Here is a 72089-nt window from a genome sequence, read left to right as displayed (position 1 = left end):
TACAAACTTGCAGTTATTATTACGCTTAGCAAATTTACCAAACAAATTCTTGGGTCTAGACCAATGTTTGGGTCAAGTTTAGTCGAATTCTGAAAACGTTCAAAATTTAGCTGTTTTGCACGGTTTTATGGGAAAAATATTTTTTTAGTCCGTTAAGTATGCCCAATTTTAGTTTTAGTCCTATAAGTATGCCCACTTTTTATTAACTCCAGTAACTTGCAAAATTGATTAGTTTTAGTCCTCCGGATCGATTGGATTTATAATTTGCGCCAGAAAAGTGACATGGCATGACACCTAGATGCGTTTTTTTTTATTTATAATCCTATGTGGCTAAAATTATGATGTGGAAGACAAATTGGCCATCTTTTGTGCAAGTTTGGAGAGAAGAAAAGTCACCTTTCTTTTGTCTTCCACATCATAAATAAACAAAAACGCATCTAGGTGTCATGCCATATCACTTTTCCAGTGCAAATTATAAATCTAATCGACCAGAGGACTAAAACTAATCAATTTTGCAAGTTACTGGAGTTAATAAAAAATGGGCATACTTATAGGACTAAAACTAATCAATTTTGCAAGTTACTGGAGTTAATAAAAATGGGCATACTTATAGGACTAAAACTAAAATTGGGCATACTTAACGGATTAAAAAAATACTTTTCCCCGGTTTTATTAAAGCAAGTGCATTTCCCTTTTATACAAACTTGTAGTTATTATTTTCAAAAATATTCTCTCATTAATTATTAAATTATTAGTTTTCTTATATAATTCATTTTACTAAATCATTCAAATGCTAGTTAATAGTTTCAAATTTTTTTCAGATACGGTTGTTACATCGTTCGAATGCTGCTTAAATTACATCAATAATTCCATACTCTTAAATTAAAAAAAAAACTCATCTGAATAAAATAAATTGACAAATAATAAACTCCTATAGAAAATTCTAATTTAAATTAATTCTCGTAAGAATTCATTGGTTAGAATTGTGCCTTTTTAGTTCTTAATGATGTCGGTAAATTAAATCTTGAGTACGTTCCCAATGTTGTTTACTGATTAAGGATTTAGTCAACGGACGTTCCTTGACTATCCACAAGATAAGGAAATGTGAGGTCGTTAGGTCGTACCAATGGCCATTACCAATTTATTTATCATGAATAATTATTATCTTTGTATCGATGATCAACTGTGGAATTAAGCATGATCCTGTCTTTAATTGGAAAACTCTTATCTTATATTTATCTCTTCTAATTTTATTAACTCTTTAGTTTAATTTAGTTTTTAGTTTTATTCTTCTTCAAAATCATAAAACCCCTAATTATTCTTGATCGGATTATCCTCTGCACTATTCTGCAGGCAAGAAGGCGTAATTTGATATGGGAGATCATGACCACTTCGTCTAAAAGAAAGTAAAAAGATGCTTCGTACACGAAGTGCAGGAAAGTCACCTAAAGAATCTTTTAAGTGGACGGGTGCTGGAAACAAGTACAAGGAGTCACTGGACAATCAGGACGAAATACGCTTTCTGGCTTACTATCGATTAAGGTATCCCAACACATTTGATCAGGTGCACGAAAAGCACTTAAAGAGCAAAGAATGGAGAAAGCCAGCGATGCTGTTGTCCATGATTTTTATTATCGTTTTCGCGGTCCTCAACTTGCTTGCTACATGGATTATTACATGCAAGACCTAGGCTGGATCTAACGTGGAATCTCCGGTTGCTGAGGCGGTAAATTTCTATGTGTTGTTTCCTTTTTTATTTGGCCGAAGAAACGATAACAGAATGGAATTCAGTCTTGATGGTGTTACCATAAAGATTGAATGACGAGTACATTTTCCATATACATATATGTTGGTATGTTGTATGAACAATATAAGACAGAATATTTTGCAGCTTATGTTGATTCAAGATAAGGAATTTGCATAGCAAAGCCAGGAGTTTTCCCTAAGGAAGCAAGAAAAACGTTACCTGTTATTGCACGAAGGGATTTTTCATAAAAAATCTTGATACTCAATAAAGGAATACAAAAAGCCAAAATCATGATCGGAGGAGCACTCGGATCGCTCTGGTTTAGGTTAAAAACACCTCCTATATACTTTCATGATACAGGTGCCAATATCTTGCTAGGTAACAATTTCATCCAAACATTTGCAAGATATATGCAGGATAATAAGAGGAATATGTTAATCTTTACTATTAATTTTGGTAGTGAGATACAAGTGTTGCAAAGAGAAAAGGCATTTAATAGGATAATGCCAATAAATTTTCGCAGCAAGCGTGGTGATTCTGATGCCAAATTAAGTCATCCAGAAATGCAGGATAAGAGAAAATTTGGTAAGGTCCTTTTGTCTTTCAGGCAGCAGGGACTCATAGACAATGATAGCTTCTATAAGGAATCCGATGAGGAAATTCTGAACTTTAAAGAAGCACTACTGGAAATGAAATTGCTAAACATCAACGAAGAGAGCAGGCTTAAACATCAACGAAGAGAGCAGGCTTTCTCTTGAAAATGTCAAGAGGCTTATCGAGAGGAACTTCAATGAAAACCGAAATATTTGAAAATTAACTATGATTTTTAATAGCTTTGATATCTTTTAGGCTAAATTAGAAAGGGTTGTTCTAATATTTATCATAATTACAAATATCCTCTTATTATTTTGAAAAATTACTAATACTCTCATTTAAAAAACAGTACCCTTCTTACAACGGGATGTCATGAGAGGGTATTTGTTAACAATCATTAATTTCAGGAGGATATTTACTATGATTGTATTATTTAATTTGACTAAGCATGTGAAAAATTTGCATGCTTTTACTATATTATTCTTACAAATAGTGATTAAAAATTACTGGTGCGAATTAACACTTTAAATTTTTTAATATAGTACGAATACTTTTGTAGAAGTGTGAGTAGGATCGAATCCACAGAAATTAGTTTTAAATTAATTCCTTAAAAAATAAGAATATTTAGGAGGTTTATGATTTTGAAGAAGAATAAAAATAAAAACTGAATTAAACTAAAGAGTTAATAAAATTAGAAAAGATAAATATAAGATAAGAGTATTCCAATTAAAGACAGGATCATGCTTAATTCTACAGTTGATCATAGATACAAAGATAATAATTATTCATGATAGATAAATTGGTCATGGCCATTGGTATGACCTAACGACCTCACCTTTCCTTATCTTGTGGATTGTCAAGGATCGTCCTTTCACTAAATCCCTAATCAGTAAACAACATTGGGAACGTCCTCAAGATTTAATTTACTGACATCATTAAGAACTAAAAAGGCGCAATTCTAACCGCTCCAGTTGTAGACTCCTCTACGACCCCATCACCAGCTCGTGTTCGATACAGCTACTCTGATCCAGGTGGACAGTCATGAATCTCCCCAAGCCCCCATGGATGTTGTGCCTAGTCCTTCAGGAAGTACGCCCCTGGAGAAAATACGCCTGCCAAGGAAGACGATGGGGGAAGGCCCAAGTTCAAGGAAGCGCGAGAGGTGGGATAGTCGCAATTCTGAGAAGCACAAAGAGCACAAGAAGCATAAAAGTGACAGTGGCGGCTCGAAATCCTCTAAATCAACTAAGTCCAACAAGAGCGATAAGTCTCGAACTGAGAGTAGGATACATAAAGAAGCCGCTGATCGCACAGAGGAGCCACTGAATTTCCAAATGCTCCAAGAACTAACTTCATGGTGGAAAGAAACTCGCAAAGAGCTTAGAAGCAACGATCATAAGACTTCGAAATTGCGTGGTGAGCGTTTTGTCCCTGACTGGGACATTTTCGCAAACAGCTATCGATCTGGACCTAAGAATTTGTGTGGTAAATTTGCTAACCGTAATAATAACTACAAGTTTGTATATAAGGGAAACGAACTTACTTTAGTAAAACCGTGCAAAACAACTGAATTTTGAACGTTGTCAGAATTCGACAAAACTTGACCCAAACGTTGGTCTGGACCCAAGAATTTATTTGGTAAATTTGTTAAGCGTAATAATAACTACAAGTTTGTATAAAAGTTTAATATGTTCTTTCATATTTTAGATGCAATTAGTATGTCGTTAATATAGACAAACATGAACTCAAAATAATCTTTGAAAAGATTATCCATTGTTCTTTGAAATATCTGAGGTGCATTAGCTAAACCCATTGGAAGCACATTCCAGATATACTGTCCCTGTGGTGTGGAGAATGCAGTAAATTTCTTTGATTCATTCTCCACCTTAATCATAAAAAGCATATTTACAATCAAATTTAGAACAACTACATTTTGAACGTTCTTAGAATTCGACGAAACTTGACCCAAACGTCATTCTGGACCCAAGAATTTGTGTGGTAAATTTGCTAAGAGTAATAAAATCTACAAGTTTGTATAAAAGAAAAACGAACTTGCTTTAATAAAATCGTGCAAAACGGCTAAATTTTGAACGTTCTCAGAATTCGACGAAACTTGACCCAAACGTTGGTCTGGACACAAGAATTTGTGTGGTAAATTTACTAAGCGTAATAATAACTACAAGTTTTGTATAAAAAGGGAAACGAACTTTCTTTAATAAAACCGTGCAAAACAGCTAAATTTTGAACGAAAAAGTATGACAACAACCAAAAACAAATTTAATCCCTCCACACCGGGTGCTTCCCCTATACTATGCACATAACTTGATCGAGACATAAACCCTTATAGACCCACTTGGAGTTTTCATCCCCATCCTGCTCGACACTACCCGCCTCCCTTCTGATCAGAGAGATTTGACGATCTCCTCTCTCTTTGCGATTATTTGGCCAAATAAAAAGGGAAAAAACACATAGAACTTTACCGCCTCAGCAACTGGAGATTCCACGTTAGATCTCTTGACCCAAACGTTGGTCTGGACCCAAGAATTTGTGTGGTAAATTTCCTAAGCGTAATAATAACTACAAGTTTGTATAAAAGGGAAACGAACTTCGTTTAAAAAAACAGTGCAAAACAACTAAATTTTGAACGTTCTCAGAATTTGATGAAACTTGACTCAAACGTTGGTCTGGACCCAAGAATTTGTGTGGTAAATTTGCTAAGTGTAAACAGTCCCTTACCTTTTCAAACCTGTTATTTTCGCACTTCTTTTAGAATAGAAATTGCATCAAGGGCTGGAACTCCTTGACCCAATCTAGGAGTTTTCGAACTATCGTGCTCGCCCCAAAATCCTGATAGTTCCAAGCTAAAATTATTGCTTGTATAGTTCCATTCTGAATGCTATTAGACTTCGCTTTGCCAGATTCTCCCTCCCCCCCTTTCTATTCTTCGCTTCCACCTTCCCTAGCCTCTTGACCCTATTCCCACAACCCTACTTCCACTGAAACCTCTTCTCAATTGCCCTCTCCCCGCCACCCCTGACCCCCATCGACTTCCTCCACCACTCTCCTCACTAAAAACAACCACCAACCCCCTTTCCCTGAAGGCATACCCTGGATAGGAGGCGAAGGAGGCTGTGAACCCTCATATGAAAGAGAACATTAGACACTATTTTGATTGAAGAGAGATCTCTGATTTTACTCACAGCCGCCCAATTTAGTAGCATCACTTCGTCGAATTTTAGTTCAGTCTCTGTGTTCAACTCACCGTCTGGGTCGGGTGGCTCAGCACACTCTTACGTTGTCTAAGGTCCAACTCCGAATTCGCTTGTTGGGGGGACCTAAGTGAAATGTTGTGGATTCGAAGTGGCCCTCTAAGCTGTATTCATGGATATTTTCAAGTGGACATTGGCAACAAAATTGTAGGGTTAGCTTTGTGGATGCTCTCATGAGCGGTGGTTTTGGGCTTGTATGAACAATAGGTTAGCTCTGTATTCGTGAGATTGGGCTCTATGTGGGTAAGCTTCACAAGATAGAGATGCTCATTTGGAATGACCTCGGTGTGTGTGATGGGTTGGGTTGTGAATTGAGCACCAATGGGGCTCGGGACCAGTTTGTTTGATAAGACCTGTTTCATTAGGCAGGAGTTCATGAAGACTGGCCTTTTCCATTCTGTTGGGCTATAAGAGCTTCGACTAAAACTTGGTTTAGGCCTTCATATGTGTTTGAATTGGACCAACATCATTGGGTCGCCTTGAGGATTTAGTTCTCCGTACATAAAAATATCCCCAACTCCAATAACCCCCTCACTTCCTCCCTACGTTCCTAGTTCCCCCCTTAACTCTAATTGTCGCTCACAGTCCCAGATAATATGACCAAGCATCACACTGCCATAGCATAATCTAGCGTACAGGAATGTAACCATAATCTCCTCGTCTCTTCCCATCGAACATACACATAATGCCTGTATCAACAATTTACGAACATCCAAAAAGACCTGAATAACAGGATTTGTTCATAATCAGATTCAAGGAATATGCCAACTTATTCTCGATATATTTTGCGACCTCCCTAGTCATTATTCGTAATAGGAAGCCGTTTATGAACACATGAAATGAGAACCAATTCAACTCGACATCCATAGGACTCTACTCCCCCATGACTCTATTCAGGATAATTAAATTCTTATCAAACAAACCATAGACCTCCATTCATTGCCCTATGTTGATCCACCATAAGAATCGATTGTCCTTCAATAGTGGCACCGACAATCCTTTGATCGACCGCAACATGTTCAGAGCATCATTTTGAGAACATCAAAACAAAAAACCCGCATTGTGAGTAACCGGCCTACCAACAACATCCCCTCCCCATCCGGCCAACCCACTCATGCTGCAATCGGTAAGGTCAATCCCTCGTCCTCTACCTCTATCAGTTCCAATGAACTGCTTAACCGCTCCATCGTTAGTCGATGGCCAATCAAAAAGCAAACTTCTACTAATCTACCAAGTGTCATCCACCACACAAGTAACCTCGACTAGCCTCACCTCCGCTACCACCGAGGTGACCAACCTGCGAAAGACACAAGAAATAAAACAACACGACAAATTAAGTAGAAAGAACAAAAATAGGAAAGGGAAACGAACTTGATTTAATAAAACCGTGCAAAACAGCTAAATTTTGAACGTTCTCAGAATTCGACGAAACTTGACTCAAAAGTCGATTTTGGACCTAAGATTTCGTGTGGTAAATTTGCTAAGCGTAATAATAACTACAAGTTTGTATAAAAGAAAAACGAACTTGCTTTAATTAAACGGTGCAAAACAGCTAAATTTTGAACATTCTAAGAATTCGACGAAACTTGACCCAAACGTCGGTCTGGACCCAAGAATTTGTGTGGTAAATTTGCTATGCGTAATAATAACTACAACTTTGTATAAAAGAGAAACGAACTTGCTTTAATAAATCAGTGCAAAATAAGTAAATTTTAAACGTTCTCAGAATTCGACGAAACTTGACCCAAAAGTCGTTCTGGACCCAAGAATTTGTATGGTAAATTTGCTAACCGTAGTAATAACTATAAGTTTGTATAAAAGGTAAACGAACTTGCTTTAATAAAACCGTGCAAAACAAGTAAATGTTGAACGTTCTCAGAATTCGACGAAACTTGACCCAAATTTTGGTCTAGACCCAAGAATTTGTGTGGTAAATTTTCTAAGCATAATAATAACTACAAGTTTGTATAAAAGGGAAACGAACTTGCTTTAACAAAACCATGCAAAACAACTAAATTTTGAAGGTTCTCAGAATTCGACGAAATTTGACCCAAACGTTGGTCTGGACCCAAGAATTTGTTTGGTAAATTTGCTAAGCATAATAATAACTACAAGTTTGTATAAAAGGGAAAAGAACTTGATTTAATAAAATCGTGTAGAACAGCTAAATTTTGAACGTTCTCAGAATTCGACGAAACATGACCCAAAAGTCAATTTGGACCCAAGAATTTGGATGCGCTGTGTGAACTAAACAACAAACGCGCTGCTTTCCGCCATCTAGGGAGGCGATTCCCACGCTGTTTCTGCCCACAGTATTGAGGCCGCCTGTAAGTCATTTCAGCCACCGGTTAGGTGAGTAGAGACGACGGAAACGAACTTGCTTTAATAAAACAGTGCAAAACAACTAGGCTTTGTTTGGTTTTGTGTTTTTGCATTTTTCGAGACAAATAAAACACACTCAATGTTTGTTTTTGTGTTTTTACACCTTATCTGCGTGTTTTTATGTTTTTCAACTTTCTATATATAATATATATATATATATTTATATATATACATAATATAAAACAGACATGATTTGACAATAAACAGTAATTTTTGTCTTACAAAAGTACAACATTAAACATAAAATATTTATATATATACATATTTATATATAAAAATATATATATATAAATATATGATTTGACAATGAACAGTAATTTTTGTCTCCCAAATCCCAACATCAAACCTACACCACTTATTTTAAAATATTTCAAATTACCTCAAAACATAAGTCCAAACATATCATCTATTTTCAACACACACTTACTTATCTCTATTTTTCTCAAAACGCAAATCCAAACATATCATCTATTTTCAATACACACTCACTTATCTCTATTTTTCTCTCTCTATTTCCAAAACACAAAACAAAACAACTAAAATACAAATCCAAACATAATGCTAAATTTTGAACGTTCTCAGAATTCGATGAAACTTGACCCAAACGTTGGTCAAGTTTGTTTACATACTTAACATTTATTTTTCAACTTACAAGTAATTTACGTACAATTACATTGCATCTCATAAAAGAGCGGCGGCATTATTCCCAAGAAAAATCAAAGACATTGATTTTAAAAATATAATAGAATACCTTTTTGTCATACCAATTTTTAAATACTCAAATTTATCCTTTAGTTTACTTTTTATCTTAATAAAAGAGTTTGATCAGAATAGTAATTTCAACCCACTATTTCACATTTTTCTCTAACCTTACTTCTCCATTGTTCTTTTATTTAATCCACACATAATTATAATTTAATTTTTCTCTCACACCTCACTGTACGTTTTTTGTTTTATTCTCATGAATTTCTTTCTATATCATCCCCTAGCACCATGATTCTTTCTTTTCACAATTTTTTTTCTTTTTATGTTACACTATGATTTTTTTTTATGTTTGCAGAATCACTTACAACAATGCCTAATTGATTTTAAAATAAAAAGTGGTCAGTGGACTTTTTAGTTCATCCAATGTGGTGTTGTTGGCTTGATAGTCATCACTAACAAAGTATGATGATATTTAATAATGGCCCCATATTTTTAAAATTTTTAGAGTTAAATTCAATAAAATTCTTTTTCAAAATAATCATAAGTAAAAAGTTATTCTGAAAAGTAAATAATAATAACTAAAAAAGTTGATTTTATGTTTTGGAATCTTATATTTCATGTTGTTTATTTATCTTCTATCTTTTTTTCTAATACAATATAGTGTAAAATAGATAAAAGTATTATTTTAGTCCGTTAAGTATGCCTAATTTTAATTTTAGTCCGATAGCTATCTCCATTTTTGTTTAGATCCATTAACTTACGAAATTGCTTAATTTTGGTCATCTGACAGATTTTTGGACAATTTTACTCCTATTCAACTTTTGAAAGGCAATTTTAGTCCATATGCACTCATAGGGGTAAAATTATCCGAAAATCTATCAGAGGACTAAAAGTAAGCAATTTCGTAAGTTACTGGACCTAAAAAAAAATGGACATAACTATCAGACTAAAACTTAAATTAGACATACTTAGCGGACTAAAATAATACTTTTCCCTGTAAAATAAGTAAGCATTAGATACAGAATCTGTGTTGTCAAAATGTAGATTGCCTAAGATTCCTTTAATTATACTTTCTTTTACAAATTACTATATTTACTTATATATAATTGACGTTCATTCACTTTATTAGTTTGGTAAATTATTTATTTTGTTTTTTCTAATTTCATTCAATTAAAAGAATGCAATCAAAATTTAAATTATGCATCCATCGAATGTGTTTCAATGTTAACGTATACAAATATAAAAAAATTGAAAGAAAAAAAAGCGGCCTTTCTCACTCACAAGTAATTCCAGAATGACGGTGTCAAACAAAACCATGGAAAGAATCATGCAACAAGATTCCAACCTCAGCCCATACGATGGTTTTAGAATTGAAAGGATTGGAAAAGTCCTAAACTAGATAGGACTGAACCAAAGGAAGCATCACGTAATCTATAAAGTAAGTTCAAATGAGTTTGTTATACCTATGGAACTTACTGGTAATGTGATAGAGATGAAAATTGATTCCTAAAGAAGAAATTCTTGAAAAATTAAGCTTCAAGAAGAAGTAGCTATTACTATGAAATGGATCCACATGGGAACTATTGAAGTAGTAATAAAAGCAACTTTTAAGGAATGAATTGATTCAGAAATACATTTATCGATAATGGATAGAAGAATCAATAACTTGAGAGATGGTTTTCTTGGAACAATGATAGGAAATTTGTATGTAGAAAAACTGATGATTGACATTCATTCTAGGATTGCATACAACCTAGCAGACCAAGATTCTAGTAGAGTCTTAACCCTTCATCAAGATTTCAAAAGAAAAGATCTTATATCATTTCCAATACGCATCATTCAGATTTATTTCTTAGGAAAGAGTATATTGAGATTCCTAGAATTTTCAAGGAATTCTCCAACTGCCGGAATTCAGTTTCCTACCATTTTGGATTGAGAATATCTTCCGGTACGTCCTCTGCTGCTCAAGGAAGATGAGATCGTGCTGTTGTCTATAACTCAACAAGACGTGATAACTTATATCATTTGCAGCAACCTGTTGTTGGAAAATATGAGGGCATGCTAGAAATAGCAGGCCATGAAATTTTAGTTGCAGGACGAGAAAATGGGAGTATGACTTTGGGGTTAAGTTTCCTCGAAAATCGTAAACCATGGGAAGAAAATAAAAATAGTATTACTCAAAATATAGATTTTCATATATATTGAGTGTTGTACGAGTCATTTACCTAAGAAGAAGCATATAGCTCAAAAATAACAGTATAACTATCGTAAAAATTTAGATACAATAATGAGCAATTAGTGAAAAAACATACATCAAAATTTTCTAAGTGTAATAATAACTACAAGTTTGTATAAATGGAAAACGAACTTGTTTCAATAAAACCGTGCAAAACAGCTAATATTGAATGTTATCAGAATTCGATGCAACTGGACCCAAACGTCGGTCTGGACCCAAAAATTTGTGTGGTAAATTTGCTAAGCGTAATAATAACTACAAGGCTGCATAAAATAAAAACGAACTTGCTCTAATAAACCGTGCAAAACAACAAAATTTTGAACGTTCTCAGAATTCGACAAAATTTGACCCAAAAGTCAATCTGGAACCAAGAATTTGTGTGGTAAATTTGCTACCCGTAATAATAACTACAAGTTTGTATAAAAGAAAAACGATTTTGCTTTAATAAAACCATGCAAAACAACTAAATTTTGAACATTCTAAGAATTCGACGAAACTTGACCCAAACATCGGTCTGGACCCAAGAATTTGTGTGGTAAATTTGCTAAGCAGCATAATAACTACAAGATTGTATAAAAGGGAAATCAACTTGCTTTAATAAAACCATGTAAAACAGCTAAATTTTGAACGTTCTCAGAATTCGACGAAACTTGACCCAAAAGTCGATCTGCACCCAAGAATTTGTATGGTAAATTTTCTAACCGTAATAATATCTACAAGTTGTATAAAACGAAAACGAACTTGCTTTAATAAAACCGTGCAAAACAGTTAAATTTTGAACATTCTAAGTATTTGACGAAACTTAACCCAAACGTCAGTCTGGGCCCAAGAATTTGTGTGGTAAATTTGCTAAGCGTAATAATAACTACAAGTTTGTATAAAAGGGAAACGAACTTGCTTTAATAAAACAGTGCAAAACAACTAAATTTTAAACGTTCTCAGAATTCGACAAAACTTGACCTAAAAGTCGATCCGGACCCAAGAATTTGTGTGGTAAATTTGCTAAGCGTAATAATAACTACAAGTTTATATAAAAGGGAAACGAACTTGCTTTATTAAAACCGTGCAAAACAACTAAATTTCGAACATTCTCAGAATTCGACGAAACATGACCCAAACGTTGGTCTGGACCCAAGAATTTGTTTGGTAAATTTGTTAAGCGTAATAATAACTACAAGTTTGTATAAAAGGGAAACGAACTTGATTTAACAAAACCGTGCAAAACAGCTAAATTTTGGACTTTCTCAGAATTCGACGAAACTTGACCACAAAGTCGATTTGGACCCAAGATTTGTGTGGTAAATTTGCTAAGCGTAATAATAACTACAAGTTTGTATAAGAGGGAAACGAACTTGCTTTAATAAACCGTGCAAAACAACTAAATTTTAAACGTTCTCAGAATTCGACGAAACTTAACCTAAACGTTGATCTGGACCTTAAAATTTGTGTGTTAAATTTTCTAAGCGTAATAATGACTACAAGTTTGTATAAAAGAAAAATGAACTTACTTTAATAAAACCGTGGAAAACAGCTAAATTTTGAACGTTCCCAGAATTAGACGAAACTTGAGCCAAACGTCGGTCTAGACCCAAGAATTTGTGTGGTAAATATTCTGAGCGCAATAATAACTAAATGTTTGTATAAAAGGGAAATGAGCTTGCTTTAATAAAACTGTACAAAACAACTACATTTTAACGTTCTGAAAATTCAACGAAACTTGATCCAAATTTTGGTCTAGACCTAAGAATTTGTGTGGTAAATTTGCTAACTGTAATAATAACTACAAATTTGAACGTTCTCAGAATTCGACGAAACTTGACCCAAACGTTGGTCTAAACCCAAGAATTTGTATGGTAAATTTGCTAATCGTAATAATAACTACAAGTTTGTATAAAAGAGAAATGAACTTGCTTTAATAAACCATGCAAAACAACTAAATTTTGGACGTTCTCAGAATTCGACGAAACTTGACCCAAAAATCGATGTGGACCCAAGATTTGTGTGGTAAATTTGCTAAGCGTAATAATAACTACAAGTTTGTATAAGAGGGAAACGAACTTGCTTTAATAAATCGTGCAAAACAGCTAAATTTTAAACGTTCCCAGAATTCGACGAAACTTAACCCAAAAGTTGGTCTGGACCCAAGAATTTGTATGGTAAATTTGCTAAGCGTAATAATAACTACAAATTTATATAAATGGGAAATGAACTTGCTTTAATAAAACCGTCCAAAACAGCTAAATTTTGAATGTTTTCAGAATTAGACAAAATTTGACCCAAACATCGATCTGGACCCAAGAAATTTTGTGTGGTAAATTTTCTGAGCACAATAATAACTAAATATTTGTATAAAAGGAAAATGAGCTTGCTTTAATAAAACCGTCCAAAACAGCTAAATTTTGAATGTTTTCAGAATTAGACAAAACTTGACCCAAACATCGGTCTGGACCCAAGAAATTTTGTGTGGTAAATTTTCTGAGCACAATAATAACTAAATATTTGTATAAAAGGAAAATGAGCTTGCTTTAATAAAACCGTGTAAAACAGCTAAATTTTAAACGTTCTAAGAATTCGACGAAACTTGACCCAAACGTTGGTCTAGACCCAAGAATTGTGTGGTAAATTTGCTAATCGTAATAATAACTACAAGTTTGTATAAAAGGAAAACGAACATGCTTTAATAAAACCGTGCAAAACACCTAAATTTTGAACATTCTCAGAATTCGACAAACTTGACCCAACCGTTGGTCTAAACCAAAGAATTTGTGTTGTAAATTTGCTAAGCGTAATAATAAATACAAGTTTGTATAAAAGGGAAATGAACTTGATTTAATAAAACCGTGCAAGACAGCTAAATTTTGAACGTTCTCATAATTCAATGAAACTTGACCCAAAAGTCGATCTGGATCCAAGAATTTGTGTGTTAAATTTTCTACCCGTAATAATAACTACAAGTTTGTGTAAAAGAAAAACGATTTTGCTTTAATAAAACCGTCCAAAACAGCTAATTTTTTTAACGTTCTAAGAATTCGACGAAACTTGACCCAAAAGTCGATCTGGACCCAAGAATTTGTGTTGTAAATTTGCTAACCGTAATAATAACTACAAGTTTGTATAAAAGAAAAATGAACTTGCTTTCATAAAACCGTGCAAAACAGCTACATTTTGAACATTCTAAGAATTCGACGAAACTTGACCCAAAAGTCGGTCTGTACCCAAGAATTTGTGTGGTAAATTTGCTATGCGTAATAATAACTAAAAGTTTGTATAAAAGGGAAACGAACTTGCTTTAATAAAACAGTGCAAAACAAGTAAATTTTAAACGTTCTCAGAATTCGACGAAACTTGACGGAAAATTCGATCTAGACCCAAGAATTTGTGTGGTAAATTTGCTAACCGTAGTAATAACTACAAGTTTGTATAAAAAAAAAACAAACTTGCTTTAATAAAACCGTGCAAAACAAGTAAATTTTGAACGTTCTTAGAATTCGACGAAACTTGACCCAAACGTAGGTCTGGACCCAAGAATTTGTTTGGTAAATTTGCTAAGCATAGTAATAACTACAAGTTTGTATAAAAGGGAAACGAATTGATTTAATAAGTGCAAAGCAGCTAAATTTTGAACGTCCTTAGAATTCGACGAAACATGACCCAAAAGTCGATTTGGACCCAAAAATTTCTGTGGTAAATTTGCTAAGCGTAATAATAACTACAAGTTTGTATAAGAGGGAAACGAACTTGCTTTAATAAACCGTGCAAAACAGCTAAATTTTAAACGTTCTCAGAATTTGATGAAACTTAACCCAAACGTCGGTCTGGACCCAAGAATTTGTGTGGTGAATTTTCTAAGCGTAATAATAACTACAAGTTTGTATAAAAGGAAAATGGACTTACTTTAATAAAATCGTGCAAAACAACTAAATTTTGAACTTTCTCAAAATTCGACGAAACTTGACCCAAACGTTGGTCTAGACACAAGAATTTGTATGTTAAATTTCCTAAGCGTAATAATAACTACAGGTTTGTATAAAAGGAAAACGGACTTGCTTTAATAAAACCGTGCAAAATAGCTAAATTTTGAACGTTCTCAAAATTTGACGAAACTTGACCCAAACTTTGATTTAGACCCAAAAATTTGTGAGGTAAATTTGCTAAGCGTAATAATAACTACAAGTTTGTATAAAAGGGAAATGAACTTGCGTTAATAAAACCATGCAAAACAGCTAAATTTTGAACGTTCTCAGAATTCGACGAAACATGACCCAAACGTTGGTCTATACCCAAGAATTTGTGTGGTAAATTTGCTAAGCATAATAATAACTACAAGTTTATATAAAAGAAAAATGAACTTGCTTTAATAAACTGTGCAGAACAGCTAAATTTGAAGGTTCTCAGAATTTGACGAAACTTGATCCAAACGTTGGTCCAGATCCAAGAATTTGTATGGTAAATTTGCTAAACGTAATAATAACTACAAGTTTGTATAAAAGGAAAACGAACTTAATTTAACAAAATCGTACAAAACAGCTAAATTTTGAACGTTCTCAGAATTCGACGAAACTTGACCCAAACGTTGGTCTAGACCCAAGAATTTGTTTGGTAAATTTGCTATGTGTAATAAAAACTACAAGTTTGTATAAAAGGGAAACGAACTTTCTTTAATATTTCGTGCAAATCCGCTAAATTTTATAGAGGGGTAGGAGGTGTCTTCGGCAGTGCTGGAATTCTTTAATACGGGCCGACTTCTGAAGCAGAGAAATACTACACTTTTGGTGCTATTACCAAAGGTACAATCCCCTATGACTGTTGGTGATTTTCGTCCTATATCCTGCTATAATGTAGTGTATAAGATTATTGCCAAGCTAATTGTTCAACAGCTAAGTGTGGTACTGGACAAAGTTATTATTCCGTGCCAAGCAGCGTTTGTGCCCGGACGAAGCATTGGAGTCAATATTATGTTGGCGCAGGAACTATTTACGGGATATAACCAGGCCCGTCTACCACCCAGATGTGCTTTAAAAGTTGATATTTGGAAGGCATATGACACGGTGGAGTGGGACTTCCTGATTTATGTTATGGAGTTATTTGGGTTCCTTGCTACATTCGTGAGGTGGATTGAGGCATGTATGACAACACCTCATTTTCTATTTGCCTAAATGGGAAACCTCATGGTTTCTTTAGAGGGGCTAGAGGACTTCGGCAGGGTGACCCTTTATCGCCGTACCTGTTCGTGCTTGTGATGGAAGTCCTACATTTGAGTTTCCTACAGTTGATTGATCAGGATGACTTATTTTCCTTCCAATGGAAGTGTGATGCAACCAAGGTTTTTCAGTTAGGGTTTGCTGATGATTTGTTGCTATTCTGTCGAGCGGATATGACTTTGTTGGTGTCTTCAAAACTGGATTGGATCGCTTTGCTGAATGGTCGGGGCTCAGGCTGAACGTGCAGAAAAACCATCTCATTATTTCATGTTCAGCATAAGGATTACGCGAGGAGATGCTGGGAACTTGGATTTCAACAAGGGGTCTTATCGATGAGGTACTTGGGATTACCGCTTTTATATCCGTGCAAAACAAACTCTCTCAAAATTCTTTCTCAAAATCCTAAACCTTTCTCTCTCAAAATCTGAACTTGGAGGGACTTCTCTCTCCATTTACACATCCCTATGCTCTATGACCGGCGATGGAGACGACTTTGGAGAGGATGGAGGATGTGAAGAGGAGGGCGGCCATGACGCCGATTTGGCCGGTCAGACGATGGAGGATGGTTGCACGTCGAACATGATAGTTGAACGTCTCCAAAAGATGGCCACCGGCGATTTCTCGACTATTACTGGCGATGACTTGAGGCGCCGCCCTACTCTAGGGATAACAAGCGCAAAATCAAGCGACTCACATGGCAAACATTGTTTGATCTCCTTCAACATGCCTGAGTTCTCAAAACTTGCCAATACGGTGATAGATGCCAGGGATAAACAAGCTTTGGATGCGCTGTGTGAACTAAACAACAAATGGACGAGGCGTTTGGGGAAGAAGCAACAACGCGCTGCTTTCCGCCATCTAGGGAGGCGATTCCCACGATGTTTCTGCCCATAGTATGGAGGCCGCCTGTAAGTCATATTCAGCCACCGGTTAGGTGAGTAGAGACGACGGAAACGAACTTGCTTTAATAAAACAGTACAAAACAACTAAATTTTGAACGTTCTCAGAATTCGACGAAACTTAACCCAAATGTTGATCAAGTTTGTTTACATACTTAACATTTATTTTTCAACTCACAAGTAATTTACGTACAATTATGTTGAATCTCATAAAAGAGCGGCGGCATTATTCCCAAGAAAAATCAATGACATTGATTTTAAAATTATAATAGAATACCTTTTTGTCATACCAATTTTTAAATACTCGAATTTACCCTTTAGTTTATTTTTTCTCTTAATAAAAGAGTTTGATCAGAATAGTAATTCCAATATATATATATTTCTTTAATCCCAACCCACTATTTAACATTTTTCTCTAACCTTACTTCTCCATTATTCTTTTATTTAATCTATACATAATTATAATTTATTTTTTCTTTCTCACCTTACTGTACGTTTTTTGTTTTATTCTCATGAATTTCTTTCTTTATCATCCCCTAGCACCATGATTCTTTCTTTTCACAATTTTTTTTCTTTTCACAATCTCATACAGAATCGCGTGCAACAATGCCTAATTGATTTTAAAATAAAAAGTGGTCAGTGGACTTTTCTAGTTCATCCAATGTGGTGTTGTTGGCTTGATAGTCATCACTAACAAAGTATGGTGATATTTAATAATGGCCCCATATTTTTCAAATTTTTAGAGTTAAATGCAAGAAAATTCTTTTTCAAAATAATTATAAGTAAAAAGTTATTCTGAAAACTAAATAATAATAACTAAAATAGTTGATTTTATGTTTTGGAATCTTATTTCATGTTGTTTATATAGCTTCTATCTTTTTTTCAGATACAATATAGTGTAAAATAGGAAAAAGTATTTGAAAACTAAATAATAATAACTAAAATAGTTGATTTTATGTTTTGGAATCTTATTTCATGTTGTTTATTTATCTTCTATCTTTTTTTCAGATACAATATAGTGTAAAATAGGAAAAAGTATTATTTTAGTCCGCTAAGTATGCCTAATTTTAATTTTAGTCAGATAACTATGTATATTTTTGTTTAGATCCAGTAACTTATGAAATTGCTTAATTTTAATCCTCTGGCAGATTTTCGAACAATTTTACCCCTATGCAACATTTGAAAAACAGCTTTTGAAACTATTACCTATGGATTTCTGGCATATGATTGTCGTTCGTTAACCTCAATTATTGTTTTCTTTGGTGACAGTCTCGAACTCTGGTACAATGCCATACTGATTCTTTTGACAGGAAACTTGAAAAACGCAGAGGTTGAACTTGATGCTCTTTCTATCTGGTACTACTCTTTCTGTTCTCTTTAATTTCCTCATCCTTCGTTTATACGACACTTGAAAATCCTTTCCATACTTCAGTCTTAGCATCAGTGGTTGGGAAATGATGATATCACTTGGTTTCATGGCCGCAGCAAGGTACTCTTTTCGTACTTACAGTTGCCTTATAGGCCATGAAAGCTAACAAAACTTGATCTCGATAATGTTCCAACTTTATATTGCAGCGTTCGGGTCTCAAATGAGCTTGGGAAAGGGGATTCTAAAGCGGCAACATTCTCAATTGTGAACATAGTACTAACTTCTTGTTCCATTGGATTCCTGTTGTTTGTATTTTTCCTGTTTTTCCGGGAACATCTGGCCTATATATTCACGAAAGATCATAATGTGGTTGCGGCAGTCGCGCACTTGTCGCCTCTTCTGGCGTTTTCTTTGAATAGCATCCAACCAGTTCTTTCTGGTGAGGGCTATATTCGGTAATTGATCTGATCGATATATTTCTTATTGCTTCTCCAAAATAACAAAACATTGTCAACGAACCAAAGTATGTGTGGATAGAATGTCTAGCTTCTTGCTATATTAAGCACATTGTGATGGGAAGTTTGGATGTAAACAGGTGTTGCTATAAACAGGTTCCTATTATTTGATAGGAATTCCCACTAGAGTTTTGCTTGGTTATGTCATCAAATTACAAATTGAGGTAAGTTTCCAACACGACCATCTTGTATGATATCGATACCATAATGTCTCTCACATTACATCCATAGTAGTAAACCTATTAAAAGCAAGCAATGCAATATCCTGTGTGTGCCTAGGGCTGAAAAATAAATCAAATAAGTCAATGTGCAACTTGACCTAACGAACAGTCAAATCGAGCTCAAACTCACTTTTTGAAAGACGATATAGGAAAAAAGAAATGTTTGACTAGACTCGAACTTGTTTTGCGCACTTGCAGACGTCAAAATCGTTGGTTCTTTCATGAGCCCGACACCTTCATATTTACGAGTTTGTTATTCCTCCATGTCATTTGCCATTAACTAGCTTGTTTCCACAGGGTGTTTGGATTGGAATGCTAATCAGCGCGTTCATTCAAACTATCATTTTGCTCGTATTAACAAAAAGAACAAATTGAGAAAAATAGGTGCACATTCCTTTGGTCTATTCACTATTTATTTTTCCAAGAATTCATTGAACAAATGTGATCTCTTTAATCCCTTCTTGAGTCTCTGCAGGTCTACATTGCTCGCACAAGAGTTAATAGATGGTTTGTGGAAGCTGAACCTACTGATAACTCAGGGGCCGCTTGATGAAAATTTGATTTTTCGAGCGAAAGTTTATATACCTCTTAATTTGTGTAATAATGCTGATGTTCTTGGGGCTTTTTCAAACAATATAGGTGATTTATGTAAATGATGACAACTTTCTGGTAAATTTATGTGTAATTTTAAGAAAGTATGACTGGTGTGTATAAATAAACCATAATCCCATGCAGATGTAATAATCCTTTTTTTAATAGCTTGTAATATTTTTTTTTAATAATTTCACTTCGGCTTCAGCTTAGGTCATCACCACGACTTACGATATGCCTTCAAAATTACACTCTAGTACAATACTTACACTCGTAAAAAGAATCGTATTCACAACTATTTAATTGATAGTAACACGTTCTTAACAACTGATTCAACAAGTATTTGTCAGCTCATTTTTACAACTCATTTTTGTTTTATCCAACAATCTTTAATGAGGTTAAAGTGTTGTAAACACTCCTTTAATTATAAAATTTAAGATTACAAAGTTATCATTTAAAAAAGTTTTTAAAAAAATTAGGACAACTGAACTTATTGATTTGTTCTATAAGGAGGCAATCGTAATTCAATTCAAATAAATTAATTACTTCTCTAATTTAAAGTGCATTAATATAATGTGTATAATCAAAATAATTACTAAAATAAAATAAAACTTTATAAAATTAAGGATAAACATTGATAACTATTAAATTAAAGTAACAATCTAGAAAACCACATTAGATGTAGGCTAAATTTCAGTTGTATATACTAACAAAAGAAAGATATATTTTTCTTTAGAATTAATTTATAAAAAAATAATTTAAGATTAACAAAAGCAAATAAGTATTAAAAATAAAAATATTTACCGACAAATAAGCATTATCTTTTATTAAAATGAAATTGCTGGTAAAAATTCAACTATTCAAAGAATCTTTTATTATTTGATTTTCAATATTAGATAATCATATAAAAGGTTTAGTGGGTGTTTGGCTAAGCTTATAATTTCTTTAAAATATCTCATAAAATGTTTGAAAGTTTATAAGTTTCATAAAATTGTTTGGTAATTTGTTTTTGGATAAAATTATAATTTTGGTCCTATAACTTTAAGTAATTAGCAACTTTGGTCCTATAACTTACTTCATTTACACATTTAGTTTTTTTATCTTCTTTTATACAAATTTACTCCTGAACATCTCACATTTGGTCTTTTTATTTTTTTTGATAAATTTAGTCTTTCATTGACAACTTTGGTCCTAACGATTCATAATTACAGGAGTAGAAATGAGATTTATTACAGTGTGAAAAGGAATCAAAATTGTCAATATAAGACTAAATTTGTCAAAAAATGACTAAATGTAAGATGCTCATGACTAAATTTGTCAAAAAATGACTAAATATGTAAATAGAGTAAGTTATGAGATTAAAAGTGCTAACGATCTAAAGTTACAAGATTATAAATGTAATTTTGCATTTTCCCCCCTTCGCTAGAGCTTATAAAATTTCAAAATAAAATATTCATGATCTTATAAGCTCTTTAAGCTCAAACCATATTTTTTTATAAGATCTTTAACCTTAATATTCAATAGGCAAAATCAGTTTTACAATTTTGTTAGTATTTTATCTTTATCCTTCATATAATTCACATTTTCTTCTCACAAAGCAAACCTATCTATTTATATGATTTTAAATTGTAATAGTTAACTTGATAGTTTTTCAAACATTATTATAATATGAAGAGTTTACTGTACAGATACTCTAACATCTTATAACTTTATTCCAATATTTTAAAAGCTATTTCTAAAATATAATTCAATAATTTTTAAGCCCTTAAAGCATCTTATAAGACGCATGTTTCGAATGAGTTTAGTCTGATAACCCCTCTAAGTTTATAAAAATAAAATATATTATTGAATAAGAAATGGAAAATACCAATTAAATTTATATGAATAAGATCAAGAAATCACACTAAAAATCTGAAATTATAAATAAATACATAAAATAATATTTTATGCAATAATATTTCAAATATAGAAGTTAATAAAAAATGTAAATAATATTTTGTCACAAACAACATAGTTATAGGAAATTGCGATATAAATATTGTTACTACGGATGTCTAATTAGATTAAAATTTAATTAACAATATTTATTACATATTTAGTTTAAAATCATTTCACATCAATAACTTAAAAATAAAATACATCAAGATATGGTAGTAAAAAAATATATATATCATACACAAAAACAATAATCAAAAAATAAAATTAAAAATACAGCAAATCGCCCCAAAAAGTACAAATAAAATATGATCAATTTTATTAAATTGAAAAGTTTCTTATAAAAAATCATAAAATAATGGACTTTGTCTACTTAGTTCTACTTTAATATTGGATTTTCTTATATATTTTATTTTAATTCACACTAATTTATTCCGATAGAAGATCATCAAATATAATAACTAGTAAATATAAAATCAAAAAATTCAATTTTAATGGATTAAATTTTTTATTTAATACTATCAAGTAAATATAGAAGTAAAATACAAAAACTAGAATTAAATAATCTTCAAACAATTAGTATCACTTTTTTAAATATAATATAATTGTATAAACTAATATTTCAATAATAGAAATATATATAAATAAAATTATAAATTTAATATTTTTTTGTAGCTAATAATTGATATATTGATCACTTCTATATATATATGATTCTACATGTACAATGTAGGTAATACGTTCTAGTATAACTTATTTATTTATAATAAATTCAATATTAATTATGAGTTTAATATTTTTTTATAACTTATAAGTGATATATTCACTTTTAAAAATATGTTTCTACACGTGATGCTTCCCAGTTATATATAATAGTGCAATCTCGTATGTGGTTATTCATTGTAAAATGACATCCATACCCTTACTTAAGTAATTTTTTTAATAATAAATCAGAATTAGTTATAAAAGAATAATTTCTATAAAAAAAGAAAAGAAAAGAGAAGACTATTTAATAGTCATAATGCCACTAAAGTTAGACAATGACAAATATATCTATTTATGGAATTGAAATTACTAAATAGTTTTTATTTTTGTTAGACCTTTTTCTTTTATAATTAATTTTTATTTATTATTAAAAATAACTCAAGTAAGGGGACAAATGTCTTTTTTTCAAATATATAATTTTCTTACAAATACATAAATACAAAATTTATAATAAAATCGTTGGTAGTTGGTCCTTCACAAAACTTTGTAACAATTACGAATTAGAAAGATTGATAGTTGATCAAATGTAACATTTCTTACAAATATATAAATGAGGTTTGGAGCATTTCTCACAAATTACAATGTGTTATTTGATGTGTGATATAATTATAAATACTTTTTTTAATTTAAAAAATTATAAACTTTGTTCTTATTATATTGTTTTATTTTTAAAAAAATATAAAAATATGGATGAGGTGAACAAAAAAAAATTGAAAAATTATAAGAAAACTATCCACTTAGTTCATAAAAAATTTCAAAAAATTGTAAAAATTAAATAAAATTATAAGTTATAGTCCACAAGAGAATTTTGGTCAATTCATCACAAAATATGGATGAGATCTAACAGAGACTAACGGATTGAACTAAATATTAGATGATTTTTAAAAATCAACAGGGATTGATAATGTTCCAAACAATGAGGAGATATTTGTAATTATATCAAATTTCGTACTATTTTATATTTGAGAGTTGGTCAAATGGAACATTTCATACAAATATATAAATTCAAAATTTTTACTAGAAGATAAATATAATATTTAATTATAAAATGTAGTATTACAAAATTATTAGAACAAAAAGAAAAGTAATAGGAAATGATTTGTTCTATAAGGAGGCAATCACAATTCGATCCAAACAATTAATTATTTCCTTGAAGTGTATTAATATAATTTGTAAGTGCTATATTAGCAAAGTTAGAATATTAATTAATTATATGGATCTCCTAAGATTTAGTGTAATTACATGTAAATTCCTTGTAGTTTGAGAAATTATACTTAGTACCTTTACTTTTATTTTCATCTAATGGATATATCTTTCAATTAGTAAAATTGACAGAATTTGCTGACATCAACAAAAAAGTTGAATGAAAATCCATTTTACCCTTACGATTACACTCACCGGCTGAAACCACTCGATATGGCAATATTGATAGTTGAGAATATAATCGCCACACTTTGTTCTCTTGAAAGTTCTAACATCAAATATTATTTGGTTTATTTTAGAATGCTCACTCATGTATTTTATTGTGATTTTTTTCATTATCATTTTAATGATAATTAAGTTTAAAAATCTAAACTCCGTACTCATATGTAATTTACATAATTTGTGATGAATAATATGAAAGGAGCACTTGTACATTAGAATTTTGTGATAAACAAACAAAACAAAATTTAACCTTATTATAACTTTTATTTGTTGATATTGCTACAGTAGCCCATGAATTATATATCTACAGTTTGAGAAAATGCAAAAAGATGAAAAATATAAGAAAGGTAAATATATAAGTGAATAAAACTATTATTGGATAATGAATGAATCTTAAAAATAGTATTACTAAAAATATAAATTTTCATAAATTATCGAGTGTTGTACGAGCCATTTATCTAATAAGAAGCTAATTGCTTAAAAATAATAATATAGTTATTGTCAAAATTTTGGATACGATAATGGGCAATTAGTGAAAAAACATACACCAAATTTAGAATAATAACAAAAGAAACAAATTTTTGTAAAACATGAATAAACGCAATAAAAAAAATAATAAAAGAAAATAGAAATTTATTAGAACCCAAAACGTGGAGTAAATTAAAATAAAAAAACTAGAGAAAAAATTTATAAATAATATATAAAAATATAAATAATGATAAAGATAGTCAAAAACTAACTTATGCCCAGTTGAAAGAGTATGATATAGTTAGGGAAAAGTTTTTGACTATCTTTATGCATAAACGAAAATATTTAACATCTATTTATAGTAGAGATTAATTATATCAAATGGTGGAGAGAGATTTTCTAAAATATTCTAAACCATATTTCTATATTCATCAAAACTTGTATAATATTCTAAATATTTTTTAGAAAATTGTATAACATTAATTTTTGAATTGGTTTAATAGGTTGGTGCAATTTTTGTGAAAATTATTAAATCAAGTTTAATCATACTAAGAAAAATCATATGATAAATGTTGTTGGACTTCCCTAATAAATATTGATTACTTTTATTAAATTGTCCATAAATAAATTCGAATCGATGTAAGTCCAATTTGAATTAGAATAGTATAAAAAATTAAGTTACATTAATTATATATCTAAAGTTTGAAGTTTGAGAAAATGCAAAAAGATGAAAAACATAAGGAAGGTAAATATATAAATGAATAAAACTATTATTGGATAATGAATGAATCTTAAGAATAGTATTACTCACAATATAGGTTTTCATAAATATTGAGTGTTGTACAAGTCGTTTACCTAATAAGAAGCATATAGCTTAAAAATAATAGTATAATTATCGTTAATTTTAGATACCATAATGAGCAATTAGTGAAAAAACATACATCAAAATTGGAAAAATAACAAAAGAAAGAAATTTTTGTAAAACATGAATAAAAGCAATAAAAAATTAATAAAAGACGATAAAAATTCATTAAAACCCCAAGCGTGGAGTAAATTAGAATAAAAAAGCTAGAGAAAAAATATGCAAATAATATATAAAAATATAAATAATGATAAAGATAGTTAAAAGCTAATTTATGCCTAGTGAAAAGAGTATGCTGTACTTAGGAAAAAGTTTTTTAAATGAAAATTTTAAATTTATGCATAGGTTTAATAGTAAAATACAAAAGGGATTGTTATAAATATGGCCCAATAACTACTAAATGGCAGGCCCATCTGGCAAGGCCCACAGACACGCCCACTTGACAAGACCCACATAAATCGACCTGACCCACGCCTGGTATCTGACCCAATACTCTACCTATTTATCCTCTAACCCTAACCCTAGCAGTCCTCATTCTCTACCTCTCCATCTCACTTTCGTCGTCTGGCGTCTCTCCCTTCTCTTTACCTAAATCCGCGATGGATCTCCTTGATTCTTGCTTCGTCTTTCACCACCGTTTTAGGTGGTGGCTTTCCAAAGCCAATCTATTGATTTTTGGAAAGCCACCTAACCTTCCCTCCATTGGACTCCTTCTCATCCCTTTATAAGGTGTCTTCTCTCTCAACCAATATATACAGAATACTACACTACTCTTCTATTTTTCTGAAGGTTCTAAGTGAACGGTATTGTGGGTCTTTGTGATTGTAAGATCTCCGTGATCTCTTGGAGAGGTTTTCCGGTGGAGTAGCCTTGGGTTTGGCGATCTGTGGAGATTGAGTCTCTGTGACCGTGCTCTGTGCAACATCTGTTTTGGATCTGGTTCTATCTGAACCCATTATCATTATCATATTCAAATTTCTTTGATCTTATTCATTTTTGTTAATTTTAATTCTATTTTTTGGGTCTGTAATTATTAAGCAGTTTCATACTCCATATTTACTGTAATAGATGATTAGGTTTTTACTGTGTGTAAAGAAGATATCATGGGGGCATTCCACCCTACAGTGATATCAGAGCCAGAACTCTGATCCTCAACTCGATGTCGGTGGTGGTAACCTCTAAACCCCTCCTTTAATTCATGTTGATGGTTCTGTTGATTATTACTATCAGATATTATTATCTATTCTATCACTCTTTCACCGCGGTAATTTCCCCCTAATATTCCTCTTGGCCGGACTCCTGTGGTCGTCGAGTATCTAGACGGGACTTAAGTTGGCAGCCTTGGACTCGTGATATTTTTTCTCTATATTATTACTAATCTACTGTGATCTTATTGACATGCTGTTATAAATCTATCGTGATCTTATTGATCTGTTAAACTGTTAATCTGTCGTGATCTCTTTAAACTGTTGTGAACCTCTATCTTTTATAACCCACTGTGATCTCCTACCCTATTGTAATATGCAATACCTGTTAATATTTTTTGAGAATTTCTATGATCTGGTAGTATTTTATGTGTGATTCATTGCTTCGCATATTTTCTGCTAAATACACTAATTTTTTCTAAAATCATTGAAAATTTGCCTACTTTTTTAACCTGTGAAAACCATTTCTGAATTTCTTAATGGCCGGTTATAACCTACAAACTTTCGAGGGTAAAAGTGATTTTTCAATCTGGCAACAAAAAATGAAAGAAATTTTGATCCAACAAAAAGTTTTCAAGGCTATTGATGAAAAATACTTAGAAAATATTTCTTAAGAGAAAAAAACTAGAAAATGATGAATATGCCTATTCCTCTATTATTTTGAATTTATTTGATAGTTTTAAGAAAAGTTGGAAAACAACATTCTCCGAAAGAATTATGGGAAAAACTTGAAGAACTTTACACTAAAACCTCCCTACCCAGTAAACTATTTTTATTAGAGAAATCTTCAGATATAAACTTGACTTCTCGAAAAACATTGATGAAAATTTGGATGATTTTACTAAGTTGATGCAAGATATTAAACTCACAGGTGATAAAAATACTGATAAATACTCTCCCATTGTCTTGCTTAATGTTATTCCTGAAACATACTCTGATGTTAAAGTTGTTATTAAATATTGTAGGGATAGTGTGAATATTGAAACTGTAGTAAATGGACTAAAAAGCAAAGAAATGGACCTAAGGGTTAATAAACCTAGTCAAAACCAACACGAGGTTAATTCTGTTAGGGGAAGGCCTAAGTTTAGAAACACAAATTTTAGATATAATAGCAGGAGTAGAAGTAGGAGTAAAAGCAGAAGTGGAAGTAGGAGTAATAGGGAAGATAAAACAAAAGAAAGATGCTTCGATAATTGTGGCATTAAAGGTCACTATATAAAAGATTGTAGAAAGTCAAAAAGAGAAAACAGAGATAGCGTTTATAATGATAAAGAAAAGGTTAATTCCGTCTCTGGTGAAGTCTTTGTGGTTTGTGAGGCTAACTCTGCTTATTCTCTAAACAAACATGAATAGTTAATTGATTCAGGTTGTACTTTTCACATGAGTCCTTTAAAGCAAATTTTCTCAAATTTTAAATTTGAGCATTCTGCTTTTATCTCTATGGCTAATGAAAAGAAATGTGAAATCAAGGGTCTGGGTGACATTTCATTATATTTTAAAGAATGTTTAGGTTAACCTTAAAGAACATCATATATGTTCCTGATTTGAGTATAATCTTATTTCATGTGTAGCATTAGAGGAAGAAGGTTTAGAAGGTAGATGGGGCAAGGGCCTCTTGAAAGTTATGAAAGGTTCTTTAATTGTGTTTAAAGCTGAAAGAAGGTGTAATTTTTATATGTGCACTGTTTCTTATGATAATATTGTTGCTTTTGTGCCTGAATGTGATAAAACTACCCTTGGCATAAAGGACTTGGTCACATAAGTCTAAAAGGACTAGATTTTTTAAAAAGGGAAGGAATCTTGAATGAAAAATTTGAGAAACTGGATTTCTATGATGATTGTGTTCTTGGTAAACATCATAAAGTACACTTTCCTGTCTCACCTTCCCCAAACCCTTCCATGTCTACTTGCATTTTGGATTACGTGCATACCAATGTTTAAGGTCCTTCAAATATACCCACTCATGGTGTAAATCGTTATTTTATGTCTATCATTGATAATTCAAAAAAAAGTTTTTGTTTTTATAATGAAACACAAATCATAAGTTTTTGTAAATTTTGAAAAATGGAAAGTTTTGGTAGAAAATCAAACTGGTAAAAGGTTAAAATCTCTTCGTACTGATAATGGTCTTAAGTTTTGTATTCAAAACTTTTCTGATCTATATGATAAGTATGGGATAAAAAGGCACAAAACCAACCCCTACACCCCTCAACAAAATGGAATTGCTGAATGTATGAATCGTACATTACTTGATAAAATTAGATGCTTATTAATTAGTTCTGGATTACCTAAAATATTTTGGGGTGAAGCTGTTCTTATTGCTGCTCATTTAATTAACATGTCTCCATCTGTGTCATTGTCTGGAAAAACTCCTGAATCTGTTTGGTCAAGTAAAAAACTTGATTTATCTGCTTTACGTGTTTTTGAATGCTCTGTATTTGTTCATCAAAACTTTGATAAGTTAGAACCTAGATCTATAAAATGTGTTTTTATTGGTTTTCCTAAAGGGGTCAAGGGTTATAGACTTTGGGTTCGTAGTCAACCCGGTTTTAAAGTATTAATTATTAGAGATGTCACTTTTAATGAAAACAAAATGCCGTACTTAGATAAAACACAACCCAAACAAAATGAGACAATTTTTAATAAGGTGAAGAATAATCTAGGGTATAACTAACAGGGGGTAGGGTTAGAAAACACATTAGAAGAACAAACAACTGCGGAAAATTTAAACACAGAACAAAATCCGCTAGAACACTATCAGCTTTCTAGAGAAAGAGATAGGAGGCAAACTAGGGTTCCTACTAAATTTAGGGATTTTGATACAGCCTTTAATACTAATTGTCTGAACACACTAGTACTGATGAAGCTATGAAATCAAAACAATGGCTAAGTGCCATGAACGAAGAAAAATAGTCTTTAAAAGGCAACAAAACTTGGATCTTAGTTCCCAAGCCCAAAAATGTCTGCAGAGTTGACTGCAAGTGGATTTTTAAAATCAAACAAGAAAACCCCATCAAACACAAGGCTAAGCTAGTAGCTAAAGGGTTCACCCAAAAGGAAGGAACCGGTTACAATGAAATATTTTATCCTGTTGTTAAATACACCATTGTTCGTATTATTCTTGCTCTCACTGCACACTACAATTGGGAAGTAAGACAAATAGATATTAAAACTGCTTTCTTACATGATGACTTGGATAAAAACATTTATATGAATCAACCTGTTGGATTTGTTTATAAATCTAAGCCTGATTATGTGTGTTTGTTAAAAAAAGTCTTTGTATGGGTTAAAACAGTCCCCTAGACAGTGGAATAAAAAATTTGATTCATTCATGCACTCCTTGAACTTCAATAGAAGTCATTATGATCATTGGCTTTATTTTAAACATGTGGATAACATTCCTATCCATTTTGTTCTATATGTTGATGATATGCTAATTGCTTGTCCTAGTTTTCAACTCATCAGTGATTTACAAAATCAGTTATGTAAAGTTTTTTAAATGAAAGATCTTCGAAATGCAAAGCAAATTCTTGGTATGAACAATTCTAGAAATAGAGAAAAATCTACTATACTTTTGAATCAAAAATCGTACATCTTGTTTGTTTTGAAAAGATTTTCTATGGAAAATGCCAAACCTACTTCAGTGCATTTAGCTGCGCATTTTCAATTTCACAAGGACCAAAATCCTAAAACAAACAGTGAAAAAGCCAAAATGGAAAATGTTCCTTACTCTAATGTTATTGGATCCATCATGTATCTTATAGTGTGCACTAGGCCTGACATTGCATATACCATTAGCTGTCTTACAATTCCCAAATCTTTAAGGAAAAATACTTTAGTACTGAATCAACCACTGACCTGTAAGAAGGTAGATTCTTGGGCCAAAACCTGTAGTTGATAGCAGCAGGTGGCCATATCTTGTGAAACAAATGATCCACCCAACACTTCTTGCCCTCCACCTCTTTCTGCAGGGTAGTTCCATAGCCTTCAATTCCGGACTTGGGAGTGTTGGCGATCAACTCTCTTTCTGCTCTCGGCAGCTCAAAGAACTCTTGCCCGACTTGTTGCAAATTGGATATGGTTTGATCAGGGATGCCATGGTCCACCACCTGGAATATCCCCCAATCCCTACTCGCTTCGCTTATTAGTTCAACAATCATTTTTTCATTGGAATCATCGGTAAGGCCTATGTCGATGATCGGCACCTCTAGGACCACCCCATGCAAGGTGGTGGCGGCCAGCTGCTCGTTTTCTGACCTAATGAATTCAGAAGGAATGGTGTCTGTGTTCTTAGAGAGGGAAGCAACGGATTGCACTCTCTGCACCTCCTAGCAACATATGTATGTCCCTAGGTAGGTAGTTGGCATAAATTCTTGCAGGCGTGGTAGATGTGGTCATAGGCCAATGCTTGGCAAAAATTCGATTCTCATACTTTAAATTGACAAGATATTATTCACATTTCTACTTCACGTACACATAATGTGTATGAATTATGAAATCAATTTTTGGACACGTAATGTATATGTACTTGTTATAAGTGAATGTAAGAAGGTACCCAATTTAAAATTGAGAAGTTGAAGTGATGGCGATAGAGGCAGCTAGACGTGGGCATACATCAACTTGTAGCTAATTGACGTAGCTGGGGCATTTAATGTCATTATTACATGGTTAAATACAATTACCCCTTTTAAAGTATTCAACTCATATTAATTATCTCTATAAAGTATTCAAAATCTTAAAAAAAAACCCTCAATCTTTAATTTTTAAGTTTGTAAAGTCCATTTTACCTTTATAAAAATTACTTTTTGACAAAAAATGAAGAGGTTTCTAAAAAACCAAAATCATCCTTTTTTGATTTTCTTTTCTAATTCTAATTTCACTTATTTATCTATCTCTTTGATTTATTTTAGTTTTTCAAAATAAATTTATACATGAATATATATATATTTAATTAAAATAATATATAATTAATAAAATCAAAAGGGCTGATGAACTAATAAAAAATACAATCAATATATATTTATATATGGTAATTATATGTATGTATAAATTTATTTTACTTGGTTTGACAAATAAATAAAATTAAAATAAAATGAACCCCAAGTACTTTAGGATTACAAAAATAAAAAGAATTCGATCACAAATAAAACTAGAATTAGACAAAGCTTTGACAAATTGTGATTTTGGCATTTTAGATATTTTTTTCACAAAGCAATTTTTATAAGGTAACTTTTCAAACATAAAAATTAAAGATCGGGGTTTTGTTTGAAGATTTTAATACTTTAAGGAGATAATTGATATGGAGTTGATACTTTAACGATGATAACTGTATTTAATCCATTTTTATATTATATTTTTACATTTTGATATCTTAGTACTTTACTTTTTGAGGTAGTGAACAAATCTTGTAAGTTTTTAATTTTTTGTTATTTTGATCTTTTAATTTCAGGCTTAATTTTGTTGTCATTAATCAATTTAATTGGCTAAAATTGCGAAAAAATTGACATATAGGATCTATTTTTGCTACCCTAGAAAAAAAAAAAAAAACCAGAACGTCAAAATGCAAAAAGGATAGGACAAAAGATTTACTTCCATGCTAACAGAAATTGACCATTGGGAACAAAAGCTCCAAATTTAGAAAAGGAAGTTATAACTAACAGTCGAAAAGTATAGATTTGCAGGAGTACGGGATGTTTGAGTCTAAAGGACTCTTGATGTTTCACTTGCATGGTTCTACACATTGCTCAGGTTTCCTAATGTCGAAAGAAAATGATACCCAGAGCTCATAGGTTGATAGCCATTCTTTATTCATAAATAGGCTATTGATTCTTGCTTATATAACTGAACATTAAGCTATAAATTTGATAGATACTATATTTTTGCACCTTCCTGCAATAATTTGTCAGATCACAAGGTTGATTCGTAATAATTATTATTTGGTTGCTTTTTTGTCTTGTTTTGTTTTTTGGTATTTGTCGAAGAACTTGTCTCAGTCATATATTCTGTTTTTGCTTTCCTCTAGCGTTTGGTCGTTTGAGTCATTCCAGTTCTTCAAGGAGGCGCTCTTTCAGTATATCATTGCACAAAATGATGATTCCGTTGAAAGTGAGTCTGTCTCTGAATCTGGGGATATCGGGGATAGGGCACTTCACAGCAACAGAATCAGTGAAAGTGGGAGGAGTATTTTCTCCTTGGATAATGTGGCAGAAAATGGAATCGTCGTTCCTATTCCAGAGGACACTAATACTTCTTTCCCAGTAACTCCATCAGCTTTGGAAAACATATCTCCCCTTTCTCTTGATGCAATTATTCAATCTGGAGAAAAAAAGAAAGTGTGTTTCTTCTTTTGCCCTCTACCGTGCATCGGTTTTTCGAATTTAGTGCTCTTGCAGGACTTATTGCAAAGTTTTTTAACTTTTAGTAGGTTGATCAGGTGATTTATATTCTTTCTGGCTTCTTTGCAGGATGAGAAAGAAGTTCCTTGGTTGTTGGAGTACATTACATGTCTGCTTTCTCTTGTTGTATTTGGAATTCTCGGGGTAATCTACTAAACCGTTCTGTATATGGATGGTTCCTAGAATTGGTGGCTTACATCACCCTTACTAAATATTACAGCTAACATTTGCAGATGGATATATACGAATTCCGAATGATCATACGATTCTCTTTCAGTGTGTTTTGTACCATTGTAAGTTTCTTTTCCTTATGATATCTCGGCCAGGTTCTAGGTAGATATGGCCTCCAAAAACTGTTTGGACCTGAGGTAGTTGGTGCAACAAGTGATGGGAGCTACATGTATCTTGATCTCCCTTCGAATATGGTTGCCCTCTAACTCCTATATGCTCCCTGTTTCTATATGGTGATTCTGTTGATATTGTGCTGTATTTGATGCTAATGTCTACTCTTGCAGGTTGGTTCATTTCTGATGGGTGGGTTAGGAGTTGTTTTCAAAGGAGACCTTTTGAAAATTTCAGATGAGCTAGCTATTGGTTTGACAACTGGTTTCCTTGGAAGCCTTACAACTTTCAGTGGTTGGAACCAAAAGATGCTTGACCTCAGCGTTGAAGGTCGATGGGTCTTTGCTGTGCTTGGCATTCTTATAGGTAATTATACTTAAAAAGTATTAAGGGAAGAATTTTTCAAGCTCATGAGATACAAGACTGGTTCCTTATTGATCTTTTCATAATGGAAAGCCGTGCACACGTTCTTTGTTCTTGTTATGGTTGACATGTTTTAATCTTGTCATTGAACTTTTTGCATCTTTCCAGGCTTGTTTCTGGTTGCCTATTCCATCATTTTTGGGATTGAGACTGCCAAGGGGTTCAAATGGGTTTACAGACAATCAAATATGAGATCCTTCTGTGCCATTAGTAATTGCTTTCGTGCTTGTATTTCAAATTCGTACCGCTGTGTCTTGACATTTATGGTGATGCTTTTGTTGATGCTGGGCCTCTTATGGGGTATATTTGGAAGTCTAGAGAAGGATGAGTTTAACACTGGTAGCAGTGAGGCTCAGCTGTTCTTAGCTTGCATGGTTGGACCTTTTGGTGTCTGGATTAGGTGGTTCTTGGCTCGTCTTAATGGGCGTGGCCTAGGAAAAAACGGCATGGTAAAATGGATGCCCTTTGGGACTCTTGCTGCCAATGTTCTTGCAGCCTGTGTTATGGCTGCACTCGCCACACTAAAGAAAGCGGTAAGGATCGAGTATAATGGGAATTAGCACCAAAGTAACATAATATCTATTGCGTTAACACTGAGTCTTTTTCTTCGCAGGTTAAATCTACGAACTGTAACACTGTTGCATCCGAGATCCAATTCGGACTACTTGGTTGTCTAAGTACGGTTTCAACTTTCATTGCTGAATTCCATGCGATGAGAGAAAGCACACATCCATGGAGGGCTTATGCTTATGCAGCAATTACCTTTTCAATCTCATTTGCACTGGGAACCCTTGTATACTCTGTGCCCGTCTGGGCCAGGGGCTACAATTAGACAAGATCACCAGGCTTCACCGTCTTCCTAAGTCGCTGCAAGCAAAGATCTTATGTGACAGTGGCATCACTATTGTCGGTCAGTCCGACTCGGTCATTAACAAGATTGGTGCCAGCTTCACTGCAGTAAACCATACTGAACTTGAAGTTGCAACTAAACCAGCTGCTGGCATTACAAGATGCTGATAAATCTTATTGCAGGAAATGCCCTTGTTCGTATAAATTCCGAGGGGAATAGCTACACCGATATATTGGCATTTACAGAACATAGTCTTCTGTTCTTACTCTGGTTTGTCTTAGGACATAACATGCTTCTTTCAAGGCCTTATTCCCTCCTCCAGTTTATGGAAAGGGCGGTTTCAACTTCCATATGGAGTACTGTAGCACGGTTGTTCTTCCTTGTCGCTGTTCACAGTGTTGAATGATTTTCAACCCAAGTGCTTCTTGGTTTTGTTCAGGATCTGTGAACTCTGCACTAGTAAAATATACTCTCGTCGCATTGTGTCGGAATTGTTTTTATAAGGTTAAATACAATTTATTTCCATGTGATTGTAAATTGAGCATAAAAATTTCATGTGAATCAATAGTTTGATAGGGTGTAATTTGCTTAATTTTCAGCACACAGGGAAAAATTTGTTAATTTTTTTTTACAACTTTTTTTTTATTCATTTCTCATATTCTATAAAGTTAAATTGCATAGTTCCCTTTTTTCATAAATAGTACTAAATATTATCATTTTTGTTTTAAGATTCATGTAGCAAACAAATTAATTTTTCTAGATATGTAACGTTTGAGACACGCATATGTTTATGAATGTTATCAAACTTTAATTTCTTTAAAGAAAAAGTTTCGTTTTTGTTTTTTTATATTTTTATCCATAACAGAAATTAATTTAGTTAAATAAAAAAAATTAAAAAAACGTTTATATGAATTCATATTTTTATATATACTAGAATAATCTTAAATTTACCAAAATCCTGTCGGTGGAGTTAAATATAAGACGGAACAAACCCCAATGAGGATAAATATAAATTTTGATCTAACAGGAATGTATTGGCTTATGTCAAATTTTAAGGGTGTTGATGTACTTTACTCTATATATAAATATACAATATAGATACAAATATTATAGATATAGATCTAGATGTAAAGTACCTTTATTGCCCTTGTACCAATGCGATTGTCAACATAAATAGATTATATAAGCTTCTCAATATCCAAATAAAAAAAGCAAATAAGCTTCTCAATATGATACCATAGTTTCCAGATTTACAATACATAATACCCAAATTAAAACCACCACCACAGCGCATAATTTATAAGAGCAATATATATTCAGTAGCCTAATATAGATTCTTGATACATCTAGAGCAAAATTGCATTCTGTGTCTTATAAGTGATTAGCTTCTTTGTGATTTAATTTGGTTCAATTGTTTTTTAACTCACTGCATTGTATTATATAACTCCAAAAAAATTTCAATTTTAGTCCTAAAAACTTTAATTCCGTTAAATTTTTCATAGAAATAACATGTTCATGTTATAAGGTCCGATAATTAAGTTTTGAGAAGATTAAGGTTGTTTTCATAAGAAATTTAATGGAATCAAAGCTTTGGAATAAAATTACAAAATTTTTGCAATTATGAATCCGATGTGGTCAGTTCAAAGACAATGAGACCAGGATAGCAAAAACAACTAATTGTGGCACGTAAAATGCAATTCTCATACATCCAGGTTTTGCAGGATCACTGGGGAAGCTTGTTGAGCTTACAGTAAACATATTCTTTATATTTCTTGGTCTTATATTTTGTCGGGCTTTGTTCTCTCACAAGCTTTGCAATAGGCCCGATTTCAAGCTCTGCCGGTGGCTCCAGAAACACCGACCCTGACATCCTGGTGCAGTTCTTGTTCACAGTGGTTCTGTGGAACACAGCCTTGTATTTTCCATTACTCAGTATCTGTCTACAGGAAGAGCCAGCGTGCATGAACCGATATTTAACCCGGCAAAATCATCTTGAAATCATGACAAAAAGCTAAGTGAGCAGACGTACCTCAATCTGGTCTCCTATGTGCACGATGAGGGCATTGGGAATGTACCTGACATCATACCAGTGACCATCTCTGAAAACTTGGAGCCCCTGAACTTGGTTATGCACGAGGATGGTTGTAGCACCCCCTTCGCTACAAGGGCTATATCTACCCTAAACGTCATACTTATAGTAATCCCTGTGTTTATATATATAAATGCACATAATCATCTAATCAATATGCATACGTAATCACAACGTCATAACGACATAGTCAACCCACATTATATATATATACATATCAAACACCACAAGTAACCTCCATGCTTACGTTCCCTCTATACAACAAAATATGATATGTACTCTAACTGACAACGAGGAGAAAACAGCATACTGGCCCGACCTGCCTGAGTATAGCGCGTAGACCTAATCTTCGACAGTCAAACACCTCAAGTCTACTTCTGAAAGAAAGTATCAACAGAGGGATGAGCCTGCCACTCAGTAAGTAAATAATCAGCCCTATCTATATATGTATATCAAACACAGCCCAAACAGGACAAGTAGGCAATATGCATGGATTACAGTCAATTTAACTACAACATAATCAATTGTAGTACACCACATAGCTATATCACAATAAAATAATCAATTAAACTTCCTTTTTCCTAGTTTGCTTACCAGAAGGTGATATTGTGTTTTTCCCATCAACTAAATCTTACCGTTATATAAATTTAAGTGAATCTCCTTGACAGCCAGCTCATCAATCTCATTTCGCATCATAGCTCTTTTCAACTCGCATCATAGCTCTTTTATTCCGCATCATAGCTCTTTTCACATCACCACCTTTTTCATATCGCATCAAAGCTCTTTTCATTTCATTTTTTTTTTTCTCATATCGCATCAAAGCTCTTTTCATTTCATTTCGCCTTATAGGCTTTTCAACACGTCAAGGGGTATTCACGCCACAATTATATTCAATTTCCACCACTCCCTCATTTCCACATATCACCATTCTTGTAAACAACTAGTAACGTAAAACAATATATCATTACATTCTCATTTTCAGACACCCACAACACATCAAACAACAGACATAATATTTCAACGTATTTCCTCATTCCACGTACACAATATCGACAATCAAATCAAATCATTCATCACTTATATACTTTCAGACAAATCAATGGCCGCATTAACCACAAATTCATATAACAGTAAAACCACAAATACAGAAAGCATATATAGATAATGCTAATTATTTACTTACCTCAACCTCACAACGTTTCTTTTTACTCAATCGCTAATTGTCAGTCCTTTCACCTCACCCCGTATCCTATAATGAGTTATGCCACATACAATTACTATATAGAGAATATCGTAATTTCTTTTAAATATAATATTAAATCTTATTCGTACGATTTTCAATAATTTTTTTAATATTCCACTTCTATCGAAATATAAATCTTCGTTCTAGTTCTTCTCAATAACTAGACACTATAGGCCGTCATAAAAATATTTATAATTTATCAAGTGATTCATAGGAATTTATTTAATGTAACCCCTTATACATTTATAAATATCATTTTTAATAACATCCTTAAATTAAATTATCATTAAAACACCATTCTTCCTCTTTAACGATATATTATATCTTAATTATAATTTTCGGAATATTCCTACGAATTTGTTATCAATTTCTCGCTATTATATAATTTAATTAAATAACAATACGTAGAATTGCGTATTTGGTTAACAATTCCGATTGAATTATATAAATTGGCTATAGCAACATTCAAATCTAATAAATTTAATAATCTAATTAACCAACGATATCATTTTTATATCCGATTTGGTATTTAATTCGGTACTAATTTAAATAGTCAAAATCATAAAGTACTTCGATTAAATAGTATATCGCTTAATATAATCAATATTTAATAAATGAATTAATTAAATAATATAATTACATAAATTAATATAAATTAAAATCAATATTTCATACCTGAAATATTGCGGAAATATTGCAGAGCTGGTTATGCAAAAGCATGTGTGTGAATATGAATTCACACACACACATATATATATTTTTTTAAGTGGGGGGGTTGAGGCGGTGCCAACTCCCCCCTTCTTTTATATATTATGTACATATATTTATATATTATTATTATTGTTATTATTATTATCATTATTATTATTATTATATATTATATTTAGTTTTAAACTTTTTTAAAATACCTTTCACGTCCCTCCTAATATAATTTGCCTCCAAATATTATCACGAACTTCAATTTAATCCGTTCAAGTTTTATTATATCCCAAATTCAATCTATAATTTATTTATTAATTAAATTTAAATTTTTAATAATTACCAATTAGTCTCCCAATTACGTGAAAAATTCTACGGATGTCACAATTCTCCCCTCCTAATAAAAATTTCGTCCTCGAGATTTAACTGTTTCGTCCTCGAGATTTAACTAACTTACCGGCTCAGGGAATAAATATGGGTATTTCTCTCTCATGTTCTCCTCAACTTCCCAAGTGGCTTCCCTTGGAGAGTGGTGACTCCATTTGACCTTCACCATTGGTATTTCTTTATTTCTTAACTTCTTTATACTCCGAGCCAGAATTTCTGTTGGCTCTTCTAAATATGTCAATCCCTCTGATATTTCTATCTCTGGCTCATGCAAAATATGACTAGGATCGGATCGGTATCGCTGTAGCATAGAAACGTGAAACACGTCATGTATCTGCGATAATTCTGTCGGTAATGCTAACCGATAGGCTAGTGGTCCAATTCGTTCTAGAATTTCATATGGCCCAATATATCGCGGACTCAGCTTTCCCTGCTTTCTGAATCTCAAGATTCCTCTCCATGGTGATACTTTTAGAAAGACTTTTTCCCCCACTTCGTATTCCATCTCTCTCCGATGCTTATCAACATAACTTTTCTGCCGATCTTGTGCTGCTTTCAAACACTTTTTAACTATTTTTATCTTGTCCACTGTTTCTTGGACTAACTCCGGCCCTTCAAGCTGTCTCAATCCTTCAATATCCCAACAGATCGGGCTTCGGCATTTCCTTCCATACAAAGCTTCATATGGAGTCATACCAATACTGGAATGAAAACTATTATTATAAGCAAATTCCATCAGTGGTAGATGATCATCCCAGTTTCCTTTGAATTCAATTACACAGGCTCTCATCATATCCTCTAATGTCTAAATCGTTCTTTCTGACTGTCCATCGGTCTGAGGATGAAACGCTGTACTGAAAAGCAATTTTGTACCTAGCGCCGTTTGCAAGCTTCCCCATAAATGAGAGGTAAATCGGGGATCTCTATCAGAAACTATAGGGGTAGGAATGTCATGTAATCTCACAATCTCTGAAACATATAATTCAGCGAGCTTATCCAAGGAATCATTTTGACGGATTGGTAGGAAATGTGCCGATTTAGTCAGTCTGTCAACAATCACCCAAATAGCATCATGTCTTCTGAATGTACGTGGTAACCCAATTACAAAATCCATAGTAATCTTTTCCCACTTCCATTCAGGTATAGTCAAAGGATTAAGTTTACCAGCTGGTGCTTGGTGTTCTGCTTTTACCTGCTGACAAGTTACACATTTCGCTACAAACTCTGCCACATTTTTCTTCATTGTTGGCCACCAGTAATAAGGTCTCAAATCCCGATACATCTTGGTACTGCCAGGATGCATGGTATATGGTGCGTAGTGCGCCTCGTGCATAATTTCCATTCTCAACTCCTCTATGTTCGGCACGCATATACGTTTTCCATTGAACAATGTACCATCTTCTTGAATTATAAATTAATCGCTCTTTCCTTTTTGCACCTTAGCTTTCATCCTCTGTAGATATGGATCTTTAGCCTGTGCATCTTTAATTTTATCCTTGAGGGAGGGCTTTACTCGTATCGTAGCCAGTAGAATATCAACACCAATGCTAAAGTGTACATCCATAGCTCTGGCAGTCAAATACTCCATGTTATAGCAGATCATACCCGCAAGTTGGTCCACCGTCTTTCTACTCAAAGCATCTGCTACAATGTTTGCCTTCCAGGGATGATAGTCAATGGTGCAGTCACAATCTTTCAAAAGCTCCATCCACCTTCTTTGCCTCAAATTCAATTCTTTCTGTGTTGGGATATACTTTAGACTTTTGTGATCTGTAAATATTTGAAACGTCTCTCCGTATAAGTAATGCCTCCAGATCTTCAATGCATGTACTATGGCTGCTAACTCCAGATCATGGGTCGGATAGTTTATCTCATGTGGCCTCAACTGCCTCGAAGTATAAGCTATAACTCTCCCATGCTGCATCAAAACACACCTAAGTCCTTGTCGTGAAGCGTCAGTAAGTACCACATATCCTCCATTCCAGACGGCAAAGCAAGGATAGGTGCTGAAGTGAGTCTCTTCTTCAACTCCTCAAAACTCTGAGCACATTTGTCAGTCCAATTAAATGGTGCATTCTTCTTCAACAAGTTCGTCAGAGGTTTTGCGATTATAGAGAAGTCCTTTACAAATCTTCTATAATAACCAGCCAATCCCAGAAAACTCCTGATATTCGACACATCTTTAGGTTGTTCTCATTCTAAAATAGCCTTAACTTTTGCTGGATCAGGTTGTACCCCTTCTTTAGAAACAACGTGCCCCAAAAAAACAATTTCCTCCATCCAAAACTCACATTTGCTGAATTTACCGTACAACTGTTTCTCTCTCAGGATCTGTAAAATTGTCCGTAAATGTTGTTCATGTTCCTCGGGACTACTCGAATATATCAAAATATCATCAATAAACACAACACAAATTGATCAAGAAATGGTTGTAACGTCTTGTTCATCAGAGCCATGAAAGCTGCAGGGGCATTCGTCAATCCAAATGGCATAACATCAGAGCCATGAAAGCTGCAGGGGCATTCGTCAATCCAAATGGCATAACGACAAATTCATAGTGGCCATATCTGGTCCTAAAAGCTGTCTTTGGGATTGACTCCTCCTCAATCCGTAGTTGCCAATATCCTGACTTCAAATCAATTTTAGAGAACCAGTGGCACCCTTTAGCTGATCAAGCAGATCGTCAATCCGTGGCAAAGGATACATGTTTTTTATTGTGATTCGGTTCAGCTGTCTATAATCGACACATAATCTCATACTCTCATCCTTCTTCTTTACGAATAATACTGGTGCACCCCACGGTGAAATACTAGGTCGGATGAACCCTTTATCCAATAGCTCTTCTAACTGCTTCTTCAATTCTTTCAATTCTGACAAAGCCATTCTATACGATGCAATTGAAATAGGTGCTGCCCCCGGAATAGTATCTATTTCAAAGTCTACTTCTCGATGAGGTGGTAGTCCAGGTAATTCATCAGGAAAAACATCAGGAAATTCCCTCACCACTGGAACGTCTAATACACCCTGACTAACTTTCATGGTATTGTGCACACTGGCTAGATACGCCTCACACCCTTCTTTAATCAGATTAAAAGTGGTCACAACAGAAATTAAGCAGTTAGGTATCACTTTTCTTTCCCCCACTATAACCGTCTTCATCTGCCCATTGACTTCAACCATCCCCTCTTTTGTTTGACAATCCACTAGAGCATGATTACTAGCTAACCAGTCCATTCCCAGGATGACATCAAATTTCCTAAGGTCTATTACAACCAAATCTGCATATAAAGTAACACCCTCCACCACTACTGGACAAGATCTCACCACCGTATTCACTAACACAAACCCACCAGCAAGCATAGACACATGTAAATCATGTTCAAATGGTTCTATTGTAGCATGTACATGAGATGCAAAATCACGTGATACAAATGAACAAGTAGATCCTGGATCAATCACTACATGTGCACTAAAATCGCAAATAGAGAAGGAACCAGTGATAACCTCGGGTGCCGTAGGAGCTTGTTCTTTTGTGATTGCATACACCCTAGCTTGTGCTTGAAGCTGACTACTTTGTCCTGTTGACGTCATGGAAAGATTCCCGCTACCTCGACCACCTCTACCTCGTCCTCTGCTCGTACCTGCCCGTTGTGTTTTTTCCCCCACATTGCTAAACTCTGAAGTCTGAGGTCTTCTGGAATTATCCCTGCATGTAGGACAGCCCCTGATAATGTGTCCTGGTTGATGGTAACGGTAACATACAATTGGTTGAACTCCCCAACATTCACCAATATGTCTCCTACCGCAGTTAGCACAAGAGGGAATAGATCTTCCACTGAACGATCTGGCTGAACCTGGTCTTGCTCCAGATCTAACCGAAGTAGGCCCGCCTCTACTCAAAAATACTGAAGAAGACCTGCTAGTCTGACCTACTCCTCGGCCTCTGAACCAACCTCTCTGCGAACCAGAACCCCTAAAGGAAAATGCACCACTCTGTCCCACCGTAGGATTCAGGTTACCTGTTAATTTCTTTCGTTTAGCTTCAGTTGAGCTCCTTTCAGTGGATGTCTCCTCTGTCCTCAGTGCCGCTTCCAGCAGTGCACCATAACTTGGAGGTTTGATTGCTATTTTCTCCCGAATCTCAAGTCTCAACCCCCTTTCAAATCTGTCTCTTCTCAATTCATCGGTACTCACTTCTTCTGGGGTATATTTTGACAATCTCACAAATTGTAGCTCATATTCAGCAACAGATAACTCATTTTGCTTTAATTCAAGGAACTCAACTTTCTTACGATTTCTACAGACTGGCGGAGTATATTTGTCAGCAAATTCTTTCAAAAAGTCAGTCCACGTCAAAGTGGCTGGTCGGTTCCTGCTCCCTGGGACTGTTTCCCACCAATCTAAGGCATCTTTCTCCAGTAAGGACACTGCATACCTCAACTTTTGCTCAAAAGTACACTCGATCCTGTCCAACACCCTTTCCGTATTTCTCAGCCATTCCTCTGCTTCAACAGGATCAATTGTACCGGCAAATACCTTCGCCCCCTGTCTCCTTACTATTTCATAATTTTTATCAATAACTGCATCATGTAGTTGTGATTGTGGCGATGGAGCCATCCTCTGCATCATTTTCATAAACTGTTGCATAAAAGGGTTTATTTCTAGTTGTGGGGCATTTCTATTTTGGGATTCTAACCCCTAATGTTCTGATCCTGAATCATGACCCTGCACAGACTCTATTGACTCAGTTGGGCCAGCAGCGTTTTCTCTTGATGCCTCCATCCTATAAAAATTACACACATATGAGTAGATTCCTAACATATACACCTTAAGTATAAAATAACATTTCATCTACTATCCCAAGGAAATCTAATCCCTGCTCTGATATCATCTAATGTAGCATCCCCTTCGCTACAAGGGCTATATCTACCCTAAACGTCATACTTATAGTAATCCCTATGTTTATATATATAAATGCACATAATCATCTAATCAATATGCATACGTAATCACAACGTCATAACGACATAGTCAACCCACATTATATATATATACATATCAAACACCACAAGTAATCTCCATACTTACGTTCCCTCTATACAACAAAATATGATTTGCACTCTAACTGACAACGAAGAGAAAACAGCATACTGGCCCGACCTGCCTGAGTATAGCGCGTAGACCTAATCTTCGACAGTCAAACACCTCAAGTCTACTTCTGAAAGAAAGTATCGATAGAGGGATGAGCCTGCCACTCAGTAAGTAAATAATCAGCCCTATCTATATATGTATATCAAACACAGCCCAAACAGGACAAGTAGGCAACATGCATGGATTACAGTCAATTTAACTACAACATAATCAATTGTAGTACACCACATAGCTATCTCACAATAAAATAATCAATTAAATTTTCTTTTTCCTAGTTTACTTACCAGAAGGTGATATTGTGTTTTTCCCGTCAACTCAATCTTACCGTTATATAAATTTAAGTGAATCCCCTTGACAGTCGGCTGATCAATCTCATTTCGCTTCATAGCTCTTTTCAATTGGCATCATAGCTCTTTTATTTCGCATCATAGCTTTCACATCACATCTTTTTCATATCGCATCAAAGCTCTTTTCATTTTCTTTTTTTTCTCATATCGCATCAAAGCTCTTTTCATTTCATTTCGCCTTATAGGCTTTTCAACACGTCAAGGGGTATTCACGCCACAATTATATTCAATTTCCCCCACTCCCTCATTTCCACATATCACCATTCTTGTAAACAACTAGTAACGTAAAAAATATATCATTACATTCTCATTTTCAGACACCCACAACACATCAAACAACAAACATAATATTTCAACGTATTTCCACATTCCACGTACACAATATCGACAATCAAATCAAATCATTCATCACTTATATACTTTCACACAAATCAATGGCAGCATTAACCACAAATTCATATAACAGTAAAACCACAAATATAGAAAGCATATATAGATAATGCTAATTATTTACTTACTTCAACCTCACAACGTTTCTTTTTACTCAATCGCTAATTGTCAGTCCTTTCACCTCACCCCGTATCCTATAATGAGTTATACCACATACAAATAATATATCGAGAATATCGTAATTTCTTTTAAATATAATATTAAATCTTATTCGTACAATTTCCAATAATTTTTTTAATATTCCACTTCTATCGAAATATAAATCTTCGTTCTAGCTCTTCTCAATAACTAGACACTATAGGCTTCATAAAAATATTTATAATTTATCAAGTGATTCATAGGAATTTATTTAATGTAACCCTTATATATTTATAACTATCATTTTTAATAACATCCTTAAATTAAATTATCATTAAAACATCATTCTTCCTCTTTAACGATATATTATATCTTAATTATAATTTTCGGAATATTCCTACGAATTTGTTATCAATTTCTCGCTATTATATAATTTAATTAAATAACAATACGTAGAATTGCGTATTTGGTTAACAATTCCGATGGAATTATATAAATTGACTATAGCAACATTCAAATCTAATAAATTTAATAATCTAATTAACCAACGATTTCATTTTTATATCCGATTTGGTATTTAATTCGGTACTAATTTAAATAGTCAAAATCATAAAGTACTCCGATTAAATAGTATATCGCTTAATACAATCAACATTTAATAAATGAACTAATTAAATAATATAATTACATAAATTAATATAAATTAAAATCAATATTTCATACTGAAATATTGCGGAAATATTCCAGAGCTGGTTATGCAAAAGCATGTGTGTGAATATGAATTCACACACACACATATATATATTTTTTTAAGTGGGGGGGTTGAGGCGGTGCCAACTCCCCCCTTCTTTTATATATTATGTACATATATTTATATATTATTATTATTGTTATTATTATTATCATTATTATTATTATTATTATATATTATATTTAGTTTTAAACTTTTTTAAAATACCTTTCACGTCCCTCCTAATATAATTTGCCCTCAAATATTATCACGAACTCCAATTTAATCCGTTCAAGTTTTGTTATATCCCAAATTCAATCTATAATTTATTTATTAATTAAATTTAAATTTTTAATAATTACCAATTAGTCTCCCAATTACGTGAAAAATTCTACGGACGTCACAATGGTGACTTCCGACATGTCGGTGTGAGCCACGAGGATGGTGACTCCGAGGGCCAGGTCGGGTTGGGGACACGGCGGATAGTAGTTTATCTTCATTAGAAATATGGTGTCTTTTCCCCCATAGCCACCTTCAGTTCTTGCTCTTCCAGCCCTAGCCCTAGTGACAGCCACTTTATCAACTTATCATACACCTCTCTCAGCGTCTCACAGTATGCTTCATTTGCTTCTCTGCCATATAATCATCATGTTTTCTTACCAATTCTCAAATCTTTAAGAAAAAATACTTTAGTACTGAAACAACCACTGACATGTAAGAAGGTGGATTCTTGGGCCAAACCCTGTAGTTGACAGCAACAGGTGGCCATATCTTGTGAAACAAATGATCCACCCAACCCTTCTTGCCCTCCACCTCTTTCTGCAGGGTGGAAGCCTTCAATTCCGGACTCAGGAGTCTTGGCGATCAACTCTCTTTCTGCTCTCGGCAGCTCAAAGAACTCTTGCCCGACTCGTTGCAAATTGGATATGGTTTGATCAAGGATACCATGGTTCACCACCTAGAATATCCCCCAATCCCTACTCGCTTCGCTTATTAGTTCAACAATCATTTTTTCATTGGAATCATCGGTAAGGCCTATGTCGATGACCGGCACCTCTAGGACCACCCCATGCAAGGTGGTGGCGGCCGGCTGCTCGTTTTCTGACTTAATGAATTCAGAAGGAATGGTGTCTGTGTTCTTAGAGAGGGAAGCAACGGATTGCACTCTCTGCACCTCCATTGTTTACTTTGTTTTGTGTTATTTTTGTTGTTTTCGGTGTTTCCCTTATAGTAGCAACATATGTATGTCCCTAGGTAGGTAGTTGGCATAAATTCTTGCAGGCGTGGTAGATGTGGTCATAGGACAATGCTTGGCAAAAATTCGATTCTCATACTTTAAATTGACAAGATATTATTCACATTTCTACTTCACGTGCACAATGTGTATGAAATCAATTTTTGGACACGTAATGTATATGTACTTGTTATAAGTGAATGTAAGAAGGTACCCAATTTAGAATTGAGAAGTTGAAGTGATGGCGATAGAGGTAGCTAGACGTGGTCCTAGGGGCATACATCAACTAGTAGCTAATTCCAACTGACGGTGTTGGGGCATTTAATGTCATTTTTACATGGTTACCCCTTTTAAAGTATTCAACTCATATTAATTATCTCTATAAAGTATTCAAAATCTTAGAAAAAAAAAAAAAAACCCCTCAATCCTTAATTTTTAAGTTTGAAAAGTTCATTTTACCTTTTTAAAAATCACTTTTTTTCAAAAAAAAATAAAATGAAGAGGTTTCTAAAATACCAAAATCATCCTTTTTCGAATTTTTTTCTAATTCTAATTTCACTTATTTATCTAACTCTTTGATTTATTTTAGTTTTCCAAAATAAATTTATACATGAATATATATATTTAAGTAAAATAATATACAATTAATAAAATCAAAAGGGCTGATGAACTAATAAAAATACAGTCAATATATATTTATATATGGTAATTATATGTATGTATAAATTTATTTTACTTTGTTTGACAAATAAATAAAATTAAAAGAAAATGAACCCCAGGTACTTTAGGATTACAAAAATAAAAAGAGTTCGATCAACAAATAAAATTAGAATTAGCAAAGCTTTGACAAATTGTGATTTTGGCATTTTAGATATTTTTTTCACAAAGCAATTTTTATAAAGTAACTTTTCAAACTTAAAAATTAAAGATCGGGGTTTTGTTTGAAGGTTTTAATACTTTAAGTAGATAATTGATATGGAGTTGATACTTTAAGGATGATAACTGTATTTAATCCATTTTTATATTATATTTTTACATTTTGATGTCTTAGTACTTTACTTTTTGAGGTAGTAAACAAATCTTGTAAGTTTTTAATTTTTTGTTATTTTGATCTTTTAATTTCAAGCTTAATTTTGTTGTCATTAATCAATTTAATTGGTCAAAATCGCGAAAAAATGAATTATACGATCTATTTTGCTACCCTAAAAAGATAAAAAAAACTAAAATATCAAAATGCAAAAAGGATAGGACAAAAGATTTACTTCTATGCGAACAGAAATTGACCATTGGGAACAAAAGCTGTAAATTTAGAAAACCACATGCTTTTTTTTTCTTGCAATATTTGCAAACTTCGGCGACTAAAAGGCCAAAAGGACAAAAAATTAAAGTTGCAGGACTTATTTTACTACCCTAAAAAGATAAAGAACTAAACATCAAAATACAAAAGATATATAATGAAAATTGCATTTATGCTGTAGTCGGGCATATATAGGAGACCTTATATTTCAAATTTATATGTTATATTTTATACTTTACTCAATATACACATTATGAGTTTAAGTTTCATGTCAGACGTATATTTAAAAAATAATTATATTTATATTCCTCGATTTATGATTTGTTTTCACAAATCATCCTTATTTTTTACATAATAATTAGAAAAATAAAGCCTACACGCAAAAGATAAAGGTATTTTATACCACGCTCAATTCCTACCTAATTCTAGAAACGTAATCTTGGGAAACGTGGTACGTGTGTGCGTAATTCATTTATTTAATTCAATGAGAGAGAAATAAGTAAAATGATCAATAATTTATCAAAATTATTGATAAAATCAAAATATCATACATAAAAAGTATTAATTTGTGGAAATAATCAAATATATTTTATCAATAATTCAATAACATATTTTATCAATTAAATAAATTATTTTAAAATCCTTACACTCAATGAATATTATATAGATACATATATATATATTTCTGAATAAATAACATATAAAGTAGTTGGGATTGAAAAGACTGCACTTTTTGATATGGGATGTCCCATTTCCAATGTTGTCGGACGATGAGAAGTTGTTCGTGCTAACTTGTTTGTTCGGATCATTTATGACTGGTAGTTGGAGTTTCAAACCCATTTATTTTAATTTTGCAAATATTTACGATTTCTAATTTTTTACCTCAAAAGTTGGAAAAAGAACAAAAAATGCAGTAAAAAAAATAAAAACTACCTAGACCGAATCAAATATGATGTGATTGTAATTTTAACGAAAGGATGAAATAAAAATTTTATCTATGATATAATTGTGCACCAAGTAAAAGTTTATAGTTTACGAGAGGATTTTTCCAGTGTGTATGAGAGGTCAAAATTACTGAACAGTAACTTGGTGTAAAATATAATATTTTGAGTATTTATAGTGGTGTTGGAAATTATGTAGTATGGTAGAGTGTATGTATAATATATAAAATTACTTTTTTGCCCTTGTGAATAGAAGGTGTAATACCAACATCTACATCAAAATACATAACGACAAATGTAATATACTTATTATGTGATTATTGTATAGTTTAAGAAGAATAATCAATCTCATGATAAATATAGTATACTTAAAATGTAATTGATTAGGTTAAATCAGACTTAGTTTGTGAAAACATAATTTCTCTTACGTAACAAACAAATTAATCTTTTAATTTTCTAACTGTAAGAGTTTAAATAGACAATTAATTTATTAAAAAAAATACGAAAAAACGTACATCTAGTCCACACTACTATAAGCCTATAGTAGTGGTCCTAATATATATATATATATATATATATATATATATTAGATACATAAAATAAACGAAAAATAGGAACTTAATTAATTAATCACTGGGGAAGATTGTTGAGCTTGCAATAAACATAATCACTGAATTTCTTGGTCTTATATTTGGGTGGATTTTGTTCAGAAATAAGGTTAGGATGTGGGCCGATTTCAAGATGTGGTGGTGGCTCCATGAACACCGGCCAAGACATCCTCGTCTTCTCCTTGTTCACTACTGACCTGTGAAACACCGCCTTGTATTTCCCATTGCTCAGTATCTACCACCAAAATTAATTACCCTTTCATTAATTATTAATACATACATAATTGATTAATTAATTACCTAACTAGTATACTAATTAATGACAATGTTAATGGTGTGAATTAATTAATTATTAATTACCTAACTAGTGTACTAATTAATGATAATGTTAATGGTGTGAATAAATAATTAATTAATTAAAGACATTGATTATCATCATGTACTTCTTCTAAGGGTGTTCGTACTTTGATTAATCGAATCGAAATCAAGACTTCATTCTCCAAATAGGGAAATTGAGTATGAATTTGTTTCACGAGATATAAAATTTATTATTGTATATTGAGATACTTTTTAGCCCATTGGAATTGTTTTTTTGTTGCAAACTGTTTTTCGTTTTCTACTATGTTGCATTTTCTACTCTATTCAATCTGTACATGCCATGTGTATAAAATTTTTCTCTAAATAAAATACGTGATGTCATCTTTATACACGTGACATGTGTATGTTGAATAGAGCAAGAGATGAAATACGATTTGTAATAGGAAAATCCTATGCGTATAGATAAGGAGTTTGTAAGAAAATTAATACATTAGAAATGTGAGATGTAAAAAACATACCTCAATTTGGTCCCCTATGTGGATGATTAGGGCATTAGGAATATAGGCAACATCGTACCAATTTTCATCTTGAAAGACTTGGAGTCCCTGAACTTCGTTTGGTACTAAGATAGTGATGGCGCAGAGGTCAGTGTGGGCAGGAACCCCGAGAGCCAAGTCCGGGCGGGGGCACGGCGGATAGTAGTTTATCTTCATGTTGTAGTTCAACTCCTCCCCTCCTATGGCCGTCTTCAGATCCTCCGCTGCCAGCCCCACTCCCACTGACAGGCATCTCAACAGCTTGTTCACTACTTCGTGTAGATGTTTTGCATACTCTTCTGCAGCGCTCCTGCAGATGCCATTTAACGTAAATTCAATAATTCTTATTGTGTATTAATATTTTTATTGTAACTTTTTTATTTGGTTATGCATTGCGTGTGCGTGTACTGCCAGTAGATATATATGTTTTTAATATCGTTTATAAGGATAAGTTATCAAATTATCAAAATTTACTCTCAATTTATATTTGAATAATTATGCTGATATTTCTTCTATTTTTTTTTTTTTGCAAAGAAATTATGATTAAAAAGATCGAAATGTCATTCTTTTTCCTATGTTAAATACGCAAAAATAAATCAATCAAAAAATTAAAATATAGTTATATGATTAGTTTGATTTGATCAAATTTATTTTAGGATAAAATGTAAAACATTCTAGACATATGGTATTAGTATAATTTGACCATTTTACAGATAAGTACTAGAATATTTAGGAAAAAATACACATTTTTAATTCTATAAGTTAGGAGGTAGCAATCTTAATTCTGTTCAAATTAAAATTTGCAATTTGGTTTGTAACTTTAAAATTATGGCAAATTTTAGTTATTTCCAGCCAAAATTCCATATCATCAGTCATGTCAACACCTAAATTGAGGCTTTCGTCGAATTTGATGATATGACAGTCCAACATATTTTTTAAAAAAAATTACAACTTGGAAAAACTTGTAATATCATCAAGTGGTATTTTTTTTTTTTGGACATGTTATTTTTCTAAAAAAGTAAAAATTATTCTTGATTGTCATGTCACCAAATTTATTGAAAACCCCAATTTAGATATTGACATGGTTGATTACATGAGATTTTCTGGCCAAATTGGCCGAAAAGGATAAAAATTGCTATAATATTTAAAATTATAAGATCAAAATTATCAATCCATAATTTACAGAACTAAATTTGCATCTTTTTCCCAAATATTTACCCCTTTTCAACATACATGTAGAAAGAAGAGGACCACTATGCAACATGACATGGATCAATCACAAAAAATTCAAAATATGGGTTTAAATAATTAAAAAAATTTAATCCGAACCTAGTTCCGGCTCGAATTTTCGAATAATTATAGTAATAGTACCTATATTGAGGTGGATTTGTAGGCCAGAAGCGATAATCAATGGCGGAGGGGGGCCATATCTTGTTGAACAAGTGATCAACCCAACCATTCTTGAGCCTGCACCCATATCCCTCAATACACTTGCTCTCTGGATCCTTTGCATACCTCTCTTTCTCTTTCTGCGGCAGGTCGAAGAACTGCTTCCCAGCATTTTGCAAATTACCTATCACCTCATTTGGGATCCCATGGTTCACAATCTGGAACAACCCCCACTTCCTGCTTGCATCAACCACCAATTCCACAAGCTTCTCTGTCTCTCCGGTGCCAAAATCCAACACCGGCACCTGCACATGCTGCGCCTGGAACGTGGTTAAACGGGGTTGCTCGTTCTCCGGCCTGATAAATTCCGATGGCAACTCATCCTCCTTGATTGAAGAGGCAACAAGTTGTACTGATTTCATTTTTGTAGCTAATTGCTAATAGATAAGGAACGGAATTGTTTGATTCTTTTTCTTGATCTTTTCGTTTTTGTTTTGTTTTGAGGTTTGTGAAATTAGCAGATGATAACGTTGTACGTAATTTTCAGGTTGTAAACACAGAGAAAACAGAAACAACCACCTTCTATCCTGTCGGTCACAATTAAACATCAGGGATGGAAATTAGTAATTTCATGTTTTTTTTTCAGGATACCAAGATTTAAAGGCTTCTCGACCATGCAATATTTTTAGACATTTAAGGGTCTTCGGGGATAATGCAGGCCCTTAGGATATCTAACTAACCGCTCATAATGTTAACCTAAAAACTATACTTTATAATATGGAAAAATGCAGGCCGACTTAGGAAATGAGTAAAACTTTCTTATTAAACAAAAAAGCAAATTAATTTATTGTTTTTTTTTTAAATAAAGCGACAAAACTTTTTACATGCATTCTTCAGTTTAAAAAAAACAGGAAATAATTTACTATTTTACTAATAGAATATCTTTTGAATATTCCTATGTTACAAAGGGTAAATTACATTTAACCATTTGGAAAATCACGATAGGAAATGAAGTACTAAATCAAGGGCTTGGTTCTTGTCTATTTTGACTAATCTTTTACTGATTTTTATTTTAGTAGAGAATACGATTCTTGTTTTGTGAAAGCTAGATTCTACTTTATAACATGATGGGAATTGCGACTTGCTTATAACCAAATAGCGCAATATGCATGTCCTCGTACATTTTGGTAATTGTCAAATCAAGTAAATGTGGTTGATTACGCTAGGTTTCATATGATAACATCAGTATTTTACCACACATATTTGGGTAGGATTCGAGTGAGCGGCGTAGACAGTTTCGGCAGCAGTTGCCTTCAATAAGAAATAGTTGGTTTGTTCATATTTGCATAGAAATGATATATGCAAATAAAAACTACAGAGTGAAAAAATGTTAAATGGACTAATGTTGAACTGTACTCGAGTGTACCGTGCATATTAGTTTTTTAATAAGGGTAAATATAATTAACTCTAGTTAAATTTAATATAATTAAAAATATTCTTTCGTTATTTAAAAAAATTATAAATACTTTCTAATAGTTAATAAAATTATATAATGTTTAAATGAACTTATGAAATTGTCAATTTTGCTTTTTCTGTATTTGTTTTTGTTTTTGTTTTTTTTTTAAAAAAATTGAATGATGTTGATAGAAAATTTTAAAAAATTGTAAAAATAAAATTCACTTAATTCATAAAAAAACTTAAAAAATAAATATAAATATAACTCATAATCAACGACGACATTTTTTATCAGCGCATCACAAAAATAAAAAGCTAACGTACTAAGCAAATTGTTAGACGACCTTCAAAATCAAGAAGGTAACCATAATTATGCGAAATAAAAAAAATAACCGTAATTATGCCAAATCTCAATAAAGCTTGTTGTAATTCACCCTTTCAATAATTTACATAAGTTAATATTCTCGAATTTCAATTACTGATTCTATATTTATACGGGAACAAGATTAAATATTCAATGAAATAGTAACATTTTCAATTTCAAATGCACACAACCAGAAGAAACTTGTAATACATTAAACAGTTAAGAAGTAAAAAACTTCCGACTTCCGAACTGGAGATGTATTCAAGCTGAGGTAAGAAGTTTTAGAAACTCGGTTCTTTCTTACAAGGTAAAACCTATTTTACAATCCATAAAGTGGGTTATAGAAATGCATCCAAGAGATTTTGATGGTGGATCGGCCACCTCATCAACCTCCGCAGCAAGAGCCGCATGCAGGAAGAGAGCCTGAGGTTTGAGAAAAAAGATATTTCAAGTTAAATAATGTAGTATGAGTCAAAGGTGAACAAGCATTAGTACAAGAAACAATGAATAAACACTTACTGTGATCAATTCCTCGAACATTATTCATTCCACGAGGTGGCCCACGTGGACCACCACCATATGGACCGTTTCCAGGACCTCCTGGACCACCGCCGTCCCATTTCTTGCTGGCACCGGATCCTTTCCGATAAGCTTCAGTCTTCTCCATCTGCAGAAGGTAGGGGACAATCAGCACATGATCACATCTTAAGGATTACATGTTAATGCATAAGTTTGAAAGAGGGGGCTCAAGGTTACCGAAAACATTGTTGCAAAGAAGGCCGCAATGAAATTGATGATGGCCCAGAAGAAATCTGTGATAGTTCTTAATCGCCATATTGATCTCTTAGATTTGACAACACCTGGCAAATGAATTCAAATAGGAGGATGCACTCATCAAGATGTAGCTAGAACATAGAGTGGAGAGATATCGTGTACATCTTTCTGATAAAGGTACATTCAAACATTTCCCAGATTTCTCCTTTCAGTTGATAAAGAAGATCAAACATACAAATACTTGAAAATCATTGCATAAGATATTGATCAAGTCAAGGCTTTTTACTGCAGAATTCAGACACGCAAACAGCCAAGGGCGAACCACACTAAAGGAGCTTCTAGTTAGGACTAATATACTCGTGTAAAACGAAACATTCAGAAAGCGTAAAACACACAGAAGTGACAGTTCAAGCATAAGACATTTCTTGATATACCATTGAATAGAATGCTTAAGAAGCTCATAAGTCTCCACCAATGTACCCACCATGGAAAGTAAGGGTGGCGGTATGGAGCCATGCTTATCCTAAGCAATCTAAATTGCTTAAATTACAGGTAAACTTCTACCCATCTAAGTTCCACTCACCACCCTACCCCCACCTCACAACACAAAGAGGGGAATCAGAATTAACTTTTTCTCACTCACATGTAATGCACAATAATTTCTATATATATTTTAATATAGCATTTCTTTATGTTTTTGTTGCTCTGTAATGAGTAATACACCCTGGTCCCAGATTGACTGTCTTGGTTCTTCCGGAAATCAGCTAGCTAACTGTTTAATGCACATAATAATCAATTTATCCAAAAACATTTGTATAGCATTAAACAACATAACAAAGTGTATTCAACTTTAAAATGTAATATTCAGGACCTCAGGTTTAGGACAAATACTAATGCATAAATTAAGTTTCCAATCTATCTTTCACGAAAACTTTAACAATATACACCGTCCGCCCTACCAAAACATACTTCAGCGAAGACTTCGTCCAACCCCCAATTCCTGAAAACATGCCCTAATGCAAATAATTCCTAGTTTCCAATAAAAACGCCGCAAATATTTAAAATGAATGATCGATCAATTGCTCAAAACGATAACAGATTCTCATTACAGGAAGATTCAAAGATACGTATAAGCAGCAAACCGCACACGTGAATAAGATCAACAAACCAAATACCCAGTACCAAATATTTAGAATAATTGCAAATATAGGAGCCAAGAATGCAAAATTAGAACAAATCCATCAAATTCACGTTTGATTAGAAAGAAAAAAGCACTCCGATTAATTGTTAATGGCGAAGAAAAAACAACGAAAATTACCTCTCTCGACGTAAGCCATGGGAGCAACCACCCTTTTCCAGCGTCTTCCTTGGTTTATTCACACGCATTTGACAAATTAGCTCAAATAAATAGTGGGACGGGTAGTAATTCCCTATGCTCAACCTCACCGAAGAGTCCGCAACGAACCCACTTATGTGTTTACACGTTGTTTAAAAATCTAGCGATCCGTGACGTGTTCAAACAAGTCTGGGTCTGATGAGAAGATGGTGTTACGAGCGCGAACAGTTTGTGATTGACGCAAGTAAACTCGGTTCCAGCATTATTGAGTAATTCGATCCAATCAGAACCACCCACGTAATCGCCTCGAGTGGATTTTGCTGCGGCGTGAGCAGACCATTCTCATTGCAGGAGGCACCTCTATTTTCCTTAATGGGCCTTGGGCCCATTAGCCAACTTTAATTAGGCTTGGGCCTGCTTAGATGAGTATGAGTCCATTGCTTCCACTTTTTATCTATTGTTATTATTATTATTTTATAATTCTTTTTTGGCAAAATAGTAAATTCATCACAAAAATAAATGTGAGCTTCATCCTAAATTAATAAAATATAATTACATATATGAATGAAGATAAAATAATGAAGAAATGAATTTATGACCTATGCATGTCAACTTTTATTAATAGGAAAATAGTGATTTTTATTGTAAATTCGGACAGTATATGCATTTGTTATAATTTTCTAGGGTGGTGTTTGTAAATGTTGGAACTAATTAGTTAAGAAAAAAGTGCTTTTATTTCACGAATTCTGCTTTTAAATTGCTTAAGTTAAATTGATTTAAACAAAAAATTATAAGCAAGTCCCTACCTACTTCAACTTATTAGTGAAATTGTAAGGAATAATTACACCATTCTTTCTTGAAATTTGAAAATTACATGTAGATCCATGTAGTTTATAGACGTGAAAATATATCTTTTCATATACATTAGCGTGTGAAAATGTATAAGGATAGTATAATTAGAAAAAGATTTATTTACCTTGTAAAAAGTTAGTAATATGTCAATCGGAGATAAGTATGAATTTTCATTCAATTTTTAATCACTAATATCAACAAATTCGATAAATTTGAACCAACGAATGATAATCAAATCACAGGGGATTTATGTATAATTACCAAACTTCTCTTTCAGAACATAGACATAAATCCAAAGATCCTTCTATGAAGGCAAAGCTCAGTTTATATTCTTATAGAGTCTCATCTCCCTACGCCCATTCATCAAGAGAAGGTGTGTGAGTACTTCTGTTGCGTAGAAAAGGAGTCAAATATTGGTTGGTATTCGTCTCGGGGGTAGAGAAGCTTTGTACGAATTGGATGAAATTCCCCCCCTATTCTTCCGACCTATGAACAATGTTCTAATTCACCGGGTAAATGTAAGTTTCATTAATAACATTGTAGTACAGTACAACATGGAAGTCATCAGTTGGTGTCTCCCTCGACAGGCCAAGGGATACGCCAAAGTCTAAATAAATCTTTCTTCTATTATTGAATTTATTATGAGAGATGCAGTCCCAAGACTGGACCATAGCTAAACTACTAAACTAAACCAAAGATAAGGAGTATTAGAACTTTAATTCTTCTTGTTCCGAAAGGGAAAATCAGGGCTTATAGTATACTTCCGTACAAACCTTAAAGGAGGATGGTGCGATAATCCAAATTGTAAAATATTCTCGAACTTCAATTTTTTTTTTTACTTTTAACTTTTATTTTCAAATACTCCCAACTTTTTATTACTGTTTAACTTGCATTTTTTAATACAAGAAACACAAAAATTATTGCAAACACCCCTCCTCAGAATTCGGTAAGAGATGAATCTAGAAAAAGATTGTAGTCCCTTCAAGTAGGAAAAATGAATAAGCATAAGCACGTCAGTTGCCTACAGAAATGAAGGCGGGTACGTATCTCATAAAAGTTTGTTATGGATTTTAAGCAAAGAAACCCCACTGCATCACGCTGCAATGTGAGCAAAAACTCCCCACCTTTTACTCTATAAATACCAACAATCCACCTCCCACTCTTCAACATTTCAACTCACCTCTTCACATCTTTTCCCCCCAATCTTTGAGCTACTTTAATTTTCTCATAGCCAAGAATTTTGTTCACCAACTTCAGGTACTAATTACTTCATATCCCTCCTATTGCTTGGTGTTATTTATACGTCGATTCCCAATGATCTCTATCATGTCGTGCTTTTGTAACTGTTGAATCAAGCATTTGTTGTTGTGTCAAAAGTTATAACTGTTAACAACAATGCCGTTTAAATCTTTAAAACCTCTAATAACCATTCAGGCGTCACGTTTCGACTATGATCAAACAATCACTATATATGAGTACTGACTAAAATTGCGTAGAGTGTCTAGGAAGTTCAAACAGATGGACAAAATGAAGTCAAGGATTCTTGTATTCGCCATCGTCCTCATTATGATCACCTCTGCGATGGGGGACGACGACTCCAGTTTTTGCGATGGGAAATGCTCGGTTCGGTGCTCCAAGGCGGGGCGGCAGGACCGGTGCCTCAAGTACTGCGGGATATGCTGCGAGAAGTGCCATTGCGTGCCGTCGGGGACATATGGGAACAAGGACGAGTGCCCTTGCTATAGGGACATGAAGAACTCCAAGGGGAACCCCAAGTGCCCTTGACTGCCTTCAACTAATGTGTGTTCATCTATATGACACACCAATCAGTAATTTATTTGGGGCTGTGAAATACTACACATCATATCATATATATATGTAAAATGGTACAATTAGATTGCCTATAATAATAATTGGATAGAGTGATCAAAATTGTATTCCTTACAGACCTATATATGCAGTGAAGGGCTGGAAAAAGTTTCTCTCTCGTATTTATTTGTTTTTTCCATTGTATTGTTTTATTTTATTCTAAAATATTATTTCCTTCATTTATCATAAATACGATGAATATGTGGGACAATTTAAAAGAAATATACTTAATTCCATAGTTAAAAAACATTTACGCGTGCCGAAAATGCTAATATATATGTATATTTATAATTTAAGTGCACTTATATATATAGTTTTTAGCACTAGTAATTATTATGGATTAATTTGGAACTTTGTGGTACATTTTTAACAAATCATTAATACTTTTCATTTAATTGAAATTATCTGCTCTTTAAAGGCAGGTAGACCAAAAAACTTTGCTGAAAATCACTGGAGTCCAATCACATTAATTTTATTTGCATATATGCACACCCAATACCATATTATAAATTCCCAGTACAATGTTATCTTCTCACAAGCAAGCCTCTCCACACCTCCAACATATCAGCAACTGATTCCCAGTTGATAAAATAAAGAAGAAAAAAAGGTAGTTAAAAAATGAAGTTGTTGACAATGGCAACTATCCTACCCGCCCTCCTCCTCCTCCTCACCACCATGCTTGAAACAACGACTGCGGATCAAGATCCACCATCGGACCTTTCGGCCTTCTGCAAGGGGAAGTGTGATGTTCGATGCTCGCTAGCCAGCCGGAAAGACCGGTGCCTCAAGTACTGTGGGATATGTTGCACAAAGTGCAACTGTGTGCCGTCAGGGACTTTTGGGAACAAGGATGAGTGCCCTTGTTATAGGGACTTGAAGAACTCTAAGGGTGAATCTAAGTGCCCTTAAGTTGCACGCGTTTGAATTTTGATTACATAGTCTTAGGGTGTGGGATGGGAAGTTGAATTGCCAGCAAGAACATATATATCACATGCTTTATTTCTGTAATTTATTGAGTATGATAATACAGGCAGGTTTTAGGTTGTTATGTGGTTGTTCTGCTATACCGTATATTCAACAAGTTAATGCTCAAATTATCCCATTCTATTACTTTGAGATTGAGACAGATTAATAACACTTTTGGCGCAACGAAAATGACAAACTTGGAAAGCCCTTTCAGCATTTGCAAATATAAACTCTTAGCTGTTTCACAGACGGAGGCTTCAAGTAAATGATAGACAGTAACAAACTGAAAGAAGACGTCATCGGTCGATGCAAAGTGAAGCAGTTCTGTAGCGCAAAAATCTCTACCCATTGAATAATATACTTTAAAGTACAGTTTAACATGCTGTCAAAGATCGGTAGGACCTAAAATTAGTCAACAAGTTTGCTGCATAGCCATTGCGATAGAATCTCAAGTGCAGTTGAACCTCAAGCAAATTTATTACGCTTATTGCTCCATGGCTCAAACAAGTTTGATGGCACCTCATCTACATGCCTCCAGCATATACGTGGACACCATGAACCACCGTTGCTCTCTTCTTGATCTGATGACTATCAGCAGTACATACAATCTTGTGCCATGGAGACAAGGGACAACAACGACAACCTTCCAAAATTGCTTAGTGGGTAAACTGGAAAAAAAAATAAAAATAACTGCAAGCTGGAATTGTCTTCTGAAATCTGAATGACAGCATATCTTGCAACTGGGGAGGACCAAATGTTGAAACACCATAGTTTACTAAATGGAGAATCAAGGGTGGTCTTCATCCACTGTTGGTCGTAAAAGAATTGGATCTGTTATCTTGATACATAAGACTATTTTGTCTGAGTATCTGGAACACAAATTGCTTGAATTAGATTGAAGAACTGAATTAAACAGACTCACTGATTTTAGCAAATAATACGAAAAAAATGCTGAAATAAAGTATATATGACCTGGTTTCATTTATATGAATCAGGTGCACTGAAGGTCTAAGCTCCAATAAAACTGTTGCTACAGACTTTTCAGCAGTAATATTCTTACTTAAAAGACCATGGATGCCAGCAATTTCCTTTTTATTTTTTTTCTTGAGAGTGGATGTTAGCAATTTCAGGTAGTGTTTTGATCGAATACAAACATTTTATCTAATTAATGTTAATATAAGCTACAGACTGAAAGAACAGACAGGAAAACATTCAATCTCAACTGAGTTTGACAAACATGATATGCCCAACAACTTGGGTAAGGGGGAAAACCTAAATATACACGGTTCTTATAACTCCAATCAATTACACATTTCCAGTTTCTTACTTAATTTGACACATTTATTTGTTTGTCCCGCACAATAAAGTCGCATCTGTTGATAAGGTAAAAAGGGAATAGAGAAATTTACTTGTGAAGACGCCAGATGGCATGGGTTAAATCTTAAATTTCACAAATGGTAGTACATACTGGACAAAAGTAATCATAATTAGTCAATTCTATTATTTACATAAAACTAGGTAACAAGTCTTTCTCGAAAAATCAATCATTGAGCACATTAATCATCATTCCATTAAATGGAGTTCCCAGTCTTGAATTACTCTTTCAGCTAAATAACATTCTCTGATCTGATACCAGAACCACTGTTTTCTGTATTTAACCTTAGAATTGTTGGATGCTTTGAGTAACTTGAACACTAAACAAGCTCTGATACATAATCATAATCTAAAACAAAATTCTTCTTTCAAATTTCACTAGCTTGCCTAAGTAACTTTATCTTTTCTATCATACCACTCAAATGGCTGAAGGATGAGCATTGCAAAAGTAAATGTGCCAAAGAGATCAGGAGAGGTAAATAAACAAATAGGTATGAAAAACAAGCTGTGTTTCTAAATCATATTACCTCCTACAAAAATAGATGCAAAAACTTCTGCCAAGGCTCTACTTCTGATTATTACTCTTAGATTTGGAAGGGATTTTCCCATAAGCCATAAGCCTGGAACGAGATAGCTTGAGCTCAGCTTGACGGCGTCTTCTCTTACTCCGTCTAGATAGATTGCTTGCGTCACCATCTGATTGTGCAGGGTCTGATTTCTCTGTCTCCACTGCATTAATCACTTCACTTGTTGCCTTATCATCACCTCGTATCTTCTTCCTATCTTTATTAATGGAAATGGAGGTGTCCCCATTATGAGATTTCTTGGTTTGCTGTTTTAGTTGGATGGTCTTAATACGAGGCACCTTCCATTCCTTCTCCCTGTAAGGAGCCAGCTTCTTCAAAGAGACATATTGATTTAAATCCTTGTCATCCATCATCAAGACCTCTTCTGGGGTCAGTCCATATCTCTTAGCCTTTACTGGTTTGTACTTGAACCTTGTTTTCAAGTCACCTATAGTGTCCTCATAATCCAACTTATAATACTCCTCCATCAACTGCTCTCTAACTGCCTTCTCCACTTCACTACGTTTCCGCTTTCTTTTCCGCTTTCCCTCTTTAGGCTCCTCATCTCCATCTTCACTAATATCCTTCTCATCTTCATCTGCCACCCTATTTTTCAAAATTCTTTGCCTGGCTGACATGAAACCTTCTCCAGATTCATTCACCTCATCCCAGCCCTTTGGAAGTCCAAGCAACTCATCTTCCTTATCAAAGCCTGGTTTCTCAAGCCCAACCTCATCTTCATCCCGATCACTACCAAACTCTGGATCCATGTCCTCAGCCTCATAATAGCCATCACCAAATGCTTCGTTCATCTTCCTATCATACTCCTCAGGATCAAAATCCTCCTCCAAATCATCCTCATCCAAGAAACCACTCCCATCCTTCCCAATCCCTGCCACTTCCCTAATCTTCTCCAATTTCTCATTAATTTCTTTCTTCTTCAAGTTCTTCAACCTCTTCAACTCTTCCTTTCTTTCAAACTCAGCCTGTGCCATTCTCTCTTCCTTCCTCTCCCTCTGCGACTTCCTTGCATTATCCTTCTTCCTCACGGAACCCTCTACTTTTCGCGAATGGCCCATAACCCTATCCCCAGCATTCTCCTCAAACCTAAAATTATACTCTCTCTCATAATCCTCCTGCCTCTCTATCTCCTCCTCGTCCTCTGAAAACTCAATCTCCTCATCCCCCCTATGCTTACTTTTCTCATCATCAATCCACATCCTATTCCGAAAATAATCCTTCAAAAACATCATATCCTCGTCTAACTTCCCATCTTCTCCGAAATACTCATCCAACTTGCCTCCAATCTCCACCACCTCCTCGTCTTCCTCCTCTTTACCCCCACTATTCTTCACTCTCAAAAGATCCCCTTCCTCTTTATCTTCCTCCTCCTCCACCGCTTTCAAAAACTCCCTCCTCAGTTCCTCTTGTTCTTCCGAATAACTCTTCACCTTATTTCCTATTTCATCATTATTCTCATTTTCCATTACTTGGTCATCAAATTCTGGCCCTGCCTCGATTAAATGCTTAGAAACAACATCTTTCAAATACATTGGTTTCTTCTTCTTCTCCCTGTTCCCCTTTTCCTCACTCGCATTATCGCTAGTATCCTCACTGTCAGAGTCAGAATTGAACAATTTTGCATCTTTATTCCTCAAAATTGGGTCTTGATTTTTCACCTTAATTAGCGCATCAAAGAACTCAACATCTGTCCTTTTACTCGGTTTGATTAATTCCTCATCCTCTTCAGAAGACGATCCTTCCGAATCTGAGCTTGAAGCGTCAACACGACCTTGCTTCTTGAGCTCTTCATATCTCTGCAATTCCTCTCGCTTCTTGTTGTGCTCGTACCGTTTGGCGAATTCACGGTTGATTTCAATCTTCGATAAGTCGTCACCAGGCGCATCGCCGTCTTCGTCAAAAAGCTTCAGACGACCCATCGCCGAAAAGTTGGTGTTTTGACTTGGGTGTTTGTGTTAGGGTCAGGGTTTTGTTGTCGTTGCCGGAAAGCCGGCCTTGCCGATGTTACGTTTGAATTAATTTGGGGGTTTCTCTTAGGGTTAGGGTTTTGGTGTCGTTTAGAAAATGTTGACTATCGTTTAAATTGTGGGCTTAAGATTCTGGCCCTCTGATGAAAGGCCCAATTGTTGTAGCTCACGTTTTTCAAATTATTCGGCCGTTTGATGACCTTTTTTCTTTTTTTTTTTTTTTTTTTTTTTGGTAAATGTAAGTTTCATTAATAAAACAAGATCGTATTCAATTGATGGTTTCTCCCTCGACAGGCCAAGGGATATGCCATAATCTATATAATGCATATGAACTAACATAACGAGATAAATTAACACCGATAATCTTCTGCCTAATATTATCCACAATAATGATGGCTATGATGCTCGATATTCGCTCCGTATGCTCAAAGCGTCTCAAATTTCGTTATCTCCAAATATGATAAATACAAGCAACAAAGAGTGCACGATAAGCCAAGTTAATGATATGTTTTCCTCTCCATTTTCTTGTAGCCCACTTAACGTCTTGTGGCCACTCTCTATTAGGCCATCCAAATCGGACAATCCGTCGGATTGCTGTCAGGTATCTTCAAGCATAACGACATCGAATGAATAGATAAGTATGTGTGTCTATTGCGCCCTCATCACATATGATAGCCATAGTTTTATCAGCTGTGCATAATTTCCCTAAAATTGCAAGCCATAAAATGAGATTATGATTCTGGATCTTCAGGGAACCCGAGAGTAGTGAAAACTAACCTACCTTGGGTCTATTTGATGACTTCAGTGAAAAGAATTTGTCTAGTCACCCCCCCCCCTCTTTTTTATTTAAAATAACAGTATTTTGTAATTTATACTTTAATTTTGTATTTTTTAATAACAAAATCCAAGATCAATAAAAATGAAAGATATCACCTAAAACCCAAAATTATATATTTACCACTAAACTGAAAATTGAAAATGGAAACACAAACAAACAGGGATCCTAGTTCCAGATAACGGAAATGAACTAATAATAATGTTTTGATTTTGATTGAATACAAGTAGCCATCTCCATATGAACAGAAATTAGCTTGAGATGGGATATTAGTACATTTTGTGTTCCCTCCACCTGCCCAAATAACAATATTCCTATTCTATAAAAATAGATTAATTAACCGAAATTTATTATTGTCAAAAGCAACCTTTACCACATTTGAACTTCAACAGTATTGTAGCATTTCCAATTCACTGAACGCTCCACATCGTGCATCAACTGATATATGGTGTTATATACGGTGTTCTAGTTATTCAGCGGAAAACAGCTACAGCAAGTTCAGAGTTTCAAACTGTAGCCATAAGGTCTGAGAAGGTCCACCAATGAACAGCATATATTCGAATTTTCCAACAGCGAGGCAGTGTTAATAACCAATTTTCCGATGAATAAATAACCAATTTGTTGTACAACAACATGGATTTTCCAACAGCGAGGCAGTATTAGATTAACATGTGTAAGTTACAAATGGACTAGAATTGAACTGGATGACTAGATAAAACAGGAGATGGAGATGTAAGAGGCTAATCCAAATCATCTACTTCTGCTACTAATATCCCTTCCTGCAAATAAATTTGCTGACCCTGGTGGATACTATCAACCATGGTATGATTCCAACCTGCAGAGGCATATGATGAACCATCAGAACCGCATTTGTAAAATATCCAGCAGTAGATCCTACTGGTCCATAATTTTTTTAGTCTTTGTGCACTGCCTACTCCTACCCCATTAATATAGGAGAAAAACTAATAATAGTAAGAAACTTCAGGGAAAAGAAAAGGGGGCCAACATTCAGCTCTTGTGAAATAAATTATGTCCTTTCCATACTTGTTTTATAGTAATGTCTGACTAAGAATTCGGAAGCATTAGAAATCAGATAATATCAGATAAATAAAGAAACAAAGACGAACATTGCAGGTTCCGGAGAGCTCTCTTTAGGTATTAAAATCCTCTAATCAGCTCCTCCTAATATGACTTGTTAACAATCGCAAAAGAACTCCTACTTCTTTCACATTGTCCTGAAGTATGACCAAGATATTTGATTCTGAGCATTACATGAAACATACCAGGGACACTTCAGTCAACCATAGAACCAAAACCTTGAGACAACTTTTCATACAATTCAGAACTAATTAAGACAGTTTATAGTACAGGTAGAAAACATAGCTATACTTATATTCTTAATTCAAACAGAAAAAAAGAAAAAGAACATGAACTATAGATTTTAGCTACATTACCACAACATGGTCTTCCAAAGAATTTCCTGCTCTCCAAGATAGCAACTTGCCTGCAAATGTAATCAACATACATAAGCCCTTTGCCGATCAACAATGTAAGAACATTAGTCTGACTCTGAAGCTTGCAGTAACTACTAAATATGCATTTACTGGGCAACTATGGTGAGAATCAACGAATTGCAAGGTACTTGGATGAATGAACCAAAACCAAGATGTAATGAGGGAATAAAGGAATACCAAAAGGATGCACAAGTTGATCAGATATTCTGGTCACAGGTATTTTCCAGAACCATAAAATCAGCGCAATGTATGTAACAACCTGTGAAGCAAACAGCTGAGTAAAATCCACAGAATTTCAATTGTGAAAATAAATCCTCTCAGATATTCAAATCTTATCTGAATAACCTTTGATATAATTAGAAGCTTTTCATATATACCAAATGAAAAGTTCATATCCTTGTTGTGCATCTCTTGATCTGCATGGTACTTCAAGAACTTAGAAAATTGCATATAGATATGCACATGATATGACAGATGCAGTGGAACAAGCTCACTGGTGGAAATAATGAAAACATAAAGCAGTTAATGAAAAATGAATACAGCATTACAAGGAAGCCTAAAAAACTATCATAAGAACCATAAGAAGAATTACATCAAGGAATGGTAAATACAGTAACCTCTGCAGAATACCCAAGGAAGATGAAATGGCATTACAGATATACTACACCAAAAGAACAGAAAGAACAAGAACTAATATGGTTAGACGACTATTATTTTTATATAGAGTTACACAAAACCTCATCAAGGCTAAAATAGCAGCATGGACTTCCTGAAACTGGCAATTCTGGAGTGCGTCACACAGACATGAGAACAAATAGCAGAAATCATCAAAAAGGAAGACCCAATGATCATTATAAACCATCTTTATGTTCAGAAACATTCCAGATCAGTATATTTTGAACTATGTGCATAACTTAATTGTGGCACTAGAATCAAGCAAAGAAGCTTATACACAGGAATATACAAGAGTTGTTCAGAGATTGCAACATAATCCTGGATTTCTCCCTAACATGTATATACACTTTATCATATGATTTACATGGGCACTTAATTGTATTTGTATCTTCAAGACCAAATTTACAAAAGATCATTCCTAGAAGCAACTTAAAACAGCAAATTTCCTACATTTTGCAAGTTCCTTCTCCTTTGCAGCTGCAATTCTTTTTAGTTTAGCAGCTTGTGCAAATGTTGAAGGCCTGCAATCAACAAAGAAAATCACTTAGGGGCAAGCTACATATCAACAACACCGGTCTGCTCAGCTATAAACAAAAAAAATGATATTGTCCAGCAACAAAACAAAGACAAAACTTTGAAAACAAGAAAACAGAAAACACTCAGCTTTCACCAAAAAGGATCCTAAATTCAGATTATACAATATCTAGCCAATTTGAAATCTCCCTTGTTTAAGTCTATGCTTTTAAACCTGGACCATTCATGAACCAAAAGATGATAACTCAAGGTCACTGGTTTAAACGCCAAGTCAATGCGACTAAACTAGTGATGTGATAATAATTCCATAAATAATAACAAATATAGACAAGAAAGCATGCTGTTTGGCTTCAGTTTTTTTCCATGTTTACTGCTCAATTAGATTATCTAACAGTTTAAATCATTTTTACTGATTGAACAAAGTCTATAAAGACTTCACTTTCCATATCAAGTAAACCTGCACCATTCTGTAGAGGCAGAAGTACAGCCAAGATAAATTCCATATAATACGTTACAGATGTCACATGCAGATTAGGACCGATCACATCAGAGTTTGTCATTTGATCCCATAAACAAAAGAAAAAGAAAATCTGAATATACATAAAATAGCTCTTACTGCGACAAAGAACTAGCCTCCTTCAACAGTTGCTTAATTTCTGCTCGCAATTGACTATCCACATCACTCACTCCTTTCTAAACGTAACAAATACAAAAAAAAGAATTATTCAAAATAGCAATACCATATGCTATTTTGTGAAAATGATAAATATTTGTACATTAAGCACTCTGAGAATATGAAGAGATGAAATTATCCAATCACTTCTCAGAATTAAGAAAAACACAAACAATAATGCAAAAAAGAAGAAGAAAAAAAACCTTCTTTTTGCAGGATTCGATGTAATTGGAGACAAAGTGGAAAGAGAATACGAGCACGAAAATCACCGGAGCTGCCAATGACTTCCCGCGCTCAGATAGGGTTTCTTCCATTTCTGCTCTTCTTTGGCTATTCTTTTCGAATGACTGGTCCTATAACGACGTCGTTTGGGTGCAAATTCGGCAAGCAGGGACGTGGGAGTCTGGAGGGTTTCTCTCTTTCTCATTTTATATTAGGAGTCGCGTTTAAGAAACAAAGAAGTAGCTACAGAAAAGTCGCATTGTATAGCTAACTATAAAAGACAGAGCTTAGACGAGACCAACTCCAGATTCTCTTCTTCCAGTTCTTTACTCTCTTCTTCCAGTCTCTATTTCTTCTTCCCTTTCTTCTTTACACTCTTCTTCTAGTCTCTATTTCTTCTTTACTCTCTACAATGTCCATGGAAGAAGAATTCAAAGATTTTCAAGGAACAGAAGAAAATGAAGTCCTCGAGCGCACCCGGTTCTTTTTTCCTTTCTTGTATTGTTCTTATGTTTTCTTGTGGAGTTAACCCATTTTTTTTCCCTTTCTTGTCTTCTTTTTTGTTTTTCTGGTCTTGTTTCTTGAAATCTTGGAAAATCCACCAACGCGGTGCTTTTCCCTGCAACCGCACTCAAGGCCAAGATTTAAAGGAATAGAAGAAAATCAGGCGTTGAAATCTGTGGAAGGGGTTGGGGTCGAGTTTCAAGAAAATGATCCGTTGCATGCGCAACCCTTGCGGTTTTCAGCACTTCGTTTCTTTAAGTTGGAGTTTAGAGAGGTATTGTATTTTTATCCAATTTCTTGAATTAGGTTTGATACTTGATATAGTATAGGAAATAAGTGAATCTTGGAGCACTACGAATTGATTACTGAACATGCGAACTCTTCCTGTCACATGGTATCTTGGTCTGATGAATGTCCCGGTTCTTTTTTTTTTTTTTTTGGTTCTTTTCTTGTATGAACCGATTCTTTTTTCCCTTTCTTGTTTTTTTTTTCTTTCTGTTTTGCTTCTTGAGGACACGTTGAAAGTCCACTAGTGCAGTTCTTTTGCCTACCAGACTGATGTGGTGCTCATTTTGGCTGGATCTTCAAGCATTCTGGAGGTTTGTGTTCCTAATTTACCTTAAGATTTTTGAATGTTTCTTGATGTAGATAGAAATGCTGCATGTTTATGACTTTGGTATGAGATATAATCTCTGGACGTCATTTCATTGTCAAGGTTTTTGTGTAACTTGAATAGTTCTTTGTCATTTTTGTTGTTTTCAGCATCTCTTATCTTGGAGTTATGCATTAAGATTCCACCATTGTTAGGCTTCGTGTTGCTTATATTCCCTGATTCTTGGCATTCAGAGAGATATTATATTTGGACCCAATCTATTGTTTTCAATTTTGTTTTCTAGGGTTAGATTCTTGATATAGTAGACTAGCAAATAAGTGAATTTTGGAGAGAGGACAGATTAACTATTGTACATGTGAACTCTTTGTGTTGCATGGTTTCTTGGTTTAATAAACTAACAGGTTCTCTTCTTTACTGCCTTGGTTTTTCTTTATTCCCGCTTTATGGTTTTGTTCTCTTGTGGAGTTACTAATGCAGTACTTTTGTCCACAAGACTATTGCTATGTCCATTTTGGTTGATCCTTAATTCCTGCGTTCTAGAGGTTTTATTTCCGTAAGTTTGTCTGTTATTTTTGTTTGAAGTGTGTTGAATGTTTCTAGATGCAGAGAGAAAAGCATGTTTTTGAAAATTTTGGTGTCAGACATCATTTTTGGACATGATTTTGTTCATTGTCAAACTTATTTTAACTTCACCAGCTTATTCCTTTTAAAAAATGTTCATTGTCATTTTCGTATTGAATTTCTCCATTTACTTTCCTGTTTGTATGTAGGTGTCTTTCTCTGTTACTTTCATCTTTGGTTGAAGAAATGTTTACAGTGACCAAATTGTTGTGAATTAAATATGCATTGTTAGTGGGTGGGATTTGTTACAAAAGTGCAGGAGATATTTTACTATTTTCTATTTTCAATCCCTAAGTTCTTCAAGAACTTCTGGGGGGAATGAAGATGATGACAGTTTCATTCTATCCCCCGTCACTAGTTTCCTTATCTTAGTTATATTTTTCTCCTATTCTTAATGCTAAGCATATCCACCTGAATTCATAATCTGCGACTCTTGCTCTTTATTGAAATTGATGCTATGGATTGGCTTGAATTTGCGATCCCCCTAGATTGGGATAGGAAACTAAGGAAACGAATGTTAAGTTTCAGCAAAATATAACTGTTGTATGCATTACAGTTACATATTTACCTTTGTGTGTCAATTAAGTTCTTTATATTTCTATATTTACCTTTGTGATTATAATGATACATTGATTTTCTTTTTCTGTTAGAGGTTAGTGGTATTTTCTCAAATTAACTGAACTATTGTCCTTTGGTTCATATAGACTTTGGTTCTGATAAATTTGGCTTTGTTGTCTATATATGACTTGTTACTAGCAAATATATTGATGTTTGTCGGTTACACCATGTTGGTGGTCTAACACAATCTAGAGTAAGATTACTGCTCGAAGCTAATGGGAACTCATATTGTGATATCTTGACTTTGATCGGTGACTCGAGTCCATTTTTGGAGCCATATATAACCTTTGTTTTCCTACTATTATATATTACCAATCAGGTTCGCCTTTCTCCTATCTTAATATATATGGTTTCACTGTGATGTAAGTGCCATTCAACCACTCTCTTTTTCTTCTATTTTAGCTTGAGTTTGATAATCTTCTTAAATCATTAGAAGCTTGCAAATTGATCAGCAATATTCTTTTCTTAAGTGCATTTCGGAGAGGTTTCTTGAATTTGTAGTATTTTCACTGTTTCTTATGTCTGCATAGAAAGTTTCTTATCTATGAAGTATCATGATGGGTGTCGAGACCACAAAAAATAATTCCTACAACACTTGTAAAAGTGGGAGTAGGGTTCGAATCCACAGAGACTGGCTTTAAGTTGATTCTTTGAGAGAAATTGAAAATAATGGGCGGAGATTTGATGATAAAAAGAAATAATTAAAAACTAAATAAGCTAGAAAATAATTGAAATTACCTGACGAAGATACGAGAGGAAGATTTTTCGGTTAAGGCTAGGATCATGCTTGATTCTTGTGAGTTGATCATTGATGCAAGAATAAACACATGTATAGACAAATAAACCACTTATGGTTGTTGGTACGACCTAACAACCTCACCTTTCCTTACCTTTTCGTTAGCCAAGGTATGACCGTTGGCTAGATCCCTAATTAACAGACAACCCTGGGAATGTCCACAAGATTTAATCTATTAATAGCATTAAGAATTAGAAGGGCCTGATTCTAATCAACAAACTCCTACGAGGATTAATTCGTTTAAACTAGATCATGCATTCCCCGTATCATAACTAATTACTATGACATAATTAATCATACTACGTTGCTACTAAGCATTGAACTAAATAAACAATTACACGGATTTATAAAGTCCAATTAGCCAAGCAAACCTTCTTGATAATGAACAATCGGCCAAATCATTCATAAATCAGACGTTTGTAATTAAAGCACAGAGAATAGCATAAATATTCGTTTGACAAGTGTAGAACACAGATTAGATCTCACACCATAATGAGAATCAAGCAATCACCATACCTTAACCAGAAAATAAGAAATTTTGCCGGACATGTTAATGGAAGAACATACTAGAAAGTGGAATTCCATTAATTCCGATTGTAAAATAAAAATAAAAGCAAGGATGAACAAAGAATTCTATAGAGTTCTAATCAATAACTGATCGCCTTCAATTGAAGCGACCCCCTATTTATAATAAAAGTCTCCTACGAATCTAGACGTAGACATGATAAACTCTAAAAAGGTAAATAAATAACAAGAGATAAGCTTTAAAGAATCCTTTCTAAACCTAAACACTTCGTTCCTTTATCTTCTGCGGAAATTACTCGTATTCATCCTTATCCCGAATTGACCATTTCACTAAGCGTGGGCACGCTTAGTCAATTCTGCAGAAATTTCCTTGTAATCTCCTTTTTTTTCTTTTTGATGCCTTCAATTTCGATTTTAGCTTGATTTTCACCATCTTTGCCTCATATCTTCATTTTTTGCTGAATATGCAATAAAATCACATGATTAGGGATGTTTTGGCTTAGAAAGAAAGATTAAATC

General features: G+C 33.7%; 7 protein-coding genes, 1 long non-coding RNA gene and 1 pseudogene across 9 annotated transcripts; 4 read left to right on the top strand and 5 right to left on the bottom strand.

Moving 5' to 3' along the window:
- Positions 32117 to 34760, top strand: LOC105155465 (fluoride export protein 2-like). The gene is made up of 7 exons (XM_011071340.2): positions 32117 to 32137; positions 32371 to 32721; positions 32854 to 32928; positions 33111 to 33209; positions 33300 to 33492; positions 33658 to 34082; positions 34163 to 34760. Exons 1-7 carry the CDS (start codon positions 32117 to 32119, stop codon positions 34379 to 34381), a joined length of 1383 nt encoding a protein of 460 aa, XP_011069642.1. The 3' UTR covers positions 34382 to 34760.
- LOC105155398 lies at positions 36123 to 46753 on the bottom strand (annotated as a pseudogene).
- On the bottom strand, positions 49676 to 52616 carry LOC105155397 (flavonol synthase/flavanone 3-hydroxylase-like). The gene is made up of 3 exons (XM_011071271.2): positions 51879 to 52616; positions 50490 to 50817; positions 49676 to 49888 (listed from the first exon to the last, which is right to left on the bottom strand). The coding sequence occupies exons 1-3, from the start codon at positions 52316 to 52318 to the stop codon at positions 49676 to 49678; spliced, it is 981 nt and encodes a 326-aa protein (XP_011069573.1). The 5' UTR covers positions 52319 to 52616.
- On the bottom strand, positions 53821 to 55955 carry LOC105155395 (selenoprotein K). Its single transcript, XM_011071270.2, has 4 exons — positions 55808 to 55955; positions 54472 to 54575; positions 54235 to 54382; positions 53821 to 54138 (listed from the first exon to the last, which is right to left on the bottom strand). Exons 1-4 carry the CDS (start codon positions 55824 to 55826, stop codon positions 54101 to 54103), a joined length of 309 nt encoding a protein of 102 aa, XP_011069572.1. The 5' UTR covers positions 55827 to 55955; the 3' UTR covers positions 53821 to 54100.
- LOC105155394 (peamaclein) lies at positions 57851 to 58672 on the top strand. 2 transcript variants are annotated; one of them, XM_011071269.2, is made up of 2 exons: positions 57851 to 57934; positions 58183 to 58672. In XM_011071269.2, exon 2 carries the CDS (start codon positions 58196 to 58198, stop codon positions 58460 to 58462), a length of 267 nt encoding a protein of 88 aa, XP_011069571.1. In that variant the 5' UTR covers positions 57851 to 57934; positions 58183 to 58195; the 3' UTR covers positions 58463 to 58672. The 2 variants fall into 2 exon arrangements, with proteins under 2 accessions (XP_011069571.1, XP_011069570.1); XM_011071268.2 differs by having other exon boundaries at positions 58174 to 58672.
- Positions 58936 to 59575, top strand: LOC105155464 (peamaclein-like). Its single transcript, XM_011071338.2, has one exon. The coding sequence runs from the start codon at positions 59165 to 59167 to the stop codon at positions 59453 to 59455; it is 291 nt and encodes a 96-aa protein (XP_011069640.2). The 5' UTR covers positions 58936 to 59164; the 3' UTR covers positions 59456 to 59575.
- On the bottom strand, positions 60263 to 63586 carry LOC105155393 (protein KRI1 homolog). Its single transcript, XM_011071267.2, has 2 exons — positions 61414 to 63586; positions 60263 to 60381 (listed from the first exon to the last, which is right to left on the bottom strand). Exon 1 carries the CDS (start codon positions 63390 to 63392, stop codon positions 61452 to 61454), a length of 1941 nt encoding a protein of 646 aa, XP_011069569.1. The 5' UTR covers positions 63393 to 63586; the 3' UTR covers positions 60263 to 60381; positions 61414 to 61451.
- LOC105155392 lies at positions 64844 to 68087 on the bottom strand. Its single transcript, XM_011071266.2, has 7 exons — positions 67875 to 68087; positions 67615 to 67691; positions 66915 to 66985; positions 66135 to 66205; positions 65967 to 66048; positions 65730 to 65779; positions 64844 to 65110 (listed from the first exon to the last, which is right to left on the bottom strand). Exons 1-7 carry the CDS (start codon positions 67983 to 67985, stop codon positions 65042 to 65044), a joined length of 531 nt encoding a protein of 176 aa, XP_011069568.1. The 5' UTR covers positions 67986 to 68087; the 3' UTR covers positions 64844 to 65041.
- On the top strand, positions 68168 to 69337 carry LOC110011591. Its single transcript, XR_002286602.1, has 2 exons — positions 68168 to 68996; positions 69160 to 69337. It is a non-coding gene; the product is annotated as an uncharacterized LOC110011591 (long non-coding RNA).

This window comes from Sesamum indicum, linkage group LG2 (assembly GCF_000512975.1).
Source record: "Sesamum indicum cultivar Zhongzhi No. 13 linkage group LG2, S_indicum_v1.0, whole genome shotgun sequence".
NCBI lineage: Eukaryota > Viridiplantae > Streptophyta > Magnoliopsida > Lamiales > Pedaliaceae > Sesamum > Sesamum indicum.
This window is presented reverse-complemented; position numbering and strand designations above follow the sequence as displayed.

Excerpts from the sequence above, each read along its gene's own strand:
- LOC105155392 (XM_011071266.2), bottom strand. The coding sequence starts at position 67,985 with ATGGAAGAAACCCTATCTGAGCGCGGGAAGTCATTGGCAGCTCCGGTG. Across the intron at positions 66,986-67,614 it reads GAGGCTAGTTCTTTGTCGCA|GCCTTCAACATTTGCACAAG; the intron begins GTAAGAGCTATT and ends TGTTGATTGCAG. Across the intron at positions 65,780-65,966 it reads TCAACTTGTGCATCCTTTTG|GCAAGTTGCTATCTTGGAGA; the intron begins GTATTCCTTTAT and ends TTACATTTGCAG.
- LOC105155394 (XM_011071269.2), top strand. The coding sequence starts at position 58,196 with ATGGACAAAATGAAGTCAAGGATTCTTGTATTCGCCATCGTCCTCATT.
- LOC105155397 (XM_011071271.2), bottom strand. The coding sequence starts at position 52,318 with ATGAAATCAGTACAACTTGTTGCCTCTTCAATCAAGGAGGATGAGTTG. Across the intron at positions 50,818-51,878 it reads ACAAATCCACCTCAATATAG|GAGCGCTGCAGAAGAGTATG; the intron begins GTACTATTACTA and ends TGGCATCTGCAG. Across the intron at positions 49,889-50,489 it reads ACATAGGGGACCAAATTGAG|ATACTGAGCAATGGGAAATA; the intron begins GTATGTTTTTTA and ends TTTTGGTGGTAG.
- LOC105155393 (XM_011071267.2), bottom strand. The coding sequence starts at position 63,392 with ATGGGTCGTCTGAAGCTTTTTGACGAAGACGGCGATGCGCCTGGTGAC.
- LOC105155395 (XM_011071270.2), bottom strand. Across the intron at positions 54,383-54,471 it reads TCTTTGCAACAATGTTTTCG|ATGGAGAAGACTGAAGCTTA; the intron begins GTAACCTTGAGC and ends TACCTTCTGCAG. Across the intron at positions 54,139-54,234 it reads TGTTCGAGGAATTGATCACA|GCTCTCTTCCTGCATGCGGC; the intron begins GTAAGTGTTTAT and ends CTCAAACCTCAG.
- LOC105155465 (XM_011071340.2), top strand. The coding sequence starts at position 32,117 with ATGGTTCTACACATTGCTCAG. Across the intron at positions 32,138-32,370 it reads TGGTTCTACACATTGCTCAG|AACTTGTCTCAGTCATATAT; the intron begins GTTTCCTAATGT and ends TATTTGTCGAAG. Across the intron at positions 32,929-33,110 it reads TTGTATTTGGAATTCTCGGG|GTTCTAGGTAGATATGGCCT; the intron begins GTAATCTACTAA and ends TATCTCGGCCAG.
- LOC105155464 (XM_011071338.2), top strand. The coding sequence starts at position 59,165 with ATGAAGTTGTTGACAATGGCAACTATCCTACCCGCCCTCCTCCTCCTC.